This window comes from Muscardinus avellanarius (genome assembly GCF_963383645.1).
Source record: "Muscardinus avellanarius genome assembly, chromosome: 3".
Classification (NCBI taxonomy): Eukaryota; Metazoa; Chordata; class Mammalia; order Rodentia; family Gliridae; genus Muscardinus; species Muscardinus avellanarius.
This window is the reverse complement of record NC_137788.1, coordinates 21,574,779-21,645,130: the sequence shown is the minus strand read 5'-3', so window position 1 is coordinate 21,645,130 and position 70,352 is coordinate 21,574,779. Positions and strand designations below refer to the sequence as shown.

Below are 70,352 nucleotides of genomic sequence, written 5' to 3'. Positions count from 1 at the left end.
AGCGTCACAATGCAGACTAAGGGCAGAGTGTACAGAAATGCACCCGCTTGGCCAGTCGTGCGCTCAGGGGCTCGGACGCCTCCCCTCCCGTCGCAGAGGGTCAGTCCAGAGCGGGGACTTAGTCATGAATGACAGCCCCGAGCCCCGCCTGCCCTCCCCGCAGCAGAAGCGGACCTGCAGTCCCGCTCCGGAACACCTTGGCCCTGCCTCAGCTGCCACTGCTCGGCGGTGCCGTGGAGCTGGAGGCGTCTGTAGTCTGGGCAAGGTCCGGACACCGGAAACTATCTCTGAAACCCATCCGGGAGGACCGCGGCCGACCCTGGGCCTGGGTGTGACCCTGGGTGTGACTAGTGCCCCAGCCGGAGGAGGAGGCTGCTGAAGAAGCTGGAGAAGGAGGAGGCAGGGGAGAGGAGGAGGTGGAGAAGGAGGAGGAGGAGGAGGAGGAGGAGGAGGAGGAGGAGGAGGAGGAGGCCTCATCTCCTCCCCTTGTTCTCTAAGTGCTTACAGGTGCCTGCCACTGAGTGAGGGGGACTCGTGACAGCTCAGCTCAGGGAGACAGCTCAGCAGGGCCTCGGAGGGAGGGTGAGGGGATCCCAGGCCCTGGCGGAGACGTGGGAGAGGCGACTGTGAGGAACTAAGAGTGCCGGAGCAGGTGTGGCGGCTCATGCCTGGACTTCAGTACTTGGGATGCTGAGACAGGAGATCCCAGCAACAGAGCCAGACTCTAAGCAACCTAGCAAGACCCTGTGTCCCAACAAAAACAAGCGTGGGGTCGGGGCGCTTGTAATCCCAGCATTCGGGAAGCCAAGACCAGAGGATCAGGATTCTTGGACAGCCTCGGCTACTTAGCGAGGCCCTTTGCAACTCAGTGTGACCCTGTTTCAAAAAATATAAAGACTAAAGAAAAAAAAAATAGGGCTGGGGGTGTGGCTTGGAGGTAGACTGTCTCTGGGTTCAATCCTCAGTACCACAAAAAGAAAAGAAAAGAAAGAAAAGGAAAAGAAAAGAAAAAATGGAGTGGCCTAAATAGTGGAGACCGCTGCGGAGGAGGCTGAGGGGATGACTCCGCAGGGAGAGAGCTTAGTGAAGAGCCCTTGAGTGCAGGCAAGGAACCCTGCCAGGGATCTGATATTGGGTGGGCACAGAGGTACTAGAAGAGGCTCCAGATGGGGCAGCGAGAGTGAGAGGGGCCCGGTGAGCACGGGGAAGCTCAGGGGTTACTGGGTTGCCCCCAGCAAGGAGCATCTCCACAAATGGTGACATCCCTTTGGAAGGTCTCTCTGTGCCATTAGCCTTGGCTCTTTCTCAGTGCAGACCATCATGGTGGGAAGGTTGATGGAGTCCTGCCTGCTTCTGGTGGGCCACTGCTCCTACCTCGTGGGGGCTGAGTCAAGGGGCATAAAACCAGGGCTTTAAGGCCAGCCCACACACTGTCCTTCTGGGTGACCTTGGGCACTGATTTCTCTGAGTGGGAGGATATGATCAATAAATATTCATTTATTTATTTTACAGTATTGGGGATGGAACCCAGGGGCATTCTACCTCTCAGCTACACCCCCAGCCCTATTTTCTATTCTTTATTTTGAAATAGGGTCTCGCTGAGTTGCAAAGGGCCTCACTAAATATTTATATTTATGTTTGTCCATGGCTCAATAAATATTTTTACTGGCACGTAGCTCAGTTAAAATGTGCATTAGGAAGCCGGGTGTGGTGGTGCACGCTTGTAATCCTAGCATTCGGGAGGCTGAGACCGTAGGATTGTGGTTCGCAGCCAGCCTCAGCTACTTAGTGGGGCCCTTTGCAACTCAGCAAGACCCTGTTTCAAAATAAAGATTAAAAATAGGGCTGAGAGTGTAGTTCAGAGGTCAAATGCGCCTGGGTTCCATCCCCAGAATAAAAAAAAAAAAGTGTGTGTTAGGCCTCAAGCTTGATGGTGCACACCTGTAATCCTATATTTGGGAGACTGAGATGGGAGGATCACAGGTTTGAGATCAGCCTCCGCAACTTAGATTCTCAGCAACCTAGTGAGACCCTGTTTCAAAACATAAAATAAAACCGGGTATTGTGGTACACACTTGTAATCCCAGTACTTGGGAGGCTGAGACAAGAATTACAGGTTCCCCTTCAACCTCAGTGATAAGTAAAATAAAAAATTAATGCGAGTAAAATAAAAATAATGTGAGTACGGCGGAGTGTGAAAAACACGAGAGAGGTCCGGTACACATGGCATGTAAAGTTTTTTTTTTTTTTTTTTTTTTTTTTTTTTTTTTTTTTGCGGGTCTGGGGATGGAACCCAGGGGCATTTGACCTCCGAGCTGCACGTCCTGCCCTATTTTTTATTCTTTATTTTGAAACCGGGTCTCACTGAGTTGCCGAGGGCCTCACTAAGTAGCTGAGGCTGTCCGCGAACCGCGATCCTCCAGGTCTCAGCCTCCCGAATGCTGGGATTACAAGCGTGCGCCACCACGCCCGGCGCATGTAAAGTTTTAATGGCACGGCTCTCCCGGGGATCAGGGCGAGGCACCGTGGGGCCCGCGTGCCTGTCCGAAGCTAGAGGACGCGCGGGCTCTCCTTTTAAAGGCATGCATCTCTCGAGATGGGGGTTTTACTCGCGAGAATGCCCAATTCCCGTGGGGGTTTCAGCCCCTCCCTTGCCCTGCAGAGGTCATGTGACACAAAGTCACATGAGTGCAGGACCCAACTTATCATCCCGGCCTTTTGATGGTAGGAATAACGGATGATGATTGGACCCTCTAGCTTCTTCCTGCTGTCAAGGGGCATCGTCAGGGGCCCCAGGCCGGGAGGAGTCAGGAGTCCAGTCCCCCAGAAGGGGGTGCAGGTGGGTGCATAGCTGCAGTGTGAATTGGAGGTTACCCTGGACAGCTTAGTGATGTGTGCTTGAGGAGGCTTGAACAGGCAAGGGCTATTAAAGAAAAAAACAAATCGTGAGATTGAGCAGGCGACCAAAAAAGGAGACTGGTTTCCTCAGTACCTGGAGAGCTACCCTGAGCTGGCAAAGAGGATGGAGGTTGAGGGATCCAGGAGCCGTCAGTCTTCAGCCAGGCTGAGTAGGGCCAGCGGTGGGGCCTGGTCTGGAAAGGTGCTCCCCCTGTGTTGAGGCACCTGGGGCTCATCCTTTTCCAAGGGCACTGTTCCAGTGGCCCTCCTGGCCGCACACGGGGCACAGTCTGATTGGTGGGCGTGGCTTCGCCCCACTTCAAGCAGGCTCCTGGAGGTAGTCGTCGTTGCAGTCCTCCACACCTAGGTGGCGCTCCAGAGGGCTGAGCCGCCACCGCCAGCCGAAGGGCAGCTACCAGGGACCTGCTTTTTGGCAAAGTCGGAGTGTATGCTCCATCTCTGCCTGTTTCTCTCTGGAATTAAAACTTTAGATGCCATGTTAAGGTTCTGTCAGCTGCGACAGACCTACACTCACACACAAAGAGTGCGTCCCGGGGCTGGTGTCCGGCAAGAATGGCAACGCGGACTCCCCACAGGCAGACAGAGGGTGTTGCCCCAACCCTGGCCTGGCCCTGGCGTTTCCTGCAGCACCTAGGGCGTGCCCAAGCGGGCCGGAAAGGGAGCCAGAAGCCAAGCGCATTTAGGACCGTGCGGAGCGGCCGGGCAGCCGCCCAACAAAATTGCAGTCTGGTGGGGGCCAATATGGCGACTGTGATGTCACCAGGCAGCGACTGCGCGCCATCACAAAATGGCAGCTGGCGGGAAAATAAATGGCAGCTGATGGGGGAGAGCATTTGGAGGGATACCAGACTGCTTAGAAAACTTCTTAACTATTCCTGGGCCACCGCAACCCATTTCCCAACTCGTATCAAGGCAGACAGGCTCTCAGGGCATCTGCTAGTTTAAAGGTTCGACTCCCCATAATTGGTTCGCAGGCGGAAACGAATAACAGGAAATGGGCGTCCCCGATTTCCCTGCTCAATCGTTCGAAAACGGAGGTTAAGAGATAGGGAAGAACGTCTTCATTCCTTCTCCAAACCGGAGGATGACCTGGTCATCCGCAGGGTGGTCCCAGTGGACCAGGGGACAATGGGTCACCAAGTGCTTGGATTTTGGGGTCCCAGTGGACCAGAAGACCCAAGTCCAGAACCCGCTAACCAAGGGAAGGAGGCAGTTTACCGGAGTATAGCATTGTTGGCCAGCGCTGGCTGTGACAGAAGCGCTGAGAAGCCGCTGAGGGCGCGGTGGAGCCGGGGCGCACAGATGCCGGTGGCTGGTGTGGATGGCACTAGCGGCTGGCGCAGGCGGGATCAGTGGGGGTGCGCAGGCGGCATGGCTTGCTGGGTTTGCGGCGTGGAGACAGAATGGCTTCCAGGCATGCGGCAGTTGCTGAGGCTGGGCCCCAAGGAGCACCACCAGAGAGCCTGGCTTGGGCGGGCAAAACGGAGCAGCAGCAGCGAGTAGAGCTATGCCTGGCGCGGGTGACTGTGGCGGACACTGAAGCCGGCTGTGCGCCACCCAGTGAGCCTGGCTCGGGGCAGGCGGGGCAAATCGGCCAGAGGTCCCGGCGGTGACTGGAGCGCCGAGCTGGAACAGCGGTTTTTGGAGGTCCAAGCGGCAGGCAGAGGTCCTGGCCCGTGCAGGAGGTTGGCAAGCAGAGCAGGTGCCAGCATCACCCAAGGAGCCTGGCTCGGGGCGGGTGGAACTGGCAGCCTGGCGGCCGGCAGAGCCTGCACGCCCCGGCGGTGGCGGCCACGGCCGTGGTGGCAGTGGAAGATGGCCGCTGGCGCTCCGGAAGAGAGCACGTGGGCAGGAAAAGATGGCCACCGGCTCTCAGCAAAGCTCGGGGCCGGAAAGATAGCCGCAGACTCTCAGCAGAGCGCGGGATCAGAAAAATGGCCACTGGCTCTCAGCAGAGCGCGGGGCCGAAAAGATGGCCGCGAGCTCTCAGCAGAGCTCGGGGCTGGAAAGATGGCTGCAGACTCTCAGCAGAGCCCGGGGCGGGAAGAAGGCCGCCGGCTCTCCCGGAGAGCGTGGGGCTGGGGAAGAAGGCTTAAGGTCCGGGCAGGCACGAGGCGGCAGCGGCGGGAGCAACGCCTGCAAGCGGAGCGCTGGTGTGGGACCTCACAGTCGAACTGCTGGCAGGTCGGAGAGTCTGGGGCTCAAAAAGAGAGTAAAAATAAAAAGAAAAAAAAAAGAAAAAAAAGGAAAATAAAGGGGGAGGGACCCAAGAGTTCTCCTGGTTCGGCACCAAATGATAAGTAAAATAAAAAATTAATGCGAGTAAAATAAAAATAATGTGCGTACGGCGGAGTGTGAAAAACACGAGAGAGGTCCGGTACACATGGCATGTAAAGTTTTAATGGCACGGCTCTCCCGGGGATCAGGGCGAGGCACCGTGGGGCCCGCGTGCCTGTCCGAAGCTAGAGGACGCGCGGGCTCTCCTTTTAAAGGCATGCATCTCTCAAGATGGGGGTTTTACTCGCGGGAACGCCCAATTCTCGCGGGGGTTTCAGCCCCTCCCTTGCCCTGCAGAGGTCATGTGACACAAAGTCACATGAGTGCAGGACCCAACTTATCACTCAGCAACTTAATCAGGCCCTCTGCAATTTAGTGAGACCCTGCTTCAAAACAAAAGAATAAGCTAGCTAGGCATGGTGGCACATGTTTACAATTCTAGTACTTGTGAGGCTGAGACCAGAGGATCACAGGTTCCCTATCAGTCTCAGCAAGCAGTGAGACTCTCATCAACCTAGCTAGACCTTGTTTCCAAATAAGAAATAAAATTGATCTGGGGGTATAGCTCGAAGGTAGAATCCTTCTGGGTTCCATCACCAGTAACATACACAGAAGACAGCCAGGCGTGGTGGCAAACGCTTGTAATCCCAGCAATTGGGAGGCTGAGACAGGAGGATTGTGGTTTGCGGACAGCCTCAGCTACTTAGTGAGGTCCTTCTCAACTCAGTGAGACCCGGTTTCAAAAAGTGTAGACTAAAGAATAGGACCAGTTCCATCTCCAGGACTGAAAACAAACAAACAAACAAACACAGAAGAAAAAGAAGAGGAAGAGGAAAAGGGGGAGGAGGCAACAATAAAAGGACTGGTATAGGCTGGGTGTGGTGGCACACGCTTGTAATCCCCACACTTGGGAGGCGGAGATTGAGGAGGTAGAATGGAAGTAGGCAGATAGGGAAGAGGCCTTGGTAGAAAAAAACAATTTCCTGAGGGGTGAGGAATACTAATTAACTTCCAAGGCTCCTAAAAGAGATCAACTCTTCCAAGGTTCAGAGATAAGAACAACCAAAACTTCACAAAACCATCTGTTTGCCCGGCGTGGTGGCACACGCTTGTAATCCCCACGCTTGGGCGGCTGAGACAGGAGGATCGCACAGGTTCAAAGCCAGCCTCAGCTGCTTAGTGAGGCTCTCAGCAACTTAGTGAGACCCTGTTTCCAAATAAAATATAAAATAGGTCTGGGAGTATAGCCTGGAGGTAGAAAGCCTCTGGGTTCCACCCCCAGTACCGCCAAAAAAAAAAAAAAATCTGTTTACTAATCAACAAACCCAGGAGACATCACTGGAGCAAGTCTGACACTCCTACTGAAAGGAGACCCCCCAAAGAACATGCAAATACCCTATGCAAATTTTGAGAGCTGCTTCCCAAATTCCAAGCAATAGAGGACATGCAGATATATATAAACCCCTAGTGCAGTCACCAGGACGGTTAGCGCAGTCACCAGGATGGTTACCAACTCTGGGAACCCCTCCCCACTGGGGAGCTTCTCTCTCTCTTGCAGGTCGTGTTAGCTTTGAGAGAAGGTGGAATGCAATTGAAGGCACTTGGCCCGGGCTACACTCAGGTAGTGACCTGAATGCCTCTGCTGGATATCAAGGCCGACCAGGGCCCCTAGGAGTGACCTGCCCTTCTTTTCTGGCAGATCGCGTGGACTTTGGGAAAAAGCAGCTTGCAACTGAAGGCACTTGGCCCGGGATACACTTGGGTAGTGACCTGAAGGCAGCTGCTGGACTTCAGAGTTCCAACAGTCCCTTCGGGGTGTTCAGCCACTTTTCCCTATTCCCTGCTGCTTCCAATAAACCTTTTACTCCCCTTCCTGGAGTCTGCGGGTGTCATTCTTTGCTCACTGCAGACAAGAACCCGGTAAGGAAATGCCATGTTTCTTCTCAAGAAACCCCGTTTCAGTGGCACACGCTTGTAATCCCTGCACTTGGGAGGTGGAGACAGGAGGATCGCGCAGGTTCAAAGTCAGCCTCGCTGGCTTAAGAGATCCTGTTTCCAAATAAAAATAATATAAAATAGGTCTGGGAGTGTAGCCTGGAGGTAGAAGGGTTTCCAGGAACCCCAGTACCACCAAAAAAAAAAAAAAAAGGGCTGGTATAGCTTAGAGGTAGAATGCCCCTGTGCAATGCCCCTTGGGTTTGATTCTGATCACCACACAATAAATATATAAATATTTACTGAATAAACAAATGTCCTTTATCTCTCTGCATCACCCCTTAGAGAGGACAGTCAGCAGCCTTTCCTTCCTGATGAGGAACCAAAGCCCAGCCACCTCTCACCTGCGTCCCTGTTATCCCCCAACACCATCCCTGCTCCCCGCCATGTATCCAGTCTCTATTTCGCTCACTCACCAATTTGACCATTGCCGCTCTGCTGGGCTGGCTGCTGCGTGGTGCCGTCAGGTCAGAGGGGCCCTGCCTCTGTGGGTGCAGGGGCACACAGGATGGCTGATGGCGGCTGCTGAGGTTTCTACTGGGATGGGGAGGCGCAGAGGCTGTGGGAGCTCAGAGCGGCACTGAGGCCAGCTGGGCGGAAGGAGAACACAGAGGGTTCCCACAGGAAACCTGAAGGATCAGTCCAAAACAAATGATGCGGAGATGGCGGCCGAAGGAGGGAGCCTCGGGGTGGGAACACCATGTGCAGAGGACCAGAGGTGAGAGAGGTTTGACATCTGCCAGCTTCTCTGTCTTCCTTACCTGGCCTGAGCGCCGCACTCCCAGGGGAGGACACAGAAGAGGACAAGGGCCACAGCCAACCGACCTCCTGTTAGTGCACAGCCGGCCCGGCAAGCAGGACATTTAGAACGAGGGGGTGCATTGGGTTGTTTGTTTGTTTTTTGTGGTACTGGGGATGGAACCTAGGGTCATTCTACCTCCAAGCCACACCCCCAGCCCTATTTTTTATTCTTTATTTTGAAACCGGGTCTCACTGAGTTGCCAAGGGTCTCAGTAAGTAGCTGAGGCTGTCCCTGAACCGCGATCCTCCTGTCTCAGCCTCTTAAATGCTGGGATCACAAGCGTGTGGCACCACGGGGGATGCATTTTTAAACTATGATGATTTTTTTTTTTTTTGGTGGTACTGGGGGGTGGAACCGAGGAGTTTTCTACCTCTGAGCTACACCCCCAGTCCTATTTTTTTTTTTATAATTTATTTGGAAACAAGAGTCTCACTAAATTGCTGAGAACCTCACTCAGTAGCTGAGGCTCACTTCGAAACTATGAGATCCTCCTGTCTCAGCCTCCCAAGTGCTGGGATTACAAGTGTGCCACCACGCCCAGCTTTTATTCTGTTTTCCTGATCTTCACTTCTGTGTGTGTGGGTGGGAAGCACTGGGTATTGAATCCAGAGGCATTCTACCTCTGAACTACACCCCCGGCCCTATTTTTTATTCTTTATTAGGAAACAAGGCCTCAGTCCTTTCCAAACTGTGCAACCCTGAGAAAGGCACTTGTCTTCTCTAAACTTCATGGTCCTCATCTTATAAACAGAACTGCCGCCGGGCGTGGTGGCACACACTTGTAATCCCCGCACTTGGGAGGAGGATCGCACTGGTTCGAAGCCAGCCTCACTGGCTGAAGAGACTCTGTTTCCAAATAAAAAATATAAAATAGGACTGAGAGTATAGCCTGGAGGTAGAAGGGTTTCCAAGAACCCCAGTACCACCAAAAAAATAAAAATAAAAATAAAAATAAACAGAACCTAACATCTATGATATAGTCAAAGACATCGATAGATGCTAGGCTTCAGTCAGAGATCTCACAAGCTGGCCATAGCTAGCTGACTCAAAACCTGAGCCCCGAGGCCCAGAAAGAGAAGAGGCAGCCAGACCAGATTCGGGGTGCACCCAGCCCCTCCCAGGAGAGCCGCCAGCCATCAGCCCTGAGGAGGGGGCAGCAGGGAGGGCTGTGGCCCCAGCCAGATTGCCTCCATCAGCTGGGGTGGGGGGCTGAGGCATCCACCCGGATCCCCAACTAGAAGATTCCAGGCCTCCGCTAAGAGATCCAACCCCTCCCTTTCAGTATGTTCCTGGCAACCTGGCCTGGCACCCTCTAGGATGTGATCGCAGTTTAATAATTTAGCAGATGCAGACAAAGATAGCATCTCTGGAAATATCCCAGCCAGGCCCAGCCTCCATCTCCCTCCCCCTGCGGACACTCCTGCCCTCCCCCGAGCCCTCTGGTGCTCTGCACACGGGTCAGCACCGCTACCTGCCAGTGGACACCTAATCTGATACCTCCTCATCCTCTTTTTTTTTTCTTTCTTTGTGGTACTGAAGGTTGAACCCAGGGGCATTCTACCTCTGAGCTACACTCCCAGTCCATTTATTTATTTATTTATTTATTTATTTTGCTGGTCTGGGGATGAAACCCAGGGGCATTTGACCTCCGAGCTACACCCCCTGCCCTATTTTTTCTTCTTTATTTTGAAACAGGCTCTTACTAAGTTGCAGAGGGCCTCACTAAGTAGCTGAGGCTGTCCGCAAACCGCGATCCTCCGGTCTCAGCCTCCCGAATGCTGAGATTACAACTGTGCACCACTATGCCTGGCTTATTTTATTTTGAAACAGTCTCATTAGGTTGATGAGTCTCACTACTTGCTGAGGCTGTCCTCAAACCTGCGATCCTCCTATCTCACCCTCCCAAGTAAGCGTGTGCCACCACCCCTGTCCTCATTGTCTTTTTGTCCTTCTCCTCCTCCCTCCCTCTTTCCTTTCATCCTCTGATTAAGAGCTTTTGAATCGATTAAGGCTTAGAGGAGTCGTTTCCTAGAAGTCAGTGGACTTGGGCTCGGTTCACTCTGTGGACCTGAGCAAATCCTCTCTTCTCTTGCCTGCATTTGTCACATGAGGCCTCTGGATTCTGGACCTAATCTGGGTTGGGGGGAGACTGGACGTCCCCCCCAGGAGGGCAGTGTCGATGCCATCTCAGCCGGCGGCAAGAGAGCTCCGATTTATTTGCTTTTAATCTCTCCTGTGACGAAATTTTTGCCCTAGCGATTATTCCCGGAATAGAAAGCGACACGTTTCCACAGTAGAGGGAGCAGGTGCCATGTGCTTGAGATGCCTCCCCTCGCTTCAGACAAATAGAAATTGTGCTCTTTTCCCGTGAAGCCTGCTCATGGAGCCCCACCTTTCGGCCCCGGGCTTCTCTATTGTGATGATGTTTCTGTGGTGCTGGCTGGAGCCCAGCCAGGGCATGCTCTCCCCACGAGCTCCACCCCAGCCAGGGTCTCAGGTTCCGGATCTCTGAAATAGCCAGGTGTTGAAGGGCAAGTAGGACACAGGGCTGAGATTGTGTCTGTTTTCATGCATCTGTTCACTAACCCAGTGAAGCGCCTGCTATACAGCAGCCATTCTGCAAGACGCGAGGGCAGAGCAATAAACAAGAGAGGCATGCCGGGCATGGGGTGCGCACCTGCAATCCCAGGACCTAGGAGGCTGAGACAGGAGGAGAGCAGATCTGGGGCCAATCTCAGCAATTTAGTGACATTCTCAGCACCTTAGTGAGACCCTGTTTCAAAATTAAAAGGGCCGGGGGTATGGCTTGGAGATAGAACACCCCTGGGGTCAATCACCAGTACCAAAGAGAAGGCACAATCCCTGTCTCTCTCTTTTTTTTTTTTTTACTTATTTATTTTTTAAATTTTTTGTGGCGCTGCGGATGGAACCCAGGGGCATTCTACCTTCAAGCTACACCCTCAGTCCTATTTTTTATTCTTTATTTTGAAACAGGATTTCACTGAGTTGCAAAAGGGCCTCACTAAGTAGCTGAGGCTGTCTGCGAACCACAATCCTCCTGTCTCACCCTCCCGAATGCTGGGATCACAAACGTGCACCACCAAACCCACTCACAATCCCTGTTTCTACAAAGCTTACATCTCAGAACTCAAAATAACTAAATCCCAAGAGGTGTCATGAAAGAATAATCAAGTATCTGGTGCTATCTGCTTAGTGCTTGCTGTGAACCAGCTACCAAGCCGATGAAGTACCTGCATCATACACCTTATTTTACAGAAGAGGACCTGCGGTCAGAGTGGTGAGTGGTCAAGGTCGCCTGGTCAGGAAGTGGTGGAACTATGCCCAGGATCCAACAGCCAGGCAACCCACCACTCCAATGCCTGCTTCCCTGGAAACCACCAACAAGGAGCAAACTGTTGATAAGATAGAAAAGAGGGCAGGGAGGGCTTCTCCTTAGAAGGTGCTGTTTAACTGAGGCCTGAAAGATGAGCAGGAGTCAGACATGCAGAATGGAGGAGAGAGGTTTCCCAGCAGAAAAGATGTCAGTGCAGCCGGGCATGGTGGTGCACACTGGTAATCCCAGGACTTGGAAGGCTGAGACAGGAGGATGGCAGGCTTGTGGCCAGCCTCAGCAACTGAGGCCCTCAGCACCTTAGTGACACCCTGTTTTCTTTTGGTGGTACTGGGAGTGGAACCTAGAAGCTTTCTACCTCCGGCCTATACTCCCAGACCTATTTTATATTTTCTTTGGAAACAGGGTCTCACTAAGTTGCTGAGAGCCTCACTAAGTAGCTGAGGCTGGCTTCGAACCTGCGCGATCCTCCTGTCTCAGCCTCCCAAGTGCGGGGATTACAAGCGTGCGTCACCACGCCCGGCAAGAGACCCTGTTTTCAAATAAAAAATAAAATAGGGCTGAGAAGTAGCTCAGAGGTAGATCATCACTGGGATCAATACCCAGTAACATCACACACACACACACACACACACACACACACACACACACACGTGCAAAGGCCCTGAGACAGAGAGACCCCTGTGTCCAGGGCCTGGAGAGCTTGAGGGGAAAACAGGGAGAGCTAAGCTCATAGACACAGCAGGGCCTGAAGGCCAGGGGGAGGAGTTCAGATAATAGTCTCTGCGCAGGGGGAGCCTTTGAAAGGTTTAAGTTGGGGATCAACATGATCTGATTTGTTTCTAAAAGACACGGTGCTGCTGTGTGCTGCGTATGGAATGGCGTGACTGGGGTGAACAGGAGCCAGAAGGGAATGAGGGAGACGCAGCTATAACGGAAGGGCGGAGCGCGGGGACCAAGCTCTGCCTGGATGGGTTAGCGGCCTGAGGGATGCCCTCTGGATTTTGGGATGAACAGCAGGATGGATTATGGAGGCCTTGATGAATTAGATGGGGGAGTTCCATAGTACCACATACACACAAAAATATGCTGTCTTTTCTTTACTTTCTTTTTCTTTTCTTTTCTTTTTCTTTCTTTCTTTTTTCTTTTTTTTTCCCCGCAGCAATAGGGATGGAACCCAGAGGCATTCTACCCCCGAGCTATACCCCCAGCCTGAACTTTGGCTCTGTACAGAACAGTCAGATTCCAAAGACAAGAGGCTTTTGTTATGAGCGCATCCAAAGCCTCCTCTCCCTCTTCTCCACCGCCTTCACATGTGTGAGGTCAGAACACAGCAGCCGCCCTCACCCGCGCAGAAGGCTGAGGGGAGGAACCGCAGGCTCAGGCTGGGCCGGGATGTGGGCTGCCCGTCCTTCCGCAGGAGGCCAGAGCACTGCTGAGCTCCTGTGCTGGCGGCTGTACTTGGCAGAGCTCAGTGACCCTTGGGACCAGCCTAGCAGAGTAGGGCAAGCTCAAGGTTATTCAGACAGAGGCTGAGCGAGCAGGACTGGGCTCTAAGCTCTCGGCTTCCCTCGATTCTGCTACCTGACCCCTGTGGCTCAGTCTGGTAACTAGCGCCCTTCCCGTTTGGAGGGGGCCCTTGCCCAGAGATGCTCCATGTTCTCCCTGGCCCTGTCCTGTGACCTCTGACCTCCACACGCTCTCTTCTCTGTATGATTTGGACAGTGTCCCCAAAGGCCCATGTGTTGGAGGCTATGTCCCCAGTTGAGCACTATTAGGAGGTGGTGGAAGCTGCGAGAGGAGGACGGTGGGAGCCTTCAGGTCGTCGAGGTGTGCCTTTAAAGAGGAGAACAGCAGCCCAGTCCCTCCCAGCACTCTTTTGCTTCCTGGCTCTGAGTAGGTAGGTCATGCACTCCCATCATGATTTGCTGCCACAGGCTCAGTGCTCAGGGACTCAAACCTCTAAAACTGTGAGCCAGAAAAGCCTTTCTAATTCATCATCACAGGCATTTGTTATGGTGATGGAAAGCTGACTAACGCAACCCCATCCTTCATCCCTCTAGAAGAGAATTCCCTAGGATCAGACCTGTGCCCCACCATCCAAACATGGGTACCACTGAGGGATGGCTGCCCCAGGAGGGAGGCCTGAGTGCAAAGCTGGGGGTCCATCCTCAGACTGGGGGCACCTGCAGCAAGCCTGGGTTCCCTTCTGCCCACAGCCAGGGCTCCCTTAGGGGAGGTGGCACCAGTGGACAGCCGACGACGGGGCACCTGGCTGCCCCTCCCACTCCCACCCCGGGGAGGCTGCCCTCCTCCCCCCTGCCTTCTCCATGATATGGCAAGAGTCCCAGAGGGTGGAAGGAAGCTCAGGAGGTAGGGAGTCGGAGCTGGTCACAGTTGCTTCTTCTCTCAGAGCCTGTTTGCTCTTCCATGGAATGAGAAGAACACACTGGGTGTGGTGGTACACCCCTGTAGTAATCCCAGTGCTTGGGAGGCTGAGACAGAAGGGTTGCAGGTTCCAAGACAGCCTCATGAACTTAGCGAGGCCCTGTTTCAAAAGGGTTTGGGTATTGCTCAGAGGACAATCACCCTGGGTTCAAGCCCCAGAACCACAATAAGCAAACAAACAAACAGAATATACTGTGGGTATGGCCACTTCCCAGAATGCCCATTGCCTCTGGCCTGGATGTCTGAACAATCCTTACAGAACTCCCTCCCTCCCGTCCTCACCCCTGCAGTCACTGCACGGTGCCCAGAGTGCACCCTGTGAGGTCCTGGTCAGATTAAGCCACTGCCCTGCTCAGGCCTGTCACTAAGTTTCTTTATACTTAGATTATAAGACAAACTCCAGGGGCCTCCAGAGCCCGTGGGACACTAGCAGCCCGTCTCTCCATCTCTATCCCTGTCTCCATCCCCAGCAGCCCTGGCTCCCTTCCTGCCTCCTAAACAAGCCAAGTCCCTCCACACCTCAGGGCCTTTGCACCAGCTGTTCACTCTGCCCAGAAGCCTCTCCCTCTTGGGTTTTCCATTTGAGTCTTTCCGCTCTCAGCTTAGATGCCCTCTCCTCGGGAAGGCTATTTACAGAAGAGAAAACTGAGGTTTGGAGAAGTGCAGTTATTTCCCAGGCTCATACAGTTAGGAAGAAGCTAGACTGGGATTCCCTCCTAGGTCTCTGCGGCCCCCTCTCCAGGGCTCTTGGCCACATAGTGGCTTGGGAGGTGGAGGTGGACGTGGACGTCATGGGCCCTGACAGAGGAAGGGCTTCCTTCTTCCACTCTTTCTAAACACTCCCAGGGTTCTGGGGTCTCAGGGATGGGTCAGACCAGTCCATCCAGAGACAGAAAGCAGCCTCAGAGGAGGTCAAGGCCACCTGGGGCTCAGACAGGCCTCTGAGTTAGCTTGAGGAAACAATCTTCAAGCTGGAGCTCCTGGGAAGGCCTTAGAGAAGGTGTGGAATTGGCCGGGCTGCACAGAAGAGGCAGGAGGTGTTCGGTGGACACAGCTTTCTCTCATTCCCTGTAAGGGACCAGGACACGCAGGAGGGATGGGGGTGCGGCTTGGTGGGGGAGCACAGCTTACAAGTGCACGCATATACACACACACACATACACACACACAGGACTCAGCATCAGCCACGTGTGTCCATGCTGCATGTGTGTGTGTGTGTGTGTGTGTGTGTGTGAGAGAGAGAGAGAGAGAGAGAGAGAGAGAGAGAGAGAGAGAGAGCACAGTGTGTTGGGGGAAGGGGCCATAAGCAGGGAAGGGCTAGATTAAGGATTTTACTGACGTAGACACTAAAGCCAAAAGCCTGGCATGGTGACGCACACCTGTGCCGCAGACTGCTCAGTCGAAATGGGCGTGAACCCACTCGGGATCAAATAATCTCAGAAAAAGATGGGCGAGGATACGGGTGCTGTTCTGCAGCCACTTATCTGCAGTGATTCTTTCCCTTCTAGGAAATAAATTTCTTTAAGTTCCTATTTACGGCGCTTCTGGAAAGAATCTGACATGGACAAGAGCTTCTTGAGCTAATGACACTTTATTACAAGAACCCAGAAAAATTTATACCCTTCACCAGTGGGGTTAATAGTAAAAAAAAAAAAAAAAAGAAAGAAAGGAGTGTAATCACCATAAATCAATAATCAAGGTAAAAAAACAAGTTAATCCGGCATTCAAGAGATTAGCTCAGAATCTTCTCCGGATCCCGCAGCAGATCCAGCTGTCCTTGCGAAGGGCAAATTCCAGAAGAAATGGCATGCCCAGGGCTTGGAGGCCTCTCATGGAATCTTCTTTAACTTTTTTGGAACTTTCCATCTTTAGGGCTTAGTCCATATGGCAGGCATGGGGGGATGTGGCGATCCAGGTGGATGTGATGGAGTTCTCCCAGGTGTGTCCGCCTTGCCTTCTAAATTCTGAAAGCTTAAGCAAACTCACAACACAGTTTGGCAGATAAACACCAAAATATACCATGAAGTTTTTAGATTTAGTTGTCAGATGTATTTCCTTAGCTGCTGAATGCTTTTCCTCAAACAATAGGCTTATTAGAAGCCTATTCCTCTTTTAAATAATCCATTTCCACATCACAATCCTTCTGCAACCTGCTTTTAATCTTTCTAATTCCTTTCTTTCCCATTTGGGACAATCTTATGATAAGCTCTTCTTCATACAAGAATCCTTTCTTATTCTCACCACACCTGTTATCCCAGTACTCAGGAGGCTGAGACGGGAGGATCTCAGGTTACAGGACAGCCCCCACAACTTAGCAAGATCCTGCCCCAAAACAAATAAAGGGCTGGGAGTGTATCTTAAAACATAATATAAAAAGGCTGGGGGTGTAGCACAACCTGGGGTCCAGAGGCTCCTCCAGCCGACTCTTCAGGACTCCAGGGCTCTAGCTGCACCTCCGGCCACAGCATTCACTCAGCCCGGAAACCAGCTCACTCCCCCCGCCCCAGGGGAGCTCTCAGACTCTCCTGGCCCTCTGTTTTGATACTTGGGATTGAACCCAGGGTCATTCTGCCTCCTAGATACCCCACCAACACTTTTTAATTTTGTATTTCGAAACAGGTTATCACCAAGTTGCTAAGGGTCTCACTAAGTTAATGAGCCTGGCCTCAAACCTGTTATTCTCCTGTCTTAGCCTCCCAAGCACTATTATTACAGGTGTGGGCCGCTGTACCCGGCACTCCTGGTCCTCTCCAGCCTTCAGAATACATCACCCTCTGACCCAGCAAAGGAAAAGAGAAAGGCATCACTGCATGGCCACTGGCGCTTGCTTGCTTGCTTGCTTCCTTTCCTTCCTTCTTTCTTTCCTTCTTTCTTCCTTCCTTTCTTCCTTCCTCTTCCTCCATATCTTTCTTTTTCTTTTTCTTTTTCTTTTTGTACTGGGGGTTGAACCCAGAGTCATAGTAATTCTCCGCTATACTTCCAGCCCTTTTACTTACTTTTTTTTTTTTTTTTGAGGTACTGGGGTTGGAACCCAGGGGCATTCTACCTGCAAGCTATACCTCCAGCCCTATTTTATTCTTTTATTCTTTATTTATTTATTTGGTACTTTATTTATTTATTTATTTATTTATTTATTTATTATTTGGTACCAGGGGCTTTCTACCTCCCGGGCTGTACTCCCATGTATAATGTAATATTATACATTATTTGGAAACAGGGTCTCACTAAGTTGCTGAGAGCCTCACTAAGTAGCTGAGGCTGGCTTTGAACCTGTGCGATCCTCCTGTCTCAGCCTCCCAAGTACTGGGATTTATAAGTGTACACCATCACGCCCGGCTTATTCTTTTTATTTTTGAAACAGGGTCACACTGAGTTGCAGAGGGCCTCACTAAGTAGCTGAGGCTGTCTGTGAACCCGGATCCTCCTGTCTCAGCCTCCCAAATACTGAGATTATAAGCATGCACCACCATGCCTGGCTTATTCTTTATTTTAAAACAGGGTCTCAGTCGGGTGTGGTGGCGTACGCTTGTAATCCCAGAATTCGGGAGGCTGAGACTGCAGGATCGTGGTTTGAGGGCAGCCTCAACTACTTAGTGAGGCTCTCTGCAACTCAGTGAGACCCGGTTTCAAAATAAAGAATAAAAAATAGGGCAGGGGGTGTAGCTCGGAGGTCGAATGCCTCTGGGTTCCATCCCCAGACCCACTAAATAAATAAATAAACAAACAGGGTCTCATTAAGTTGCAGATGGCCTCACTAAATTGCTGAGACTGGCCATGAACCTGCCTCAGCCTCCTCCTGTCTCAGCCGCTCAAGTATTGGGATTACAAGCACACATGGCTGACTCCAGCCTTTTTTTTTTTTTTTTTTTTTTTTTTTTTTTTTTTTTCAGTACTGGGGATGGAATTCAGCTACACCCCCAGCCCTATTTTTTATTGTTTATTTTGAAACAGGATCTCACTGAGTTGCAAAGAGCCTCACTAAGTAGCTGAGGCTGTCCGTGAACCATGATCCTCCTGTCTCAGTTTCCCGAATGCTGGGATTACAAGTGTGTGCCACCACGCCTGGCTGCCCCAGCCCTTTTAAGAAAAAAACACTTTTTTTTTCTTTAAACAGGGTCTCCCTAAGTTGCTGAAAGTCTTGCTGAGTTACTGAGGTGGGCTGCGAACCTATGATCCTCCAGTCTCAGCCTCCCAAGTCCTGGGATTACAAGCGTGCGCAGGCTCCACGGCTATTGTCTGACAGGTGGTGATGAGCCAGGCGAGGCGGGGAATGCCTGGATTCCTCAGTGCCGGTTCTGGCTCATCCCACACCACCCTGCTGCGTCCCATCCCTCTGGGCTCCCTTTCACTTGGTTCCCTTCCATTTATTCCATTCAGAATTCCAGGAAAATCTATCTGGGGAAAGAAAGGAGGGACAGACAAAATTGGAATTGATTGTAGAAGGGAAATCTTGAGGGAGAAACTTTCATTCTTCTAGAGCCTGGGACAACTCCCCAGGGCAAGTACTCGGGGCACCCAGAGGAACTGCGGCAGAGCCCAGGCTCTGAGCCAAAATGGAGTTGGGCTCAGCTCTGGGCTCTGTGACTTATTAGCTGTGTGACTTTGCCAAGTGGCGTAGACCTCTGAGCCTCTGCTTCCTTAGGCACATTGGATGTTTGGGGTTGATTTGTTCAATTACAGTAAGGATTAAGTAGAATAAGGCTCATAATATATGTCCCGTCCACAGCCAGTTGTGCCAGGGCAGTGGGGTGAGTCGCAGTCAAGCCAAAGAAAGTGTCTAAAGGAAGCCACGTATGGTGGCACACACTTCTAACCCCAGCATTCGGGAGGCTGAGACAGGGGGATCTCAGTTCACAGCCAGCCTCAGCTACTTAGTGAGGCCCTTTGCTACTCAGTGAGACCCTGTTTCAAAATAAAGAATAAAAAGTAGGGCAGGGAGTGTAGCTTGGAAGTCAAATGCCCCTGGATTCTATCCCCCAGACCCACCAAAAAAATAAAAAATTAAAAAAATTAAAAAATAGGGGTGGAAGCCAGGCGTGGTGGCACATGCTTGTAATCCCCACACTTGGGAGGCTGAGATAGGAGGATTGCGCAGGTTTGAAGCCAGCCTCTGCTGGCTTAAGAGACCCTGTTTTAAAATAAAAATATAAAATAGGTCTGGGAATGCCGGGCGTGGTGGCGCACGCTTGTAATCCCCGTGCTTGGGAGGCTGAGACAGGAGGATCACGCAGGTTTGAAGCCAGCCTCAGCTACTTAGTGAGGCTCTCAGCAACTTAAGTGAGACCCTGTGTCCAAATAAAATATAAAATGGGTCTGGGAGTATAGCCCGGAGGTAGAAAGCCTCTGGGTTGCACCTCCAGTACCACCAAAAAAAAAAAAAAAAAAAGGTCTGGGAGAGTAGCCCGAAAGTAGAAAGCCCCTTGGGTTCCATCCTCAGTACCACAAAAAGAAGAAGAAAAAGAAGAAGAAGAAGGAGGAGGAGGAGGAGGAGGAGGAGGAGGAAAGAAGAAGACGAGAAGACGAAGACAAAGACGAAGACGAAGGAAGACGAAGACGAAGGAAGACGAAGACGAAGACGAAGACGAAGACGAAGACGAAGAAGAAGAAGAAGAAGAAGAAGAAGAAGAAGAAGAAGAAGAAGAAGAAGAAGAAGGAAAAGAAGAAGAAAAAGAAAAAAAATAGGGGGGGTAGCTCGAAGGTAGACTGCCCTTGGGTTCCATCCTCAGTACGCAAAAAAAAAAAAAGTGTCTAAAGGCGGCATGCAAGATGCAAGACACACGATGTACTGGACAAAGCCCACAGCAGGAAAGTGACTACACCAGGAGAGGTCAGTGGTGGCAGCAGCAGACAGTGCCCGCCCTCATGGGGCATGTCCAGCGGCAGCTGGCTGTGGTGTGACACGTGTTCTTTGCACGGTGCCCTCAGGACCCTGCTAGTCCACACGAAGAGAAGGGCTGTGGGCTGCAGAAGCAGGGACGTGGCCAGCATCGTCCGCCTGCTTACTTTGCTCCTGTGACCAGCAAGGAGCGCTGCCCTGGTGTGTGCAGAAAGGGACTCTGCACAGAGAACACTAGCACCTGGGTTCCCTGTGTGCACAGGAGAAAGCCAGAGACCCTCCAGACCTGAATATTGGGGTACCCCAGCCCAGGCTTGCTCTCGTCGTTCCCTAACGTGGCTAGGTTTGGGGGAACAGAAAAGGTACGTCCAGCCGGGTGTGGTGGCGCACGCTTGTAATCCCAGCATTCAGAGACCGAAGGATCACGGTTTGAAGGCAGCCTCAGCTACTTAGGCCCTCTGCAACTCAGTGAGACCCTGTTTCAAAATAAAGAATAAAAATATAGGGCTGGGGGTGTAGCTCAGAGGTAGAATGCCCCTGGGTTCCCAGTATCAAAAGAAAAAAGAAAAAAAGAAAAGGTACTCTGAGACAGGGTGTTTTACTGCCCTTTTCTCTTTAAGGAAGATACAGTATCCCTAGTACATAGAGCCAGTGATGGTCAGTGGCATTAACTTGTACTCTTGCTCTTTCTTTTTTCTTTTTTGAGTGTGTATGTGTGTGTGAGTGTGTGTGTGTGAGTGTGTGTGTGTGAGTGTGTGTGTATGTGTGTTACTGGGGATGGAACCCATGCCCGGCTTCCCCTTCTCACTCTATGGTTTCTCTGTGGCATCCTAATCTCTGTGGCATCACTGCCCTTGCCCCGTGGGGCTGTTATTAAGTAAAATAAGGGTTACCTGAACACAGCATTATAATCCTGCAACAATTGATCTGATACTTGAGATGGTGACCAAGTGATGAATGGACAGGTAGTGTACACGGCTGAACCAAAGGACAGTTTATATCCGGCCCAGGACAGGGCAGAACAGCATGAAACTTCATCTTGTTGATCACAACAACACCCAGTTTGTTTGCTTTTTGATGGCACTGGGGATGGAACCCAGGGCCTTCTACCTCCAAGCTACACCCCCAGACTTACTTTAATAATTTGGAAACAGCCTCAGCTACTTAGTGAGGCCCTCCACAACTCAGTGAGACCCTGTTTCAAAATAAAGAATAAAAAATTGGGCAGGGTGTATAACTTGGGCCCGCAAAAATAAATAAATTAATTAATTAATTAAATTTATGAAATGTTTACTTCTGAAATTTTTTCTCTTCTTTTCCCCTCTAGTGGGGATTTACCTCAGTGGCACTCTACCACTAAACTATATCCTTAACTCTTTTTACTTTCTATTTGAGACAGGATCTTGTGAAGTTGCCCAGGCTGGCCTTGAACTCAAGATCCTCCTCTGTCAATCTCCCAAGTAGCTTGGATTACAGGTATTTACCACTGCACCCAGCTGTTTCTGGAATTTTCTTTTCTTTTTTATGTTTCTTTTCTTTTCTTTTTTCCTTTTTTTGCAGTACTGGGGATGGACATTCTACCTCTGAGCTACGCCCCCGGCTCTATTTTTTTTATTATTATTTTTTGGGGGGCGGATCTGGGGATGGAACCCAGGGGCATTCGACCTCCAAGCTACAGGCCCTGCCCATTTTTTTATTCTTTGTTTTGAAACCGGGTCTCACTGAGTTGCAGAGGGCCTCGCTAAGTGGCTGAGGCTGTCCGTGAACCGCGATCCTCAGGTCTCAGCCTCCCGAATGCTGGGATTACAAGCGTGCGCCACCACGCCCGGCTTTTGTTTCTGTAATTTTCTATGTATTATTCTTAGAGTGAGATCGACCACACGCAACCGAAGCTGTGGAAAGCGAGACTGTGTACAAGGGAAGGCTAGTGTGCTGCCTCCACTCTACAGCTGTCTGAGGCACAGCAACGTTCAACAGCTTGGCCGAAGTCACACAGCCAGTAAGTGGTGGAGCTGGGGCACAGTGTCCAGCCCTGTGGCTTCGAGAAAGCTGCAAGCTGCTGTTCTTGTTACACCCACCTTGGATGAGAAATGCTGGGGTTCAAGTTATGTTCAAATCAGCACGATGGTCCCCACCTATAATCCCAGCTACTGGGGAGGCTGAGGCCGGAGGATCCCAGAGGTCAGCCTGGGCAACTTAGTTAGAGTTTTCAAAGGGCTGAGGCTCAGTGGTAGAGTGCTTGCCTAGCACGAGCAAGGTCCTGGGTTCAGGCCCCAGGTGATCTTCACGCTGCAGCTGGACAGGGGCCCATCTAGGATTCCAAGCCAGATGCTGTGGCTAAAGTTCTGGCCATTTCCGCTGCTGTGTGCTGCCCCCTCGTGGCTCACGGGAGACACGCACCCGAGGCACGCGCTGGCTGCTGGAGGCTGGGAGGCTAGCCAAGTCTGAAGCTCTCAGGCACCACCACCCACGTCCCCCTGACCCACTGCTCCTCCCCAGCCCGCAAGCTGTGGGTGTCGCAGCTTCTAAGTAACACTCTGAATGTCACCCATATGTCAATCGTGGTGTGCCCAGCTCTCAAATTCTACATATCTAAGGCTAAGTTTGCAGCCTTACACCCCAAACTCGTCCTCCCAGGTATCTCCCCTCATCAGTAACACAAGCCAGAAAGCCAGCATCATTCTGGACACCCCTCACGTCCCCTCAGTCAGGTGGTGGCTGAGGAAGGTGACCAGAAAAGCAAAAATCAAACAGAGTGGGGGGGGGGGGGTGTAGGGCCAGGACAACCGCCCAGGTCAGGGCTGACTGAGCTCCAGGCTTAGGGCTGGGGTGGAGCTCCGCCTGCAGTTCGGCTCCCACTTGCAAAAAAGTGCAAGGCTCTACTCAGTGAGGAAGGGGCCCACAACCCGATGGAAGGGCTTGGAGTGGGAGGCAGCCTAGGGCTGGGTTCCCACCCAGCTCCATTACCCAGTCATAGCATGGGCTTGAGCAAAGGACCCAAGTTGGAGGGCCTCAGTTTCCCCATCTGTAAAAAGAACGTGACAAGGCCTTCCCCTTAGGGCTGTTGTAAGAATCAAATAAAAATGTTTTTGTTTTGTAAACTGAAGCACTCACACTCAGGAGAAGTTGGTTGTTAATCTAGAAAATTCATCCCTGTTTTGTTTTCAAAGTCTCCCCCCTGACTATCTGTCTGTCTGTCTTGCTCTCTCTCTTGCTTTAGTTTTAATTGATAAGTGAAAATTGTATATATGGTTTTGGGTTTTGTTTGTTTACATGCTGGGGATCAACCCCAGAGCCTCCTGCAGGTTAGAATTAAAAAAAAAAAAATAGCGCACGCTTGTAATCCCAGGACTTGGGAGGCTGAGACTGGAGGATCAGCCTCAGCTACTTAGTGAGGCCCTCTGCAACTCAGTGAGACTCTGTTTTAAAATAAAGAATAAAAAATAGGGCAGGGGGTGTAGCTCGGAGGTCGAATGCCCCTGGGTTCCGTCCTCAGACCCGCAAAAAAAAAAAATAAATAAAAATTTTAAAAAAATAGGGCAGGAGGTGTAGCTCGGAGGTCAAATGCCCCTGGGTTCTATCCCCAGTACCTCCCCACAAGCACACATGCCCTCTCTCTTCTCTTCTCTTCTCTTCTCTTCTCTTCTCTTCTCTTCTCTCTCTCTCTCTGTCTCTCTGTCTCTCTCTCTGTCTCTCTCTCTCTCTCTCTCTCTCTCTCTCTCTCTCTCTCTCTCTTCCTCTCTCTCTCTCTCTTGTTTCTATATAACAAAAAAAGGTTATATATTACCTTTTTTTGTGAGTGTGTGTGGCACTGAGTATTGAACCCAGAGGCATTCTACCTCCCAACTACATCCCCAAACCCATTTTATTTCTTATTTGGAAACAGGGTCTCACCAGGTTTCTGAAAGCCTCACTAAATTGCTGAGTCTGGCTTCAAACCTGTGATCCTCCTGTCTCAGCCTCTCAAGTACTGGGATGACAGGCATGAGCCACCATGCCCGGCTTGAACCACTTTTAAGTATAAATTCAGTGACATTAATTACATTCACAATGTTGTGCAACCATCGCCTCTATTTCAAAAACGTTTTTATCACCCCAAACAGAAACTCTGTACCCATTAAGCAATAACTTCCCATTCCTGCCTCCCTCCGGTCTCTGACAATCTCTACTCTTTCTGTCTCTGTGCATTTGGCCAGTCTCAGTTATTTCATGTAAGTGGAATCATACAGTATTTCTCTTTTTTATCTCTGCTTACTTCACTTAGCATAATCTCTTCAAGGGTCATCTATAGTATAGCACGTGTCAGAACTGCATTTATTTATTTATTTATTTAGTGGTACCAGGGATGGTCCCAGGGGCATTCTAACTCTACCTCTGAGCTACACCCCCAGCCCCATTTTTTTTTTTAATTCTTTATTTTGAAACAGGGTCTCACTGAGTTGCAAAGGGCCTCACTAAGTATCTGAGGCTGGCCTCGAACTGCGATTCTCCTGTCTCAGACTCCCAAATGCTGGGATTACAAGCGTGCGCCACCACGCCCGGTTTATAACTGCATTTCTTTCTTTTTTATTCTTTTCTCCCCCCCCCCCTTTTTTGCAGTACTGGGGATGTAACCTAGAGGTATTCTTTTTTTTTTTTTTTTTTTTTTTTTTGGTGGTACTGGGGTTCCTGGAAGCCCTTCTACCTCCGGGCTACACTCCCAGACCTATTTTTTACATTTTTATTTGGAAACAGGGTCTCCTAAGCCAGCCCACGCGGCTGGCTTCGAACCTGCGCGATCCTCCTGTCTCTGCCTCCCAAGCGCAGGGATTACAAGCGTGCGCCACCACGCCCGGCGAACCTAGAGGTATTCTACCTCTGAGCTACACTCCTAGCCCTATTTTTTATTCTTTTATGTTTGAAACCGGGTCTCGCTGAGTTGCAAAGGGCCTCACTAAGTAGCTGAGGCTGTCTGCGAACCGCGATCCTCCTGTCTCAGCCTCCCAAATGCTGGGATTATAAGTGTGTGCCACCACGCCCCTGGTTCCAGTCCCTGGCTTGCATTTCTTTTTATAGCTAAATAACATTCCATTGTATGTATAGACTGCTGCACCACTGACCATCAGCATATAAACATCATGTGGGTCCCTGCTTTCAGTTGTTTTGGGTAAGTGCCCAAAACGCCCCTGGGTTTGGCCATTCTGGAATATGCACTTGACAGGGAAAGTCTTTGCCTGTGGAAAGTTCCAGTGTGAACGTGATTAGAATAATAATAACCACCTCCTGCCTATGCAAAACATTCCACAAAACACTTTATGGGGAAGTATTATCATCCCATTCTTTTGAGGAAAATGGAAAGGCTTCTCCAAGGCCGCATAACTGATAGAAGGGCTTGCCCAGATCCCAGCCCTATTTTTATTCTTTATTTTGAAACAGGGTCTCGCTAAGTTGTGGAGGATCTCACTAAGTAGTTGAGGCTGGCCATGAACCTGTGATCCTCCCATCTCAGCCTCCCAAGTACTGGCGTGTACCATCACACGCCTGGCTTTTTTTTTTTTTAAACTGGGAGTCGAATCCAGGGGCACTTTACCACTAAACTATAGCCCTAGACCTTTGCATCTTTTAAATTTGAGACAGCATCTTACTAAATTCCCCAGGCTGACCTGGAATTTGTGTTCCTCCTGCTTCAGCCTCCTTGAGTAGCTGGGATTACTACAGGTAATGGCCCCATCCTGCCTAGCTCCTCTTACTTTTTCATTTTGGTACTGGAGATTGAACCGAGGGGCATTCTATATCTACACACCCAACCCTTTTGATTTTTTTGGAAACAGGGTCTCTCTAGGTTGCTAAGATTTTGGATAAATTGCTGAGGCTGTTCTTAAAGGTGTGATCATCCTGTCTCAATCTCCCAAGTACTTGGATTACAGATGTGTGCCACCAACTAGCACAACTCCCTCTTCCTAAACTTCTGTCTCCCCATCAATAAAGAGGGAACAGCCGGGTGTGGTGGCCCACGCTTGTAATCACAGCATTCAGGAGGCCGAGACAGTAGGATTGCTGTTTGCAGCCAGTTTCAGCTACTTAGGCCCTTTGCAACTCAGTGAGACCCTGTTTCAAAATAAAAGAATAAAAAATAGGGCTGAGGGTGTAGCTTGGAGGCAGAATGCCCCTGGGTTCTATCCCCAGTACCACAAATAAGTAAATAAATAAAAAAGGAACAGTAATACCTGACTCACCCCACGGATTAGTGGAAGGATTTAATAATGAATACTATATAAGCAAGGGGCTTAGGATGGTTCCTGGAGATGCACCTAAATTACTCAGGGTTTTTTGTTGTTGTGGCTTTTTTTTTTTTTTTTCCCTGCACTGGGGATGGAACCCAGGGGCGTTTGACTTCCAAGTTACATCCCCTGCCCTATTTTTTTATTCTTTATTTTGAAACAGGGTCTCACTAAATTGCGGAGGGCCTCACTTAGTAGCTGAGGCTGTCCGTGAACCGCGATCCTCTGGTCTCAGCCTCCCAAATGCTGGGATTACAAGTGTGCGCCACCACACCCGGCTTTCCCAGTCCCATTTTTGTTTTTATTTTGTAGCTGGTGATGAACCTGTGATCCTACGGTTTCAGCCTCCCAAATGCTGGGATTATAAGTGTTTGTCACCATGCCCGGCTTAGGTCACCCGTTTACTGTCACAATTGTCAAGGTATTAAGTTGTTATTAAGGGGAGCAGGAACCCAGGGTGGTCTGAGCTCTGACTTCTCACTACCCAGAGGTGTCACCTCTTGCAGTGATGCGGCCTGTTTGGGCCACTTCTGCTGATCCAGGATGAGTCTTTCTAAGCTGCACAGCCTGGCTGTCTTCTGCACCTGCTAGGAGCCCCAGAGCTGAGGTTCCTGACTCTACCTGTAGGTTTCCCTGCACATATAAGAAGGTGAACTGACTAGTAGGCAGAGAACCGGTTTCCTACTTCTGCCTCACAGCAAAGGAAGAAATCTGAGCCCAGCCATTCCTTCAGGAGAGAGTATTCGCTGAACATCCACTATGTGGCAGGTCCTACCCGGGGCACCAGGAACCTAGGGGAGCAAGACTGTCCTTAAAGTCTGCGGCTAAGAAGAGCAGCCGAGCCTGGTGGAGCACGCCTATAGTCCTAGTGTTTGGGAGCCTGAGACAGGAGAATTGCAGGTTCAAGGACAGATTCAACAAATGGTGAGACTCTTAGCAACCTAGCGAGACCCTGTTTCAAAATAAAAAGTAAAACCGGGCTGGGGGTGTAGCTCGGAGGTAGAATTCCCCTGGGTTCCATCCCCAGCCCACAAAAGAAAGAAAAGAAGAGGAGACGGGCAACCAGAAAACAGCAGCCCTCTGAGTACTGTGATCAAGGAAGTACAGGGAATTGTTTCCTAGAACAGAAAGCCAGGCAGATTCAGGGGTCGGGAAGGCTTCCCGGGACATGCCCTCTGAGCTGGAGCTTTGGGGCCTGGCAGGCGCACCGCAGGCGCCAGGACTCCAGCCCACCGATCAGGAGGAGAGATCGCGCCAGGCGTCTGGGGGTCCTCGGGCAGGTCTTGGTGGCCCGCTGGAGTCCTGCAGGTGCCGCCCAGAGCCCGGGGCGTGGCCTCATTCCGGGGGCGGGCCCTGGGGGCGGAGCCTGAGCCCAGGTGCGCGGCGGCGGCGCTTCGCGGACGCAGGAAGTGTGTCCCCAGCGGCGGCCCGTGCCGCGCTCCCGCGAGACGCTCACCTGGGGCGCAGGTGAGTGCTGAGGGGGGCGGGGAAGCGCCGAGCCGGAGGCGGCTCACCTGGCGGGACAGGTAAGCCCCGCGCGGGCCCGAGGGGGCGCGAAGCCGGGCGGCGCCGGGGTGGGGGGCCCCTCGAGGCAGGCCTGGACGGGGAGGTCCCGAGCCCGGCTCCTGGGGCGACCCACCCACTTCCGGGGTGCGCGGGCCGGGCCGGGTCGGGGAGCGGCCTGAGCGGGCGCCGGCGCCGGCGGGCAGCGCGGGGCGAGGGCCGGGGCCGGGCGGGGGCCGCGCTGGCCCCGAGGGCGCTGTCACCCCCGGCCCCGGACCGCCCGCGGCCCGTGCAGCTGCAGAGGGTGGCGCCCGCCCGCGGCCGTGCGGGTGGAGGCTGCGCCAGCCCGGGCAGCCCGGGGCCGGTCTCCTCGCGCCCCGGACTACGTGCCCCGACGGGGAGCCCAGGCTGCGCCTCCGGGGCCGGAGGCCGAGCGTGCACGGAGCCCGCGCCGAGCCCACCGCTGCGCAGCTGGGCTGCTCGTCCGCGCCGCGCGAGGCTCCGCGGGGCACCGGGGCGGGACGAGGCTGGAGCGGTCGGCTGGCCTGGGACCCTGGCAGGAGGGGAGTGTGCAGAGACACCCCCGAGTGTGCGTGTGTTCGCGGAGACTATTGCGGGAAGGCGAGGAAGCACCCCTGAGAAGTCGGAGAAGCACCCCTGAGAAGTCTGGGGTGGGACCGCCAGACTCCGGGGACATCCCTGTACTGCCTTCGAGTGCCCGCGCGCCTCCCCGATGCCAGGACTCTGCTAAACTCCCCACCCTGTGCACAGTATTTCACTGAAAGTTTACAGGAGGACCAGAGGATGCGGGTACACACACACACACACACACACACACACACACACACACACACACACACTGGGGATTGCACCCAGGGGTGTTCTACCTCCACTCTACACGTAGCCCATTTTATTTTTTATTTTGAAATAGGATCTTGTTGGGCTGCTAAAAGTCTTGCCGAGTTGCTGAGAATGCCCTCGAACCATCCTCCTGTCTCAGCCTCCCGAGTCCTGGGATTACAGGTGTGCACCACCACACCCGCTAACTTTCCCCCGCACCCTCACCCTTTTTTGTGTGTGGGGAAGTACTGAGGATTGAACCCAGAGGCACTCTACCTCCAAGTTAAACCCCCAGCCCTGTTTTACTTTTATTTTGAAACAGGGTCTTGCTAGGTTGATGAGAGTCCCACTACTTGCTGTGTCTGTCCTCAATATGATCCTCCTGTCCCAGCCTCCCAAGTACTGGGATATAAGCACCACCATGCGGGTTTTAAAAATGAGGAAACAGGTCAAGAGTCCCCAGGCCACAAGAGAGGTCGGGATCCTACCCTTAGCAAAGCAAGTGACCTGGGTTCCTAGGACTAGGAACTCAGAAGCAGCAAGGAGGTGATGTGGCCTGGAATAAATGGGCTGTTGGGCTTTAGGAAAGGGAAACTGAGGCCAGGCACCATCCTGATCCCAGGTACTGCTCCCTTCTCTCTGCAGAGCCTGGCAGAACGCAGCACAAAGCCCACTCCATCTGCAGTGTGTTGTCTGTGGCGAGCCATGTACCTCTGGGGGCTTCAGGTTCCTGATCTGTATAAAGGGGTTATTAATACAGGGCAATCCTGAGGGTTAGATAAAGGTGAAAGCCCTTTTGGGCTGCAGGCTGTTTCTGGCCCATTGATTGCTGCTTCCTCAGCACTTAGTACAGTGCTGGGCTCAACCATAAATATGTTGGATGGGTTTAATCAACAGTAGTATGTCCTACAGCTGTGGAGATGGGAAAAGAGACAGTGACCCAGCCCATTAGCATTAATGGGCTCCTCCAAGCTCAGTGTGGCTAAACAGCGTAGCCGTCCCAAACCCGAGCCTGGGAGACTTAGGGCTCCCAACGCGGGCCCTCCTTGGCACAGGCTTGTCCATGCAGCTGGCAGAGAGTCTAGGGCCAGGCCAATTGAGTCAAATAGGACAACTTACTGAACCTCTCTGTGTTTCGGTATAGGGACAATAATACTACAAAAGAGGGTGGTGAGAATTAATTGGTTTGTTACAGACAAAGCACTTAGATCAAGGTAAGCCATTAATAATCACTTTCTCCAGAGTGCAAACTCCTGACTTAGGGAGTTTTGTCTGTTTTACAAATGTAGCCACAGAATTTACAACAGTATCCAGCGCAGAGTAGATATTTGTTAGTGAATGAGTGGATCCGTGCCCATTACCACCTTCAAATCAAAGTGTTCCCCCTCCCCCACCCTGGTACTGGGATTGGAACCCAGGGGCATTCTACCTTCAAGCTACACCCCCAGCCCAATTTTATTTTATCTTATTTATATATTTATTTATTTTGTGAGTCTGGGGATGGAACCCAGGGGTATTCGGCCTCCAAGCCACAACCCCTGCCCTATTTTTTATTCTTTATTTTGAAAAAGGGTCTCACTGAGTTGTGGAGGGCCTCAATAAGTAGCTGAGGCTGTTCGTGAACCATGATCCTCTGGTCTCAGCCTCCCGAATGCTGGGATTACAAGCATGTGCCACCACGCCCAGCCCTTTTTTTTTTTTTTTTTTTTTTTTTTGTGGTACTGGGGTTCCTGGAAGCCCTTCTACCTCCAGGCTACACTCCCAGACCTATTTTATATTTTTATTTGGAAACAGGGTCTCTTAAGCCAGCGCGCTCACTGGCTTCGAACCTGTGTGATCCTCCTGTCTCCACCTCCCAAACACGGGGATTATAAGCGTGTGCCACCACGCCCGGCTTATTTTTTATTTTGAAACAGGGTCTTATTAAGTCACTAGTGCTGGCTGTGAACTTGGGATCCTCCTATCTCAGCTCCCAGGTACTGGGATTACAGGTGTGGGCCACACCTGGCTTAGTTTGCATGCCCTTGGAAATAAGATTTCACATACTCCCTCCTCCAAGACTGTTGCTGCCCACTCTGGTCAGCCTAGGGCTAAGTCCTTTTTCTTCCTACCCAGTGGCCCTGGTTCCACCCTGAGGTCAGACAGAATGTGACAGAATGTGTTCATCAACTGGAACACCTTCTGAACCCAACTCTCTTTCAGACCCTGAAGCAGAAAGGAAGCAGACACTGTCCCTGCACCTTAGGGTCCCAGTCCTTGGAGAGATAGAATTATCCTAAACAAGCTGGGTGTGGTGGCGCACGCTTGTAATCCCAGCATTCAGGAGGCTGAGACAGGAGGATCGCGGTTCACGGACAGCCTCAGCTACTTAGTGAGGCCCTCTGCAACTCAGTGAGACCCGGTTTCAAAATCAAGAATAAAAAATAGGGCAGGGGGTGTAGCTCGGAGGTTGAATGCCCCTGGGTTCCATCTCCAGACCCGCAAAATAAAATATATATATATATATATTAGGTCTGGGAGTATAGCCTGGAGGAAGAAAGCCCCTGGGTTCCACCCCTAGTACCGCACACACACAAAAAAAGAATTATCCTAAACAATAAGTACAGGGCTGATGCAGCTGGGGAGTGCAGTGGAAGGCGGTGGGGAGAGGGGCTCCCAGCTGCCTCGAGGGGCTCCAGGTCCTTGGGGAAGTGCTGAGGAGCCTTGTAGTAGGTTGAAGAGGTAAGGAATTCCTGTATCCACCACCCACTGGTATCCAGTACTCCTTCCCTCCTCCTCTTTCTCTGCCTCCTAGTATTTGTTGACTGGGTTAAATCATTGGTTGCAGGCATAATGCCCATTCGCCCCTAAGTGCCTTAATGTATTTTTCCTAGGAAGAAGAACATTACATTTGTTTTCTTGCTTGCTTTTTGTGGCACACTGGGGATTGAGCCCAGAAGTATTGTACTTCTAAGCTACACCCCCAGCCTGATTTATTTCTTATTTGGAAACAAGGTCTCACTAGATTGCCGAGAATTTCACTAAATTGCAAGGCTGGCTTCAAATCTGTTATCATCCGGTTTCAGCCTCCCAGGTACTGGGATTTTAGGCATCCACCACCACACCCACCGAACATTATCTTAAATAATTATAACAATCAAATTCAGGAAACTTACTGTGGAATACTGTGCGGTCTGTTTTCTAATTTCATCAGTTATCCACATTATCTGGTTTTCCAGTGTTTCCTCCTGATCCCCAATCCTATCCCAGGATCATGTTGCATTATTTGTCATATGTCCAGACTGCTTGTCTCCTGTGCCCTCATGATTGGTTCTGGCTGTGTGTTTTGGGCAGAGGTTCCTTTTTTTTTTTTTTTTTTTTTTTTGCGGGTCTGGGGATGGAACCCAGAGGCATTTGACCACCGAGCTACACCTCCTGCCCTATTTTTTATTCTTTCTTTATTTTTGCAGGTCTGGGGATGGAACCCAGGGGCATTCGACCACCGAGCTACACCTCCTGCCCTATTTTTTATTCTTTATTTTGAAACCGGGTCTCACTGAGTTGCAAAGGACCTCACTAAGTAGCTGAGGCTGTCTGCAAACCGCAATCCTCCTGTCTCAGCCTCCCAAATGCTGGGATTACAAGCGTGCACCACCACGCCCAGCTTACCTTTTTTATTTTTTATTTTTTTGTACTGGGGATTGATTGAACCCAGTGGGATTCTATCTCCAAGCTACACCCTCAGATTTATTTACTTATTTACTTGGTGTATCACTACGTTGCTAAGGCATGATGTCCCCTCTGAGTGCATAGATCAGAGGCACTTGATATCATTTCATCTCTATCAGTTATAGGAACGTCCATCACTTGATGAAGGGAGTTTCTGCTAGACTCTCCAGATCTGTTGTTTTTAGAGTGTTTTAACTGGCCGCTCTAAGTAGAAGGGAATGGCGGTAGCCAGCTGGTGGTGCTGGGTGAGAGAAGATGGTGGCCCTGTTTAGGGAGGTCGCATTGTTTTGCTCGCAGCACGTTTTGTAAGGGCCAGAACTGGAGCTAGAACACTGGAATCTTGGTGCCCAGTCTATGCTTCCTCATATATCACCGAATACTACAGTAATCCATATAATAATTCCATAATACAATATTCCAATAATATAAGACTTGTGAGGATGTCCAAGCACATCATCCAATTAGCCTTTATCCAGTCCCCATCCCACTCCCTCACCTTTCCTCAATCCCGTGCTTTAGTGATTAACTTTGATATATTTGTTTACGCACATCATGTGTTTTAAAGAGATTCCATCTTCCCTCATCCCATTCCTTCTGATTGGTCACCTTAATTGCTCCTCCATAGGGCCCTTTCTTCAACTAGATTTCTTCCTATTACCCATTTCTTCCTAGTTTTTGCATATTAGGGAAAGCATCTGATTTTTTATTTTCTGTGATATTTGTCTGTGTATGCTGCATTGCAAGTTCAGATCCTACTCTTGAAGGCCCCGGCACTGGCCTTCACCCGGCAGACTCTGATCCCGGCCTCGCTGGCTCCAGCACCAGCCTTGCTTCACAGCAGGCTCTGATCCAGGCCTTGTTGGCCCCGGCACCAGCCTCACTCTCTCGGTAGGCTCCAATCCCGGCCTCCGAGGCCCTAGTACCGGCCTTGCCTCATGGCAGGCCCCAGTCCCAGCCTCACTGGGCCCAGCACTGGCCTCACCCCTTGGCAGGCTCCGATCTCATAATAAATTTTTATTGGTGCATTATAGTCATACATCTCAATGGGAAAAAGACTGTGGAGATAAACATGCATACATGACCCAGTCAGCCCCTACCAATCTCTAACCCCTTCCCTCCCCCTCCCTCCTACCCATGCTTGGCTTCCTGATTGACTTTGATATGTTTACGTACATCATGTGCTTTAAAGAGCTTCCCTTATCCTCCCTCTTATCCCCTCAGACATCACCTTAATTGCTCCTCTACAGGGTCCCTTCTTCATCTAGAGTTTCTCCTATTACCCATTTCTCCCTAATATTTTGCACATTAAGAAAAGCATCTGATTTCTTATTTTGTGTGTGTGACATTTCACTGTAAATGCCATAATTTTGATCTCCCTTATGGCTGGGCAAAATTCCACTGTGTACACATCCCATAGTTTTGAAATCCACTCATTTGTTGAAGGACATCTTGGCTGGTTCCACAGTTTGGCAATGGTGAACTGTGCAGCTATGAACACGGTTGTTCATGCATTACTTTGGTACTTTGGTTTTCATTCTTTTTGGTAGATACCCAGAGGTGGTATTGCTGGATCCTATGGTAAGCTCATTTTCCTTCTTCTGAGGATCTTCTATACTGTTCTCCAAAGTGGTTGCACCAACTTGCAATCCCAACAATGTATTAGAGCTTCTATTTCTCCACACTTATTCCCACTTACTGAAAACCTGAAAGCCAGAAGGTAAGTAACTTTGACAGGATGATCCACTCACAACCAATTTTTTAAAAAATAGAGGTCACTTGGGTCTGGAAAACTGCTGAGAGATTAGGTGAGGCAGCAGCAGCTTCTATTGCTTCCTGGTCACACAGTTGAGAAACCTGCTGGCCCTTTGCTGTGAAGCAGGCCCGCCCCAGTTCCAGGCCTGCCACACAACAGGCTCCGGGCCCAGCCTCGGTGGTTCTAGACCCGGCCTTGCCGCGCAGCAGGCTCTGGGCCCGGCCCCTCAGTGAGTTCTTATAATCAAGGACCCTCCCAATTTTCTCTGGCTCCTTTGGGAGGCTCTTATAATGCCCTATATATCCAAATGTTCCATCTTATGAAATGTAAAGAGTCTTTTTCCTACAAAGCCATGTGTGAATCATCAAGTACAGGATCTGTAGCTCACTTGTCTTTAGTTCTACAGTACCTGACACAGGTCCAGGCTCCATGTTTATGAGTGAATAGTCTTACCCTAAACTTCCAAGCAACCAAGTAAAACATGGAATGAAGATGTATTTTGTGGCTGTTTTCTTATCTAATCAAAGAAAGCAAAACTGCATGGAGTTAAGTGTTGCTAAGAGGAAAAATCTGAGTCACACTGAAATCTTGACAGGGGACCTGTTACATTCCCATGACTGATTTCAAAGACAAGAGGAAGGAAAGTGGTAATGATCAAGTTTGTAGCAAGTCAGCTAGAAAGGCATTTGGTGAGCACCGTCAGGGCTCTGCACTGGGCTTACCAAGAGCAGGAAGAATCCAGGGAAACCATTTCTCAGAAAGTGAGATCTGAGTCAGGTGCGGTGGTACGCGCTTATAATCCCAGCATTTGGGAGGCTGAGATAGGAGAATCGCTGTTCACAGACAGCCTCAGCTACTTAGTGAGGCCCTTTGCAACTCAGGGAGACCCTGTTTCGAGATAAAGAATAAAAAATAGGGCTGGGGGTATTATGGCTCAAAGGTAGAATGCCCCTGAGTTCCATCCCCAGTACTGCAAAAAAAAAAAAAAAAGAGAGAGAGAGAGAGAGAGAGAGAAAGAGGAAGGAAGGAAGGGGAAAAAGAAAGTGAGATCCTATTGTAATCCCAGGACTTGGGAGGCTGAGACAGAAGGATTACAGGTTTGCAGCCAGCCTCAGCTACTTAGTGAGACCCTCCACAACTTAGTGAGACCCTGCTTTAAAATAAGGAATGAGCCAGGCGTGGGGGTGCATGCTTGTAATCCCCGTGATTGGGAGGCAGAGACAGGACTGCACAGGTTTGAAGCCAGCCTTGCTGGTTTAAGAGACCCTGTTTCCAAATAAAAATATAAAAATAGGTCTGGAAGTGTAGCCCAGAGGTAGAAGGGTTTCCAGGAACCCCAGTACCACCCAAAAAAAAAAAAAAAAAAAAAAAAAGGAATGAAAACTAGGGCTGGGGGTAAAGCTCAGAGGTAGAAAGCACCTGGGTTCAATCCCAGAACTGCAAAATAAAAATAAAAAAAAAAAGAGAGACAGAGAAAGATTTTAGGAGATCTTTCTATTTTGGGAGCAAAATTACCTTTTTTTTCCTTTTTGGCTGGTGTGGGGATGGAACCCAGGGGCATTCGACCGCTGAGCTACAATTTTGCCCTATTTTTTGTTCTTTATTTTGAAACAGGGTCTCACTGAGTTGCGGAGGGCCTCACTAAGTAGCTGAGACTGTCCCGAACCGCTGTCCTCCAGTCTCAGCCTCCCAAATGCTGGGATTACAAGTGTGTACCACCACGTCCAGTGTACCTTTTTTTTTTTTTTTTTTTTTTTTTTTTTTTTTGTACTGGGAATTGAACCCAGAGTCATTTTACCTCCAAATTTTACCCCCAAATCCCTGCTCTTAATTCTTATTTTGAAACAGGATCTAAATTGTAAAGAGTCTCACTAAATTGACAGTGCTGGCTTTGAACCTGCAATCCTCCTGTCTCAGACTACCAAGGACTAGGATTATAAGCATGTGCCACCACACCTGGCTGTTTTGTTTTGTTTTGTTTTTGTGGTACTGGGGATTGAATGCAGGAGCGTTCTACCTCCAAGCTATACTCCCAGCCCAGTTTTTTATTCTTTACTTTGAAACAGGGTCTCACTAAGTTTTGGAGGGCCTCACTAAGAATTAGCTGAGGCTGGCCGTGAACTGTGACCCTCCTGTCTCAGTCTCCCAAGTACTGGGATTACAAGCCTGTGCCACCACGCCCGGCTTTAAAACTGTTTCTAAAGTTACAGTCCTGCGGCATTAAACGCATCTTCATTATTATACAACAATTACCACCATCCATCTCTAGTACTTTTTCATCTTCCACAGATAAAATTATATAGCTAATTATATAGCTATAAAGTATTAACTCTCCATTTTCCTCAGCCTCCAGTTCCTGATAATCACCATTTCACTTGCTCTTTTTTTTTAATTTTATTTATTTATTTATTTATTTATTTATTTATTTATTTATTTTGTGTGGTACTGTGGATGGAACTCAGGGCATTCTACCTCTGAGCTACACCTTAGTCTTATTTTTCAGTCTTTTTTTTTTTTTTTTCGGTACTGGGGATGGAACCCAGGGGCATTTGACCTCCGAGCTACACCCCCTGCCCAATTTTTTATTCTCTATTTTTTTTTTTTTTTTTTTTGGTTTTTTGGGTTTTTTTGTGTGTGGTACTGGGGGTGGAACCCAGAGGCTTTCTACCTCCGGGCTATACTCCCAGACCCAATTTTTATATTTTATTTGGAAACAGGGTCTCACTAAGTAGCTGAGAGCCTCACTAAGTAGCCGAGGCTGGCTTCGAACCTGTGCGATCCTCCTGTCTCAGCCTCCCAAGCACGGGGATTACAAGCGTGCGCCACCACGCCCGGCCTTTTATTCTCTATTTTGAAACAGGGTCTCACCGAGTTGCGGAGGGCCTCACTAAGTAGCTGAGGCTGTCCGTGAACCGCGATCCTCCAGTCTCAGTCTCCCAAATGCTGGGATTACAAGCGTGCACCACCATACCTGGCTTGGTTGTTTTTTGTCTTTTTTTTTTTTTTTTTTTTTGGTGGTACTGGGGTTCCTGGAAACGCTTCTACTTCCGGGCTACACTCCCAGACACCTATTTTTTATATTTTTATTTGGAAACAGGGTCTCTTATGCCAGCAAGGCTGGCTTCAAAGTTGCGCGATTCTCCTGTCTCCACCTCCCAAACACGGAGATTACAAGCCTGCACCGCCATGCCCGGCTTCTTTTTATTTTTGAAACAGGATCTCACTGAGTTGTGAAGGGGCTCACTAAATAGCTGAGGCTGTCTGCTAACCATGATCCTCTGGTCTCTTGTCTCCTGAGTGGTGGGATTACAAGCATATGCCACCACGCCTGGCCAGCCCAGCTCTATTTATTTATTTATTTATTTATTTATTTATTTATTTATTTATTTATTTATTTTGTTGTGGTACTGGGAATGGAACCCAGAGGATATTCTGCCTCCAAGCTATACCCTCAGTCCTTTTTTTTTTTTCTTGTGGGTCTGGGGATGGAACCCAGGGGCATTTGACCTCCGAGCTACACCCCCTGCCCTATTTTTTATTTTTTATTTTTGAAACCGGGTCTCACTGAGTTGCAGAGGGCCTCACTAAGTAGCTGAGGCTGTCCGCGAACCGTGATCCTCCAGGTCTCAGCCTCCTGACTGCTGGGATTACAAGCATGCGCCACCACGCCCAGCTCCCAGTCCTATTTTTTATTCTTTATTTTGAAACAGGGTCTCACTGAGTTGCAAAGGACCTCACTAAGTAGCTGAGACTGGCCATGAACCATGATCCTCCTGTCTCAGCCTCCCAAATGCTAGAATTACAAGCTTGCACCAATCTCTTTTTATTTTTATTTTCAAACAGGGCCTCAGTAATTTGCCCAGGCAGACCTCAAATGTGCTCTGTGCTCCTCCTGCTTCAGCCTCCCAAGTAGCTGTGATTACAGGCAGGCTTCACTTGGCTCAGCCTTCTAGACATTTCAGAGAAGTGGAACAATAGTGTTGTTTACTGTCTGGCTTATTTCACTTATCATAGTCTCTTTAAGGGTCACCCATGCCAGAGTATTATCAGAATTTCATTATTTTTAAGGCTGAATAATATTCCATTGCATGGCTGTACCACATTTTGTGTAGCCAGTAACCTATTATAGACTTTTTTTTTTTGGTACTGAGGATTGAACCCAGGGACATTCTATCTCTGAGCTTTACCCCAAGCCTTATTTTATTATTTCTTTAGAAACAGGGTCTTGCTAAATTTCTGAAAGCCTTGTTAAATTGCTGAGGCTGGTTGCGAACCTGAGATCCTTTGTTTCAGCCTCCCAAGTACTGGGATTACAGGCGTGCACCACCATACCCAGCTTGTTATAGACATTTGAATGGTTCTCACCTAGAAGCTATCTGTAAATAATACTGCTAAGAACGATGATGTACAATTAATCTGTTGAAGTCCCAGTTTTCGATTCTTTTGTGTATATATCTAAATGGAATTGCTAGCTTATATGGTAATTGTGTTTAATTAATTCTTTTTGCAGTGCTGGGGATCAAATTAAGGGCATCATGAATATAATAGGCAAGTCCTCTCCACTGAGCTACATTCCCCGCCCTTATGTTGAGAGTGTGTGTGCGCACGCGTGTGTATGCATGCATGTGTATGTGCGCGCGCGTGTGTGTGTGTTACTGGGATGAAACCCAGGGGCATTCTACCTTTGAACTCCACCCCCAGCCCTATTTTTTTATTCTTTATTTTGAAACAGGGTTTCACTAAGTTGTGGAGGGCCTCACCAAGTAGCTGAGGCTGGCCATGAGCCATAATCTTCCTCTCAGCCTCCCAAGTCCTGGGACTACAAGCTGTGCCACAATACCTGGCCCTAATTTTTCTTCTTTATTTTGAAACAGGGTCTCACTAGTTGCTGATGAGAGTCTCACTACTTGCTGAGGCTGTCCTCAAACCTGCAATCCTCCTGTTTTAGGCTCCCAAGTCCTGGGATTACAGGTGTGTGCCACCACACTGGACTATGTTTAAATTTTTGAGGAACTGCAATATTATCTTCCCCAGTTGCTGTACCATCTTACATTCCCACTGGCAATGTACAAGTTTTCCAATTTCTTTACATTCTACATCTTTAACAACGCTTGTTTTTCCTTGTTTTTTTCTTTCTTTCTTCTGGTACTGGGGATGGAACCCAGGGGCATTCTATCTACACCTCAGCCCTATATTTTATTTTTTGTTTTGAAGCAGGATCTCAGTGTGTTGCAAAGGGCCTCACTAAGTAGCTGAGGCTGGACACGAACCGCGATCCTCCTGTCTCAGCCTCCGAATGCTGGGATTACAAGTGTGCACCACCACGCAGGCTAACAATTGTTACTTTCTTGGTTTTGTTGTTTGTTTGTTTAACCAATCTTCAGGTGTAAAGTCCCAGGAGTTTTTTGTTTTGTTTTGTTTCTTGGTCATGCTGAGGATTGAACCCAGAAGCATTCTACCTCCAAGCTACACCCCAGCCCTTTTGTTTGTTTTGCTTTGAAACAGGGTATTACTAAATTGCTGAGGGCCTAGCTAAACTGCTGAAGCTAGCTTCAATCCTGCCATCCTCCTGTTTTACCTTCCCAAGTACTGGTATTACAGGTGTGCATCACCATGCCCAGCTTGTGGGAGATTTTGAAACCTGAGTTAGACCACAAGGAGACTTTGGGGGAGACGCACACAGCAGACCCTGCCAGTCCACATCAGGGCCTGTGGGAAGCCAGCAACTCTGCAGGCCTGCGGGGAGCCGGACCATCACCTCTGGGCCTGACTTCTACCTGGCTTTAACCCCTGCAGGTGCCTGGCTGCAGGAAACCATGCAGTGACCATGCCCCGGCCCGGACAGCCTCGCCCATCATCTGGGCCACCACGCTTGGGACCCTGGGAGCAGCCAACAGAGCTATGCCTGGAGACCTATGACGAGCCGCCCAAGCCCCCTGCGGGTCACCGCACCCGCAGGGCAGACCCCAAGGACCCTGGCCACCACGGCCCCGAGAGCATCACCTTCATCTCTGGCTCCGCGGAGCCGGCCGCCGAGCCCCCCGCCTGCTGCCTGCTCTGGAGGCCCTGGGGCTGGGACTGGTGCCGCGCCGCCTTCTGCTTCCGGCGCTGCCGGGACTGCCTGCAGCGCTGCGGGGCCTGCGTGCGGGGCTGCAGCCCCTGCCTGTCGGCCGGCGGCTCTGCAGATGAGGCCACCGAGGCCGGCTGGGCCAAGGAGCGCAACGGAGTGCCGCCCAGCCCCGACCGCGCGCCCCCCGGCCGCCGCGACGGCCAGCGGCTCAAGTCGCCCATGGGCAGCAGCTTCAGCTACCCCGACGTCAAGCTCAAGGGCATCCCCGTGTACCCCTACCGCGGCGCCGCCTCCCCGGGCCCCGACGCCGACTCCTGCTGCAAGGAGCCGCTGGCCGCGCCCCCCACCCTGCGGCACAGCCTGCCCAGCACGCTGGCCAGCAGCCCCCGCGGCTCGGAGGAGTACTACTCCTTCCACGAGTCGGACCTGGACCTGCCCGAGATGGGCAGCGGCTCCATGTCGAGCCGGGAGATCGACGTGCTCATCTTCAAGAAGCTGACCGAGCTGTTCAGCGTCCATCAGATCGACGAGCTGGCCAAGTGCACGTCGGACACCGTGTTCCTGGAGAAGACCAGCAAGATCTCCGACCTGATCAGCAGCATCACGCAGGACTACCACCTGGACGAGCAGGACGCCGAGGGCCGCCTGGTGCGCGGCATCATCCGCATCAGCACCCGCAAGAGCCGCGCGCGCCCGCAGGCCTCGGAGGGGCGCCCGGCCCGCGCGGCCAACCCGGCCGCCACTGCCCCCGACAGTGGCCACGAGACTATGGTGGGCTCGGGGCTCAGCCAGGATGGTAGGTGGGCCCGGGCCGAGGGGGGCGGGCCGGGGCCTTGGCCAGCGGGAGAGCTCCCACCACCCCTCCTCGGCCGCCTGGCCCTGCCCGTGAGGCTGGGGAAGGCTGGGAGAAGCCAGGCCCTGGGAGTCTGGCCACCATGCCCCCTGCGGAAGCCTACCCGCCGCCCAGCTCCCACCTGTCGGAGCAGCTGCAGGCCTACCCTGGGTAGCAGGACTGTGGGGCCTGATTTGGACCTGGCCTGGCCTAACCTAGTGCACGCCCTTCCATACCACGCCTGAACACACACAGACACAGTTTATCCCTGTTCATGGCTTTATTTTTTCCCCTGGTGGTACCCTTGGGTTCAATCCCCATTCCTTTGAGCTATACCCCCAACCTTATTTTATGTTTTATTTTTGTTTTTTATTTTTTGTGATACTAGTGATACTAGGTATGGAACCCTGGGACATTCTACCTCTGAGCTAAACCCCCAGCTCTGTTTTTTATTCTTTATTTTGAAATAAGGTCTCACTGAGTGTCTAAGGGCCTCAGTAAGTAGTAGCTGAGGCTGTCCGCAAACCACAGTCCTGTCTGAGCCTCCCAGTTGCTGGGATTACAAGTGCGCACCACCACGCCCAGCTCACGTTTTTTTTGTTGTTGTTGTTTGTTTTGTTTTGTTTTGGTGGTACTGGGGTTCCTGGAAGCCCTTCTATCTCCGGGCTACACTCCCAGACCTATTTTTATATTTTCATTTTGGAAACAGGGTCTCCTAAGCCAGCGCGCGCGGCTGGCTTCGAACCTGCGCGATCCTCCTGTCTCTGCCTCCCAAGCGCGGGGATTACAAACGTGCGCCACCACGCCCGGCTCACGTTTTATTTTTAAACAGGGCCTCAATAAGTAGCTGAGGCTACCCTCAAACCTGTGATCCAAGTACTGGAATTACAAGCATGTGCCACCAGGCCCAGCTAATAAGACCCTGTCATTCATTTATTTATCTATTTATTTATTTGCTTATTTATTTTTACAGTACTGGTATAGAACCAGGGGCATTCTACCTCCGAGCTACACCCCCAGCCCTATTTTTTTATTATTTTATTTTGAAACAAGGTCTCACTGAGTTGCAAGGGGCCTCACTAAGTAATAGCTGAGACTGGCTGTGAACCATAATCCTCCTTAGCTTCCCAAATGCTGGGATTACAAGCATGTACCACCATGCCCGGGGAGACCCTGTTTTTTTTTTTTTTTTTTTTTTGGTGTGTGTGTGTGTGTGTGTGTGTGTGTGTGTGTGTGTGTGTGGTACTGGGGGTGGAACCCAGGACTTTCTACCTCCAGGCTATATTCCCAGACCTATTTTATACTTTATTTGGAAAAAGGGTCTCACTAAGTTATTTAGAGCCTCACTAAGTAGCCAAGGCTGGCTTCGAACCTGTGTGATCCTCCTGTCTCAGCCTCCCAAGTGCGGGGATTACAAGCGTGCGCTACCACATCCAAGAAGACCCTGTTTTAAAATAGAAAATAGAGCCGGGTGTGGTGGCGCATGCTTGTAATCCCAGTACTTGGGAGCTGAGACAGAAGGATCACATGATGGTGTAGGCCTGTAATCCCACTATTGGGAGGCTGAGACAGTATGATCACAGGTTCGATGACAACCTCAGCAAGTAGTGAAACATCAACCTAGCAAGATCATGTTTCAAAATAAAAATAAAATCAGATTAGGGGATATAGCTCAAAGGTAGAATGCCTCTGTGTTCAGTCCCCTGTACTACACAAATACACACACAAACACACATACAAAGGGTGTGAGGTGTAGCTCGGGGGTGGAATGCCTCTGCTTTTTATCTCCAGTACTATAAAAAAAACTATATATTTTATATTATGTTATATTATTATAAATAAATAATAAAACAGGGTTTCAGTAAATTACTGAACACCTAACTAAATTGCTGAAGCTGGCCTTAAACTTATAGTTCCTGTTTCAGCCTCTCAAGTACTGGGACCACAGGTATGTGCTACTATGTTTGACCTTATTATTTATTTTATTTTATTTATTTATTTATTTATTTTATTTTATTTTATTTTTTTGGTGGTACTGGGGTTCCTGGAAGCCCTTCTACCTCCAGGCTACACTCCCACACCTATTTTTACATTTTTATTTGGAAACAGGGTCTCCTAAGCCAGCGCGCACGGCTGGCTTCAAACCTGCGCAATCCTCCTGTCTCTGCCTCCCAAGCGCGGGGATTACAAGCGTGCGCCACCACGCCCAGCTATTTTATTTATTGTGGTACTAAAGAATGAGCCCAGGAGCATCCTACATCTGACCTATACCCTCTAGCCTTTTTTTTTTTTTTTGGTGGTACCCAGAGGCTTTCTACCTCCGGGCTGTACTCCCAGACCCATTTTATATTTTATTTGGAAACAGGGTCTCACTAAGTTGCTGAGAGCCTCACTAAATAGCTGAGGCTGGCTTCGAACCTGCGCCATTCTCCTGTCTCAGCCTACCAAGCACGGGGATTACAAGCGGGTGAGCGTATGCCACCTCGCCCGGCTCACCCTCTAGCCATTTTGAAACACTATCTTGCTAGGTTGCTGAAAGTCTAACTACACTGGCGATGCTGTCCTCAAACCTGTGATCTTCCTGTTTCAGCCTCCCAAGCATGTGTTTCAGCCTCCCAAGCATGTGTGCTTGTGGGGGGGGGGGACAGGGGATAGAACCCAGGGGCATTTGACCTCCGAGCTCCACCTCTTGACCTATTTTTTTTTTTTTTTTACTCTTTATTTTGAAACTAGGTCTCACTGAGTTGTGGCGGGCCTCACTCAGTACCTGAGGCTGTCCCCGAACTGTGATCCTTAGGTTTCAGCCTCCTGAATGCTGGGATTACAAGCGTTCACCACCATGACTGCCTCCTAGCTATGTTTTTTTTTTTTTTTTTTTTTTTTAACAGGTCTAGGGATGGGACCCAGGGGCATTCAATCTCCAAGCTACATCTCCTGCCCTATTTTTTATTCTTTATTTTGAAACAGGATCTCACTATATTGCAGAGGGCCTAAGTAGCTAAGGTTGTCCACAAACTGCGATCCTCTGGTCTCAGCCTCCTGAATGCTGGGATTACAAGTGTGCACGACCACACCTAGTTCTGGCTATGTTTTTGTTTTATTATTTTGCAGTATTGAGGATGAAACTCATGGGTTTTTTTGGTTGTTTTTTTTTTTTTTTTTTTGCGGTACTAGGGATTGAACCCAGAGGCCTTCTACCTCTCAGTGAGCCCTATTTTATTCCTTATTTTGAAACAGGGTCTCACTGAGTTGCAGAGGGCCTAAGTAGCTGAGGCTGTCCTCGAAACTCAGCCCTCCAGTCTCAGCCTCCCAAATGCTGAGATTATAAATGTGTGCCGCCAACGCCCGGCGAGCCTTGGACATTCTACCTCTGACCCCTATTTCTTATCCTTTATTTTGAAGTTGGTCTAAGTTATAGAGGGCCTAAGTACCTGAGGCTATCCTGTTTCAGCCTCCCTCCCAAGTACTGGGATTACAAACCCAGCTTATTTTTTTTGTTGTTTTTTGGAACCCAGGAGCATTTTGAGTTACACCCCCAGCCCTATTTTTTATTCTTTATTTTGAAATGGTCTCAGAGTTGCAAAGGGCCTCACTTAAGTAGCTGAGGCTGTCCTTGAACCTCCAAGTGATCTTCCTGTCTCAGCCTCCTGAATGCTGGGATTGCAAGGGTGTACCACCACGCCCAGCTCCCAGCCCTATTTGTTATTTTACTTTATTTTTTGTCATACTGAGGATGGAACCCAGGGGCATTCTACCTCCAAGTGACATGACCAACCCTATTTTTTATTCTTTATTTTAAAACAGGATCTCATTGAATTGCAAAGGGCATAAGTAGCCGAGGCCGTCTTTGAACCTCCAAGGGACCCTCCTGTCTGTCTCATGGGTCTGGGGATGGAACTCAGGAGCATTCGACCTCCGAGCTACACCCCCTGCCCTATTTTTTATTCTTTATTTTGAAACGGGTCTCACAGAGTTACAGAGGGCCTAAGTACCTGAGGCTGTCCACGAACCACGATCCTCCAGTCTTAGCCTCCCAAATGTTGGGATTACAAGAGTGCGCCACCACGCCTGGCTTTATGTTTTATTTATTTATTTATTTATTTATTTGTTTATTTTTGGTGGTACTGCAGGTGGAACCCAGGGGCTTTCTATCTCCAGGCTACAGACCTATTTTATACTTTATCCTAGACCTATTTTATACTTTATTTGGAAACAGGGTCTCACTCCATTGGTGAGAGCCTCAGTAGCTGAGGCTGGCTTCGAACCTATGTGATCCTTGTCTCTGCCTCCCAAGTGCGGGGATTACAAGCGTCCGCCACCACACCCCGCTCTGGCTTTATTTATTTTTTTGGTGGTACTGGGGTTCCTGAAACCCTTCTACCTCCAGGCTACACTCCCACACCTATTTTTACATTTTTTTTTGGAAACAGGGTCTCCTAAGCCAGCGCGCACGGCTGGCTTCGAACCTGCGCGATCCTCCTGTCTCTGCCTCCCAAGCGTGGGGATGCGGCTTTATGTTTTAAAACAAGGTTTAACTAAGTTGCTGAGGCTGGCCTCAAACCTGGATCCTCCCATCTCAGCCTCCCAAGTAGAGATTACAGTTGTACACCACCACACTTGGCTGACTGGTCACTTTATTAGGCTGAGCAGAAATAGGGGATGAAGTTTCAAAAGGATGTGATAATGACCTCTGTCCCCTCATGTTCCCTCCCTAGAACTGACAGTGCAGATCTCCCAGGAGACCACAGCCGATGCCATCGCCCGCAAGCTGAGGCCCTATGGAGCCCCAGGTGTGGCCCTGACCTGGCGGGAGCACAGAGGGTGGTGGATCCTTGAGGGCCCCTGGCATGCCCCCCTCCCAGCTCCCTTTTGGGTGGGTGAGGATGAGATCAGGATGGGATCAGGGACCTGAGCATACATCCTATTTCTATAGGCTGCCTTGAAACAAGGGCGGGTGCCCAGAACCCATGAACCAGAAATGACCCAACCCAACCTCTGAGCCCGAGTCACTGCAGACGACTGCAAGGGCAGGCCGTTCACCCTGCCACTACAGAGGCACCCCACACGGCCCCCACTGCAGTCTTCTGGGCCTTCCACAACAGTCCCCTGGGAGCAGGGTCATTACCCTTTGAGAGAGAGGGAGGCTGGGGTTCAGAGGTCAAAAACCTGAATGGGTCAGCCCAAAAACCTGAATGGGTCAGCCCGGCAGGATGACTGGGCAGGCTGTGGCCTTGCTCTGCTGCTTCTCAACAGGCTCCCCACCCCCACCCCCCGGCAGTGGGCCCTGGGTGACACCTGCCCTCCTCTGAGCCTCTGCTTCCTTCTCCACCAGGGTACCCAGGCAGCCACGACTCAGCCTTCCAGGGCACAGATACGGACTCTTCAGGGGCACCCCTGCTCCAGGTGTACTGTTAACCCACCGGGCCCAGCAGGCACCACCCTCCTGGGGCAGCTTAGCTGCAGAATAGAGGCGACAAGACCCTCTTTGGGGAGGCTGGACCGAGAGCCCAGAAGCAGTGCCTTCTCCGGCTGCTCCTGCCCTGGCTGACTGGCCCCCGGACCACGTGCATTTCACAGGGCCGCACTGCCCGCATCCCATGTCCCCAGCTGGCCTGGCCCTGGACCTTCCTGCATCCTGATCATGGAAAGCAGACTTGGGAGTTACCTTCTGGGACTGAACCCCAGCTCTGCTCCCATAACATGTCAGTCTAAACAATCATGCAAACCATAAGAGCTTGAATGGGCTGGGGCTGGCAGGGCCCCCTCCCACTGTTTGGGAGCAGTTTGTTCCAGTTCTTGGTGATGCTGTGCATGTTACCACCACCACAGTTGCAAGTACAAAGGTCCTGCCTATTCTACCTAGCCTGCAACATGGTCCTGCCCATCTTTTCTGCCTTGCCTGGCCACTGCCCAGACCTGGAGACAGGCTGCAGGGCTGGAGCTGAAGGTGCAGGATCAGTGTCCAGAGCTCAGGAGGTGGCTGCTCCCCCCATACCTGTTGCGCACAGGCTGGCCTGCTTTTGGCCACCCTATGTTCTCCCCAAATCCTTGAGGTTTCTGCCCTCCCCCAACCCGGGCCCTGCTGCTTCCCTGCCCCTGCCCCAACAGCACTGGCCTTTCCGGCTGCCTTCCAGCTGGGGCTGAGAAAACAAGGATTAGCAGGTCAGGTAGCCAGCAACTGGCTCTGGACTTGGAAGCTGACCTTGGGGCAGAGGCAGGTTCTCCTTGTTTGGGTATCAGGACCCAATGAGGTTTCAGGACCCTTATTCACTGCTCCTCATACAAGCTAATCTGACTCAAGCAAAGGCCAGGCAGGTCCACCAAGCCCATCCTCACCTGACAGGCCGTAGTGAAACCCTATCCCCTGCCACAACCATGGCCACTTTTTTGAAAGTGACAACTAAACAAACTACTTGTTTAGTTCCCAGTTAGATACACAGGATGGTCCCCAGGGATGCTGGGCCCCCTTCCTCAGGCTCTGCTCTGCCCTGCCGTCCTGGGCAAGACCCAGCTAGGAATGCAGCTCAGCAGTAGCACTCGTCCAGCACGCGGAGGCCTGCATCTGACCCCCAGCAGAGCAAAAAGAATAGAAAGCCTACAGGGACTGCTCTAGCTCAGCCCCAGCGATCCACCCTCCAAGCAGACTTGTGAACAGACCTGTGTTCCTAGAACGAAGACAAGGCCAGGTGTGCTGTAAGCTCTGTGGCCCCTGCGCTGAATGGAGAGAGGGGATGATCCCAGGGGCTGCCTCTGAGGACACCTAAAATCTGCAGAGATCCAGGACCAGGTCAGTTAAGACCCACTTCTGTTCTCCTGGCCAGGTCCGCATACCACTCACAGCAGGTCAGGGCCTGGGTGGCCCCATCTCCCTCCCCTGAGGACTGTCACCAGGCTGATATAGTTTGAAAAACAATTGATTCAAGAGCTGTGGGAGAGGGGTTGTCTTAGAGATGAAAATAAAATCAATTAAGTCCAGCTGGTCTTTGAGCTTTACTGGATCATGGGCCCCTTTGAGAGTATGGCATAGGTTCTGGTCTCTAGCCAAAAAATCTCACCTTTGCTTAGAACTATACATGCTAAAAGGCTTGTCTTAATCCTTCCTGTAAATAGCAAGGAGAAAGAGACCCAGAGAGGGGCAGTCTTGCCTTACATGGCAGAATCTGGGTGGGAAGCCAACCCAAGCTCCCAGCAGAAGCCAGAAGAGTCCTGTCTGAGGGAAAGACCAAAGGAGGACACAGGAAGAGCTGGGGAAGAGCTTTAATGTGTAACAGGCCACTGGGGAGGCCAAGACCCCCAGGCCCCGCCCTTCTCCCGTGATGCCTTGGGGCCGCGTGCCTGGGCCAGTCCTGTGCCTGCCCCAGCCCTGAGACTCCCTAGTCCCAGGGAAAGGTGGGAAAGGAACTAGGGTGGCTGGGGGCTCAGCCCTGAGAGTTCAAGGAGAAAAACAGCACTAGTTGAATTTGGCTTTGGAGAAGTCCATCTCTGGATGCTGATCCATGAACCTGGGGAAGCAAAAGGAAAAGGTAAAAGAGGCGTGCCTTCTTCTCAGCTATTCTCCCAGGATGGGTATCCGATGATAACAGCTGACCTCTTCAAAACCCTAAGAAGCCAGAGGCCGGGCTGGGCAGGGCAGGGCAGGGCCCAGGTGTCCCTGGGGCTGGAAACAGGTGCCAACACCGGTAGTTTTCCTCTAGGTGGCAACCACCTATTACCTTTACTTCCTGCCCTGAGCAGCCCTGACCACAAGTAAACTCAGCAAGTGATCAGGGCAAGGCCAGGCCATGGAGTCCTGAACCTGGCTGGCTTATGCCAGAGGAGGCAGGGAGCTCAGAGTCCTGCAGGCGCCCACCCTCCGCACACCCGTATCCCCGAGTTGCTCACTTCTTTAGAATCTCCTGTTTCTTCTGTTCATCCGAGGTGGGTAGCCCCATGGACTTCTGTCTCTGGTCGTACATCATCTTTTCCACCATGCTGCGGGTCTCACTGTCGAGGTCTGACAACTAGGGCCAGGCAGACAGGACGGGTCAATTTCTGGGACCACACAGGGCCTGCCCTCCCTGCCGAGATGCTCCCCAACCAGCCAGGGCTCACCTTGGAGTTCTCAGGGTTGATCTTCTTGGTGTTGATCTCGGGGTCAGTGGACACCAGGCGGCTCCACCACTCCATTTTATTGATCTGTGAAGGGGAAGAAGTTACCCAGGGTGTGGAAGGGGCTCACACTGTGCTCCAGGAATCACCCCATGACCTTCCAGAACCAATTCTCTCCTCCCACCCGCATCCTACACCTGAGACCCACACAGACCAGGGGCACAGAGGAGCCAGAGCGCTGCCCTCCCAGCAGCTGGGAGAGACAGGGAGGCCAAGAGTAGTAACTCAGCCTGATAAGGGAAAGAAAAAAGTAGAGGGTTATGTGGGGTGGAAGGTAGGAAGCGTGAATAGAGCTGGGCACAGTGGTGCAGGCTTGGATTGCAAGTTTGAGGACAGCCTGGGCAACTTAGCAAGACCTCTCAAAAAGTGTTGGGGCCAGGCGTGATGGCACACACTTGTAATCCCAGCATTTGTGAGGCTCTTGACAACTCAGTGAGACCGTTTCAAAATAAATAATATAAAATAGGGCTGGGGACATCGGAGGTAGAATGCCCATGGGTTCTATCCCTAGTACCACAAAAAGAAGAGTGTTGGGGATATAGGTCAGGGATACAGCACTTGGCTGGCAAGCAAGTATGAGGCCCCTGGTCCAACCCCCAATAACTGTGTGTGTGTGTGTGTGTGTGTGTGTGTGTGTGTGTTTGTTATGTGTGTGTGTGTAGTACTAGGGATGGAACTCAGGGGCTTTCTACCTCTGGGCTACACCCAAGACCTATTTTATATTTTATTTGGAAACAGGGGCTAAGTGGCTGAAAACCTCACTAAGTGGCTGAGGCTGGCTTCAAGCCTGCGTGATCCTCCTGTCTCACCCTTCCAAGTACTGGAATTACAAGCGTGTACCACCACGCCTGGCTAGAGTGCCCCCAGTAACTTTAAAAAACAACACCCCAGCAAGTGGGAAGGCTCAGGGGGCGGCAGCCAGGTGGGCCAGGGCAGGCCCACGTGGACAGCTGTCCTTGAGGCTTGGCGCTTTGTTTATGGGGTCCCACCTCTCTGGGAAGGTGGTAGGGAAGGGAGGGCACAGACTTCTGCCTTTTGCTCACTTTTCTCTCCAGCCCCTACAACAGCATGGGGCGTGTGGCCTCAACATACGCAAATTTGATGGAAAGCACCTGAGCACCAAGGGCTGTGTGACACTGCCCACCGCGCCCCCTCCTGGCGCGGAGCCCTAGCTCTTCCTCTGCCCTCCTAGTGAGTCAGCTGCTCCTTCCTCCGCTGGCAGCCAGGCCAGAGGCCAGCTTGCGTACCTTCTCCAGATGCACCGTCACCACCTTGCCATCCTCAACAAGCCACGAGCTCTCCTCCACCTTCACCTCGTTGTAGAGCTCCCCGTCAACAATGGCCGGCTGCCCCTTGAGCCCCACCCGGAGGTGCCGCCGCTGGATGTCCACCACCACGTCCTTCCCCTTCAGCCGGAAGTTGACACGGAAGGGCACTGCCAGCTGCATGGGGCACAGGCTGTCAGGAAGGGTGGCCCCCTGGGGCTGCGGAGACGCTAGGCAGGCTCCCTGAAATCCGCCCCGGCCCTGGCCCTGGCCCCAGCCACTCACATCCAGCTCCGACAGCGTCTGGGTCCAGCGATAGTTGGGCAGGTCAGCCCCATTGCCCAGGTTGGGCTTCAGTTTCCCTTTGTCCTTCTCGTCCTCCTCCTCGTCCTCCTCGTCCTCCTGCTCAGTCAGGGATGCTCGGCTACTTACTTAACACAGACTGAGCCCCACACCTGGCCCCTGGCAACTCCACACACGGCAGACCCCCACGCCCCTGGAACCGGCTGAGAAAACCTCAGAGCATTACACCATGAGACAAAGGAAATGGTCACGGCACAGTCCTCAGCCCACCCTGGATGGTGCTGCCACCTCAGGCTCTTGAGCTTTCCTGTCTAAGGAAACAGGCTAGTAGAGATCCCTCCCCTTAACCCAAATCCATTCTCCCATGTCTCTAAATGGGATCCTGAAGTATGGGGAGAATCTCCCTCTCCAAGGCTGGGGCAAGGGGAGAGCAACAAAGGGCGTTCCAAAGCGAGGCAGGCCAGTTCCCAGCCCCTGGTGAGTCCCCAGGCTCCAATCCATCTCACCTGCTTCTCTGGCGAGCCGAGGCTGCCGTTCTTGAGCTGCGCCTCATGACTCTCCGCATCCTTTTTCTGTGGTAGAGGGCAGAGCAGTTGGTAACAGAGCCCCTCTTCCAGGCTAATGGGAACTAGGTGTGGGGAGCCCGCCCTCACCTGGTCCAGCTCCAGCTGTAGCCTCTCAGCCTCCTCCTCAGTCAGCTCCTTGATCTGCGGCCCAGACGCCTCGGCCTTGGCTTCTTTGGCCAGCCTAGCTGCCCGCTCCGCCTTCTCCCGCCGCTCAGCCTCCTGCCGCACTCGCTTCTCCCGCCGGGCTTTCTGGGCCAGCTGGTTGTGGTGGTTAAAGGTCTGTGTGATGAGCTGGGGAGGACAGGGAGGAAGATGAAGCGCAAGAGTAGGGGACAGGGCCACCTGCGGGCGCTGGAGAAGCACTGTGTTCAGAGCTGAGTCTATCTGCAAATGGGGCAATGCACTGATCTCAAGGAGTCCTTTTTGTGTTTGTGTGTGGTACTGGGGGTGGAACCCAGGGGCTTTCTACATCTGGGCTATACTCCCAGACCTTTTTTTTATAATTTGGAAACAGGGTCTCACTAAGTTGCTGAATGCCTCACTAAGTAGCCAAGGCTGGCTTCGAACCTATGTAATCCTCCTGTCTCAGCCTCCCAAGTGCTGGGATTACAAGTGTGCGCCACCAAGTCTGGCAAGGAGTCTTTATTTACTTATTTAGTTTGCAGTACTGGGGATGGAACCCAGGGGCATTCTACCTCTGAGCTACACCCCCAGCCATATTTTCGCCTTTTTAGTTTTTGAAACAGGGTCTCACTGAGTTGTGAAGGACCTAAGTAGCTGAGGCTGTCCACGAACTGCAATCATCCGATCTCAGCATCCTGAATGCTGTGATTACAAGCATGCACCACTACACCCGGCTTATTATTTTATTTTTGCGGGTCTGGAGATGGGACCCAGGGGCATTTGACCTCCAAGCTACAACCCTGCCTTATTTTTTATTCTTTATTTTGAAAACAGGTCTCACTGAGTTGCAGAGGGCCTCACTAAGTAGCTGAGGCTGTCTGCGAAACCGCGATCTTCTGGTCTCAGCCTCCCGAATGCTGAGATTACAAGCCTGCGCCACCATGAAGCTTCCAGCTTATTTTTTGTTGCAAAATTGTTTCACGTTGCTGATAGTCTTGCTAAATTTATGAGGCTGGTCTTGAACTTGCAATCCTATCTCAGCCTCCCAAGTACTAACATTACATGCCCAGCTAATTGTGGCTACTTTAAAAAATGAAGTTGTAAACCAGGCGCTCTTGTAATCCAGTAAATGGGAGGCTGAGACAGGAGGATTGTAAATTCTAGAACAGTCTCAGCAAGTAGCGAGATTCTCATCAACCTAGTGAGATTATGTTTCAAATTTAAAATAAAATAGGGCTGGAGGGCATGTGTGGCTTGGAGGTAGAATGCCCCTGGGTTCAATCTCCAGTATGACACACACACACAAAAAGTTGTAACCTAAGTATGATGGCACATGCATATAATACCAGTACTTGGAAGCTGAGACAGGAGGATCACAACCTCAACAGCTTAGCAAGACCTTGTTTAGAGAGGAAAAAAAAAAGCCAGGTGTGATGGCACACACTTGTAAGCTCAGTACTTGGGAAGCAAGACAGGAGGGATCACAGGTTCACAGCCAGCTTCAGCAACTTAGTAAGACCTTGTTTCAAAAATTAAAAAAAAAAGCCGGGCGTGGTGGCGCACACTTGTAATCCCTGCGCTTGGGAGGCAGAGACAGGAGGATCGCGCAGGTTTGAAGCCAGCCACGCGCGTTGGCTTAGGAGACCCTGTTTCCAAATAAAAATGTAAAAATAGGTCTGGGAGTGTAACCCGGAGGTAGAAGGGCTTCCAGGAACCCCAGTAACCAAAAAAAAATTAAAAATAAAAAATTAAAATTAAAAAAAAAAAAAGCTGGGTTTGGTGGCACACACTTGTAATCTCAGCATTCAAGAGGCAGAGAACGGAGGATCGCGGTTCTTGGACAGCATCAGCTACTTAGCGAGGACCTTTGCGACTCAGTGAGAACCTGTTTCAAAAAATAAAAAGACTAAGGCCGGGCGTGGTGGCGCACGCTTGTAATCCCCGCACTTGGGTGGCAGAGACAGGAAGGAGGATCGCGCAGGTTCGAAGCCAGCTGCGTGCACTGTCTTAGGAGACCCTGTTTCCAAATAAAAATGTAAAAATAGGTCTGGGAGTGTAGCCTGGAGATAGAAGGGCTTCCAGGAACCCCAGTACCACAAAAAATAATAATAAATAAATAAATAGACTAAAAAATAGGGCTGGGGTGTAGCTCAGAGGTACAATGCCCCTGGGTTCCAACTGCAGTACCGCCAAACAAACAAAAAAGAACAAACGAACAAAAAAAGAAAGAAAGAAAGAAAGAAAGAAAGAAAGAAAGAAAGAAAAGCAAAGCAAAGCAAAGCAAAGCAAAGCTTGAATGTGGTGGTGCACACTTGTAATCTTGGCATTTGGGAGTCTAAGACAGGAGGATACGGGTTTGCGGACGGCCTCAGCTACTTAATGAAGTCCTTTGCAACTCAGTGAGACCTGTTTCAAAATAAGAATAAAAGATAGGGCTGGAGGTATAGATCGGAGATAGAATGCCCCTGAGTTCCATTCTCAATGCCACAAAATACAGCCGGGCGTGGTGGCACACGCTTTTAATTCCAGAATTTGGGAGGCTGAGACTGGAGGATCACGGTTCGTGGACAGCCTCAGCTACTTAATGAGGCCCTCTGCAACTTAGTGAGACCCTGTTTCAAAATAAAGAATAAAAAATAGAGCAGGGGGTGTGGCTCGGAGGTAGAATGCCCCTGGGTTCCATCCCCAGACCCGAAAAAAAAAATTAAAAAAAAAAAAAAAGGTCTGGAACCTATATACATACATACACACATATATATAAGGGGGGGGGGGCTTGGAGGTAGAATGCCTGTGGATTTAACCCACAGTATCAAGAAGAAAAAAGTAAAGTTCAGCCCCTTTAAGAAGCCTTTCCTAGCCAGACATGGTGGCGCATGCTTGTAACCCCAGCATTCAGGAAGCTGAGACAGAGGATTGCAGTTCAAGGACAGCTTCAGCTACTTAGTGAAGCACTTTGTAACTTACTGAGACCCTGTTTCAAAATAAAGAATAAAGCCGGGCATGTTGGCGCAGCTTGTAATCCCCACACTTGGGAGGCGGAGACAGGAGGATCGCGCAGGTTCGAAGCCAGCCGCGCTGGCTTAAGAGACCCTGTTTCCAAATAAAAATATAAAAAATGAGTGTCTGGGAGTGTAGCCCCGAGGTAGAAGGGTTTCCAGGAACCCCAGTACCACAAAAAAATAAAATAAAAAACAGGGCAGGGGGTGTAGGTCAGAAGTCGAATGCCCCTGGGTTTCATCCCCAGACCCCACAAAAAAAAAAAAGAAATCTTTCCTGAGCTGTTAGCCCAAACCTGCCTGCTCCTCTACCTCTTACCCCTGCGAGTCCTTCCTCCAGAAGCACAGCCCCGCTGGATGGCAGTCATGCCACACCCAGGATGGCCGCAAAGCAAACTAAGAGGCCACTTCCTCTTCCAATCCCTTTTCCCCAGCCTTCCCAGGACGTCCCACCCCACGACCTGCTACCTGGCCTCTCTGCCACCCAAGGGCACCGCCACCTGTCACGAATAGGTGTGATGTCTGAGACAACCGAGCAATTGTGGTCCAACAGCCTTTGTAAGAGCCCGGGACAGCCCTTGCCACACCAGCGGGGCTCCCCAGCGCCGCTGGCCAGCTGGGGCTGTGCGTATCAGCTGGCAGGGGAAGGCAGCACCCCCGAGTGGGGTTCCCCCCCCCCGCAGCGTCGGCATCACCTGCAACCTGGTAGAAATGCTCCATCTCAGACCCCACTCCAGACCCACTGAATCAAAATGGAGTGTGACCCTCACGTCATCCCTCTGACTCTCTAAAAGCTGACTACTCTCTACTTTCAGGCCACCTGGAAAGCACCCTCCACCCTCCAGGACCAGCTGGGCTTTGCTCTGTCCTTTAGCAGGCCCCACCTCCCTTAGGAAACCCAACTGCGCAGCCACCAACACACAGCACACACTACAGCACATGTATCTGGAGGCTGCACGGGCCACCATGGGATCAGCGGTCAAAAAACCATCTAAGCCGGGTGTGGTGGTGCACACCTGTAATCCCAGTATTTGAGAGGCTGAGACAGGAGGATGGTGGTTCAAGGACAGCCTCAGCTACATAGTAAGGCCCTTTGCAACTCAGTGAGATCCTGTTTCAAAATAAAGGGCTGGGGTATAGCATGGAGGTAGAATGCCCCTGGGTTCCATCCTCAGTATCGGGAAAAAAAAATATATATATTCCAGGAACCTCTGTACCACAGCTGGACAGAAGAGGGGTCTACAAAGGCTCAGGGTCACAGAAGTCACCCACCCATGGGTTCCCAGATCTAGGGTTCTGCCAAATGCCCATGGATCCTCAGAGAGAGACAGAGACAGAGACAGAGACACTGTGTGTGTGTGTGTGTGTGTGTGTGTGTGTGTGTGTGTGTGTGTGTGTGTCTCACTAGGTTGCTGAGAGTCTTGCTATGTTGCTGAGGATGTCTTTGAACCTGTGAGCCTCCTGTCTCGGCATCCCACATGCTGGGATTACAGGCGAGCCCCACCACATCGGGCTCTGGGTTCTCATTATCTGTGCCCACTCTGGTTACTTCCCCAGCCCCATGCCACACTGTAGGAGTATCACTCCTCGAGGGTAAAGGACACCATGAGTCCTCAACCCCAGCTCATGAGTTAACTAAACAGGGGTGGGGAGTGCAAGAAATGAGCCATCTGAAGGCCATTCTGCTGTCAAAAGAAACAACAGGTCATGAGACAATTACGCAGTAGAGGCTGTTCAACCAAAGGCCTTGTCCCAAGTCCCTAATCAGGAGACCTTGAACTCAAGCCATTTGCCAACCAGTGGCCAAAGGAGGTGGGAACAGGGCCCTCCCCCTCCCAGCCCCAGTGAATCATGTCACATCTCATTTGACCTACACCTCCCTGGCTCCTGGAGGTTACCTGAGAGCAGAGCTGAACCACCAGGCAGTCAAGGCCAATCACAGTGGCCTCCGACTTCCCTCCCAGTCTCCACCCACCCGAAGAACCCCTTGGAGGTGTGGCAGCCTCCCCAGAGGTGTCAACCAGAGGCTGTCCTGAAGTCACTGGCTTCAGTCACTAGACACACTTTTAGGAACCAGAGCCCAGCAAGGTGGCGCAGAGTGAGGCAGGCTGGGCCTGCTGAGTGGGCACACAGCGGTCCCCACCAGGCTGGATGACAGGGAGCAGACTGGTTCCCACCAGTTGGCAGGCCCCCCCAAAACTGTCTAAACTGAACCCAGCCTGATTCACCTGTAACCACTGAACCTAGCACACCTGTAATCCCACTACCTGGGAGGCCGAGAAAAGAGGATGACAGGCTTAAGCCCAGCCTCAGCAACTTGGCAAAACCCCGTTTCAAAATAAAAAATAACATAGGATTAGGGGTATAATTCAGAAGTAGAATGCAACTTTGTGAAGCCTTGTTTCAAATTTTAAAAAATAGGGCTTTTGGGCATAGCTCAGCAATGGTATGCCTCTGGATTCAATCCCCTGTAACACACACACACACACACACACACACACACACACACACACACAAAAATAACCTTTTTAAAATGAATATATAAGTATATAAACTGTGGCCTGGGGCCGTGGCTCAGTGGTACAGCATTTGCCTAATGTATAAGGTCCTGGCTTCAATCCCCAGTACTGTACGTAATAACGGTAATAGTAGTAATAAGTAGACTAAACCCAACAGCATGAGGTCCTGAACCTGACCACCCTGGGGGCAGGGCACCCCAATACACCCAAGGGAGATGACACAATCAAACAGACATGGCTGACTTTGATGGAGGATCCCCACAGCAGTCCAGCCCCGACAGGGCCCGGCGGGGGAGATCCCGGGAATGGCAATGAGAGGCAGGCAGTGCTAACCTACGACACGAGCTCAGAGTTCCCAATGCCACAACTACCACAACACGCTGAGGGCACTGCTGTGATCCAGGGCCGTAAGCCAGCACCCTCACCACCGCCCTCTGTGCCCAAGGACAGAGCCGTCATCTGCGAGCATCCAGCTGTACAATCTTTTTTTTTTTTGGTACTAGGAATTGAATCCAGAGGTATTTTACCTCTGAGCTATACCCCCAGACCAATTTTATTTATTTGGAAACAGTCTAAAGTTGCTGAGAGCCTCACTAATTTCTGAGGCTGTCCTCAAACCTGTGATCCTCCTGTCTGAGCCTCCCAAGTACTAGGATTACAAGTGAGCACCACCACACCCTGCTTGATACCAATGTTAGGAGATGTAACACCATACCATCCTGGCTCAGCCCTGTTGCTCCCCTCACGCAGACCTCCAGCAAAACCTGAAACAGCCCATGCGGAACAGCCAGAGCTCCCATGGCCCAGCCCCTGCCTGGCCTGCTCCTTCCTGACCGAGGCTCCTGGAGTTCCTCCTCTGCAGACCTGGCACAGGTTTTTTTTTTGGCGGTACTGGGGATGAAACCCAGGGGCCTTCTACGTCCGGGCTACACTCCCAGACCTATTTTTATATTTTATTTAGAAACAGGGTCTCTTAAGCCAGCTAAGACTGGCTTCAAACCTGTGCGATCCTCCTGTCTCAGCCTCCCAAGCGCAGGGATTACAAGTGTGCGCCGACCTGGCGCAGCTTGTGTGGGCCATGGCCATGCCTCTCCTCTCATGGCATTCACTCTCCCTCGGGAACTCTTCCTGCCGCGCCTGCCCTGCGTCTTTGTTCACATCGCCTCCCAATCTACTTCCAAGCCACTCAGGTGTCATACCCTTTCCCACACTTTTCCTGATTCTCACCAAGTGCCCTTTCTCCTTCCAGAGGACCCTGCTGACGCCGCCTTCCTCCTGGAGTCCAGCTGTCTGGGGCTGTGTCATATGGCCCCTGGAGGCAGGATCTGTGCCTAATTAATCTTTGGGTGTGTATACTGGAGATAGAGCCCAAGAGCATTCTATCTCTGAGCTACACCTCCAGGCTATTTTATTATTTTATTTTGAAATAAGGTCTCTAGCTGGGCGTGGTGGTGCACACTTGTAATCCCAGCATTCAACCAGAGAATCGCAGTTCAAGGACAGCCTCAGCTACTTGGTGAGGCCCTCGGCAACTTAGTGAGACCCTGTTTCAAAATAAAGAATAAAAAATAGCCGGGCGTGGTGGCGCACGCTTGTAATCCCCGCGCTTGGGAGGCGGAGACAGGAGGATCGCGCAGGTTCGAAGCCAGCCGCGCGCGCTGGCTTAGGAGACCCTGTTTCCAAAAATGAAAATGTAAAAATAGGTCTGGGAGTGTAGCCCGGAGGTAGAAGGGCTTCCAGGAACCCCAGTACCACCAAAAAAAAAAAAAAAAAAATAGGGCAGGGGGTGTAGCTCGGAGGTCAAATGCCCCTGTATTCTATCTCCAGACCCACAAAAAAAAGGATAAAAAAACAGGGCTGGGAGTGTAGCTCAGAGGTAGAATGCCACTGGGTTCCACCCCTAGTATAAAAAAAAAAAAAATGTAGAGAGGGAGCTGGGTGTGGCGGTGCACACCTATAATCCTAGTTCCAGAGGATCACAGTTTTGAAGCCAGCCCCAGCAACTTAGCAAGACCCTGTTTCCAAATAAATAAAATCCGGGCATGGCAGCGCACACTCGTAATCCCTGCACTTGGGAAGTGGAGACAGGAAGATCCAGGGCAGCCTCAGCTACTTAATGAGGCTCTTTGCAACTCAGTGAAACCCTGTTTCAAAATAAATAGGGCTGGGCCAGGCGTGATGGCGCACACTTGTAATACCCACGCTTGGGAGGCTGAGACAGGAGGATCGCACAGGTTTGAAGCCAGCCTCAGCTTAGTGAGGCTCTCAGCAACTTAGTGAGACCCTGTTTCCAAATAAAATATAAAATGGGTCTGGGAGTATAGCTCGGATGTAGAAAGCCTCTGGGTTCCACCCCCAGTACCACCAAAAAACAAAAACAAATAAATAAATAAATAAATAAATAAATAGGGCTGGGGGTATAGATCGGAGATAGAATGACCCTGGGTTCTATCCCTAATGCTGCAAAATAAAATAAAATAAATAAATAGGGCTGGAAATTCCTGAGGTAGAATGCTCCTGGGTTTAATCCCCAGGACCAAAATTTAAAATAAAGTAGAAAAGGAATTCGGGAAGTGCGGTATGGCCTAACAAGGAAACCTCTGGAAGCAGGCTGACAGTACTTTGGAGAGCAAGCACAAGGGTCAGCACGGTGATGTGGTCTCATTATCAGGAGCCGAACTGATCTGTGCCCCTCAACATAATTTCCCTCCTGAGTGACTCAATCAAAACAACTGCAAGGGCCAGAAACACAGTTTACTCAAGTCCACGAGTTTATAACAATGGGGGAAAAATCCACCTCAGCAGCTACCTTTTGACCTCAGTAAGAATTCAAGTGATTATTCTGGAAGCTGTGAGTGAAGGAATCTCGGGGTAACCAAGTGGTTCCTGAAGGGCTTTAGATAACAAAGTAAGAGGATTTTGCAATCCTCTAGGAATGAAATAATAAATTCAGGTACACATGATCTGTGACTATTAACATCACAAAAAGACAAACAATCAAGCAGGCTAGGGCTCAATGGGAGAGTGCCTGCATAGATGTGCAAGGTCCTAGGTTCAATCTCCAGCACCACAAAGAGAGAAGAAAAAAGAAAAAACAATTGAACATTGAGTGCTTCCGGATGGAGAATATAGTCCATCAACAAACTGCTTCTGGGAAGCTGGGAGTGGTGGTACACTCCTACAATTCCAGTACATCAGAGGCTCAGACTGGAGGATTGCAGGGTCAAGGTCAGCACAGTAACTTATCAGGATCCTATTTCAAAAATAGTAAATAAAAATTAAAATATAAGCTAGCTTTTGGAAATAACAAAAACCAACTTAAACAAATCAAGCCTCCAGAACCTAATTACCAATGTTGTATTGGCAATATATGTATTATCAAACTTTATTTATTTATTTATTTATTGGCAGTTCTGGAGATTGAACTCAGGGACATTTTACCTCCAAGCTATACTCCAAGCCTATTTTTTAATTCTTTATTTTGAAACAGGGTCTCACCAAGTAGCTGAGGGGCCGCAAACCTGTGCTCCTCCTGTCTCAGCCTCCCAAGTACTGGGATTACAAGTGTGCGCCACCAAGCCTAGGTACAGGAAACATTAACCTCCACCATGAAGATGAGGGATATGATACAGAGCTCCTCAATCCTCTGGACAGAAGTGACAGAAGCACCTTTGGCTCCAATGAGGCTCCTCCTTAGGACCCTACATGGAGAACTTCAGGATGGAGACCCGTTGCCAGAAAGACCAAAGAGCATCACAGAGTTGGGTCTTGCAGACGACCAACCCACCCACACCCAGCAGACAGGTCCTAGAGACCGAGCTAACCACCAACAGACACTGGTTTAACCAGCCATGCCTAATGAAGCCTCCATAAAACAGCTAAATGATGGGGTTTGGAGAATGTCTGGGATGTGAACACTTTAAGATACTGGAAGGGAGGCAGGCGTGGTGGCACACACTTGTAATCCCAGTACTTGGGGGGCTGAGACAGGAAAATCACAGGTTCTCAGACAGCCTCAGCTACTTAGTGAGGCCCTCTGCAACTTAGTGAGACCCTGTTTCCAATAAAAAATAAAAACTATGGCTGGGGATGTATCTCAGAGGCAGAATTTCTCTGAATTCAATCCCCAGTTCTACCAATAATAATAATAATAATAATAATAATAATAATAATAATAATAATAATAAAATACTAAGAGGGAGGTCATCCTGGAGAGAACAGAGGCTCCACACCCTATACTCTGCAACATTTGTTTAGTTATTCCTAAATTGTGTCTTTTTATTTTTTTATTTTAAAAAATTTTTTTGTGCTACCAGGGATGAAACCCAGGGGCATTCTACCTCCTAGCTACATCCCCAGCCCTAATTTTTATTCCTTATTTTTTTGAAACAGGGTCTTACTGTTGTCTTTTTATTTTTATTTTGCGATACTGGGGACGGAACCTAAGGACATTCTACCTCTGAATTATACTTGTAATCCCAATACTTGAGACAGGAGGACTGCAGGTTCAAGGACAGCCTCAGCTAGTGACACTCTAATCAACCTAGTGAGAACCTGTTTCAAAACAATAAAATAACCAGGCGTGGTGGCACAGGCTTGTAATCCCAGCATTTGGGAGGCTGAGACTGGGAGGATCGCGGTTCGCGGACAGCCTCAGCTACTTAGTGAGGCCCTCTGCAACTCAGTGAGACCCGGTTTCAAAATAAAGAATAAAAAATAGGGCAGGAGGTGTAGCTCGGAGGTCGAATCCCCTTGAGTTCCATCCCCAGACCCCCCCCCAAAAAAAAACACAATAAAATAGGGCTGGGGTGTAACTCAGAGCTAGTCTGCCTCTGGGTTCAATCCCAGTACAAACAAAACAAAAGAAAACCATAGTCAAAAGCTGGAGGCAGAGCCAAGCCAAGCGTGGTGGCGCACGCCCATAATCCCAGTACTTGGGAGGATCACAGTACTGAGACAGGAGGATCACAGGCTTGAGGACAGCATCACCAAGTAGTGAGACATATCAATCTACCGAGAACCTGTTTCCAAATAAGAAATAAAATCAAGTTTAAGGTGTGGCTCAAAGCTAGAATGCCTCTGGGTTCAATCCCCAGAACCAAAAAAAAAAAAAACTGGGGGGCAGCAGCACATGCCTTTAATATTCTTGGAAGGCTGGCAGGAGGATTGCAAGTTCAAGGCCAGCTTCAGCAACTTAGTGAGACCCTGTTTCCAAATAAAAAATAAGTCAGGCGTGGTGAGCACCCTGTTTCCAAATAAAAAATAAGTCAGGCGTGGTGAGCACACTTATAATCCCAGCATTTGGGAGGCTGAGACAGGAAGATCATGGCTCAAGGAAAACCTCAGCTACTTAGGCCCTTTGCAACTCAGCGAGACCCTGCTTCAAAATAAAGAATAAAAAATAAGGCTGGGATGTAGCTTGGAAGTAGAATGCTCCTGGGTTCCATCCCCAGTACTGCCCCTCCCCCCAAAAAAATATAGGGCTGGGGGTATAGCCCAGAGGTAGAATGCCCTGGGATCCATCCCCAGTACCACAAAAATAAATAAATAAGTTAACTAATAATTAAAAAATAAAAGGTCTGACAGTGTACGTTGGTGGGTTCAATTTCCAGTATCCTCCCATGCACACACAAAATAGTTAAATTCCATTCATTATTTACCAATCTTCAAAAATATAATTATATCTATAATTACATAATTATATCTAGGCAATCCCAGTCTTAGGAAGCTGAGAGAGGAAAATCATGGGTTTGAGGCCAGCCTTAGCAAGTAAGTGGACTCTCAAAAACCTAGTAAGATGTTCAAAATAAAAATAAAATAGGAGCCAGGTGTGGTGGTGCACACTTGTAATCCCAGCATTCGGGAGGCTGAGACCAGAGGATCACGGTTCACAGACAACCTCAGCTACTTAGTGAGGTCCTCTGCAATTCAGTGAGACCCGGTTTCAAAATAAAGAATAACAAACAGGGCAGGGGGTGTAGCTTGAAGGTCGAATGCCCCTGGGTTTCATCCCCAGACCCACAAAAAAATAATTAATAAAGCCGGGCGTGGTGGCGCACGCTTGTAATCCCCGCACTTGGGAGGCAGAGACAGGAGGATCGCGCAGGTTCGAAGCCAGCCGCACGCTGGCTTAGGAGACCCTGTTTCCAAATAAAAATGTAAAAATAGGTGTGGGAGTGTAGCCCGGAGATAGAAGGGCTTCCAGGAACCCCAGCACCACAAAAAAAATAAATAAATAATAAATAATAATAATAATAATAATAATAATAATAAATAAAGAATAAAAAACAGGGCTGGGGGTATAGCTCCAAGGCACAATGCCCCTGGGTTCCATTCCAAGTACCAGAAAATAAATAGTAAATAAAGTAAAATAGGACTAGGGGTTTAGCTTGGAGGTAGAATGCCCCTGGGTTCTATCCCCAATGCCACAACAAAAAAACAAAGAAAAAAGAGTTGGGTTTATAGCTCAGTGGTACACTTCTCCTGAGTTTGACCCCAAGTAGCAAAATATAAAACTTTGCTGTCATGGGCAGAAGGCAAGTTTACGGCTGGGTGTGGTCACACACACCTGTAACATCCCCATATTTGAGGCAGAGACAGGATCATCAGTTCAAGGCCAGCATCAGCAACCTAGCCAGGACTCTCCTTAATGAGATATTGTTTCAAAATAAGAAATAAAAGTCAGGCATGGTGGCACATGCTTGTAATCCCAGCATTTGGGAGGCTGAGACAGGAGGATTGCACTTCAGGGACAGCCCAGTTTTGAGTACTTAGTGAGGCCCTTTGCAACTCAGTGAGAATCTCTTTCAAAATAAAGAATAAAAAATAGGGCTGGGGATATTATAGCTCAAAGGTAGAATGCCCTGAGTTCCATCCCCAGTACCGCAATAAATAAATAAATAAATAAATAAATAAATAAATAAATAAAAGAAGGAAGGAAGGAAGGAAGAAAGAAAAGGAAGAAAGAAGGAGAAATAAAGAAAACAGAGCTGGGGGCATAGCTCAGAGGTAAAATACCCCTGGTTCAATCCACAGTATCACAAAAATAAATAGGGCTAGGGGTATAGCTTGGAGTTGAAATGTCTCTGGGGTCAACCTTTAGTACATAAAATAATAAATAACAATAAATAAAAAGGGCTGGGCGTATAGCTCACATGTGGAATGCCTCTGGGCTCAGACCCCAGCACGCCCCTACCCAAAAAAAAGGGTCAGGCTTACAACAGTCAGGTTTCAACCCTAGTTCTCCTATAGCTAGACTCGAGATTACACAAGTACAAAACATCCCTGAGCCCACGTAAAATGGGATGGCTAATACGTGCCCTCTCCCTGCACTGCTAAGGAACCGGGGGTCGGTGCATCCAAGCCAGCAAGGAGGGGCCTCCAGGGCAGCCTGCTTTCCCTGCGCTGGGCTCGCCCCTTGCCACCCCGCCTCTGCGTAAGGTTCCCACTGTGCCAAAGGAAGGCCACGTGGACAGAGACCCCCCGACACTCACCTTTTCTGCCATCCCTTCTTCTCCTCCAACGAAAAAGTCTGTTTTGCGTCGAAGGAAGCTGAAGAAAGTATTCACGAGCTGAAAGACAGAAAAGACTGAATCTAGGAGGGTGCCATGCTGGGAGCCCTCAACTCCACTCAAGCCAACTTCTTTGGTGGAGGAGGGAACTTGGGATTTGAACTTTTCACCTCTGAAACCCCAAACTGAGGAGATATCCTCCCCCCTAAGCCATCTTTCCACCAGGAAGCCTACCCTAAACTTATCCAGATCACCTGGAAGATACTTTCCACTTCTTCTATCTCCTAAGTACTGGGATTTTTGCATGCCCCACCATGCCCACCTTAAGCAGTATGATTTCAAAAGAAACTGACTTTTCTCTTGGTGGTAGTGGGGAGTTAACCTAGGGGCATTCTATCCAAGCTGCACCCCCAGCCCTATTTTATTTATTTATTTTTTGAAACAAGATCTAAATTGCTGAGGCTGGCTGCAAGCCTGCAATCCTTTGATCTCAGCCTCCCAATTACTGGGGTTACAAGTATGTGCCACCACACCCAGCTTGAAATTGAATTTTTTTTTTTTTTTTTTTTGCAGTACTGGGAATGGAACCCAGGGGCATCCTACCTCTGAGCAACACCCCCAGCCCTATTTTATTTTATTTTATTTTATTTTTAGTGGTACTGGGGTTCCTGGAAGCCCTTCTACCTCCGGGCTACACTCCCAGACCTATTTTATATTTTTGAAACAGGGTCTCTTATGCCAGCGCGGCTGGCTTCGAACCTGCGCGATCCTTCTGTCTCCGCCTCCCAGGCGCAGGGATTACAAGCATGCACCACCATGCCCGGCATCCCAGCCCTATTTTTTATTCTTTATTTTGAAACAGGGTATCACTGATTTGCAAAGGGCCTCACTAAGTAGCTAAGGCTGGCTGCCAACCATGATCCTTCTGTCTCAGCCTCCCAAATGCTGCAATTACAAGGATGCGCCACCATGCCTGGCCTGAAATTGAATTCTGATCATTTCCTGGGCTAACAATATATGATATGGTCTCTGTGAAGTCTCAGTTTCCAAGTCCTCTATCATAAGGGTAAACAACCGATAATCTACAATGCCCTGTGCTGCTAAGCTTTGACATTCAATAGGTAAGGAGTATTAACACATCTTCCACTTAGGATAGTTCCAACTTACAATGGGTTTACTGAGACACAACCCAGTAAGCCAAAGAGCATCTGTATAGGCTCAGTACATGCTAAAGCCAGGCACGGTGGTACAGGCCTGTAATCTCAGTGTTGGAAGGCTGAGATTCACAAGTTCAAGGATAGCCTCAGCAAGTAGTGAGACTCTCATCAGCTTAACAAGACTGTTTCAAAATCAAATTAAAAATAGGGCTGTGGGTAGAGCTCAGAGATAGAATGCCCTGTGTTCAATTCTTAGTACCACCAAAATAAAATAAAATAATAAAATAAAATAGTTGGACATGCAATTCAGTGGTAAAGCACCTGCCTAGCAAACCTGAGGTCCTGAGTTATATTCCCAGCATCACAAAAACAAGCAAACAAAAAACGACCTTCAAAGTGTTTTATTTATCAGTAGTACTTGGGATTGAACCCAGGGATGCTCTATCACTTAGCTACATTCCCCAGCCCCTCCCCCACTTTGAGTACTGAGGATTGAACCCAGGGTTATTCTACCTCTGAACTACATCTCCAGTCCTTTTTATTTTTTATTATGAAACAGGGTCTTGAGTTGCTAAATGTCTCAGTAAGTTGCTACGGCTGGCCTCAAACTTGTGACCTTCCAGTTGCAAACTCCCCAGCAGCTGAGATGACAGACAGGCTTGTGTCACCATGCCCAACTCTTCCTCAAAAGGATAAGAAATCCTTGTTCACCACGAGCACCTTGGGGTAAAGAACAGGAATGGAAAGCTCAATGGAAACTGGTCTCCAGTGACTGGATCAGCGACGGCTGGGAAAGTAGACTGGCCTAAGGAGCCTGGTCCTAAGTCAGGAGACTGTCAGATGAGCTCAGGCAAATCCCTTTCATTCTCTGGTCCTTGGCTGTTTTATAGGAGTTTTGGCCTGATCTTGACAAATTGTTCTACTTCTGTTTCTGTCCCAAAACACCAAGCACAAAATTCAATGCTATAGGATTCTTATTATTCATACACAAATGTTATTAGGTCTGGCCACTCAGCATGAATTAAGTCTTTTTTGTTTGTTTGGGTACTGGGGGATTGAACCCAGGGACATTCTACCTCTGAGCTACACACACTTTTTTTTTTTTTTTTTTTTTTTGGTGGTACTGGGGTTCCTGGAAGCCCTTCTATTTATGGGCTACACTCCCAGACCTATTTTTTATACTTTTTTATTTGGAAACAGGGTCTCTTAAGCCAGCGTGGCTGGCTTCTAACCTGCGCTATCCTGTCTCTGCCTCCCCTGGCGAGCTACACACACTTCTAAAGTGTATCTATTTATCACTACTGGGAATTGAACTCAGGGGCATTCTATCTCCAAGCTACACCCCCAGTCCTGTTTTTTATTCTTTATTTTGAAACAGGGTCTCACTAAGTTAGAGGGGCCTCACTATGTAGCTGAGGCTTCGATCCTCCTGTCTCAGCCTCCCCCAAACTGGGATCACAAGTGTATGCCACCACCTGGCTAGCTATTTATTTTTTCTTAATTGGTGTGTGTGTGTGTAGGGTTTGTGTGGTGCTAGGGATTGAACCCAGAAGCATTCTGCCTCCAAGCTACACCCCCAACCCTATTTCATTTCTTATTTGGTAACAGGGTCTCACTAAGTTGATGTGAGCTTCAGAGTTGCTGAGGCTGGCCCTGATTTCTGCAATCATCCTCTCAGTCTCCCAAGTATCGGGATTACAGGCATGTGCCATTATATCCAGCTAAGAATTAAACTTTTGAAAGCACAACTTGGTAAGTAAGCTCCATTAGGGAAAGAAAAGGTTTCTCTTCTTGACAAATACTTGTTGAATGAACCAGTCTCATTAAGAACTCGCTTCAGCAGGGCCGTGGTGGCGCATGTTTGTAATCCTAGCACTTGGGAGGCTGAGACAGGAGGATCTTGCAGTTTCGAAGCCAGCCTCAGCTACTTAGTGAGGCTCTCTGCAACTTAGTGAGACCCTGTTTCCAAATAAAGTATAAAGTAGGTCTGGGAGTATAGCCCAAAGGTAGAAAATCCCCTGGGTTTTACCCCCAGTACCACCAAAAAAAAAAAAAAAAAAAAAAAAAAAAAAAAAACTCGCTTCACTTCAAGATACTGCTCTCCTCCAATACAAGAAAAAGGAAACAGGGGCTCGTAGTTCCATCTCACAGATAGGTAAACTAAGCCTTGAGAGGTGGAAACGTCCCCAAATTGGCAGATGGTGAAAAACAACTATGAATACAGGTTTCCCATTCCCCCATTCAAGGACTAAACAGACCACGTGCTAATCTCTCCCTTCTTCCGCCCCTACTCCCTACCCATGCCTGGGGAGATCGGCTGCGCGTCAGAGGAGAAGCAAATTACAGTGTCCGGGGGTGGTTCACCAAGGGATGCTCTGCGGGAGTCATCAAAGGATGACTGAGGCGTGTGTGGTACCACAGGGGGCACCCTAAAGCTCCGGGGGAGTACGGGAGGCGGGATTCGGAGACGCGGGAATTGCTAAGATGGGAACTACTGAGAGGGTGGACCGGAAGCCGGGGCGCGGCGAGAATGTGGGGGGCTCCGGCGCGCCCGCGGGGCCCGGGAGTAGAGCGGGGCTCTTAAAGGCAGAGAAGGCGGGGTGAGCGTGGCGAGGGCCGCGGACGCGGCGGGCCGGGCCGCGCGGGCCCTTACCTCCTGCACGCCGCCCTCGTGCTGCTGCGCCATGGCCAGCAACATGCCGTCGAACCGCTCCTCCTCTTGCTCCCCGCCCATTGCGCCGGCCCGATCGTCGCTCCGACTGCACTCGCTTCCCGCGCTCTCCCGGCTCCTTCGGGATGCCTCCGGGCCAACGGATCTGTCGTCCCCCTTCCGCAGCGGAGCCGGAAACACGCACGTGCCCGGCCCGTCCAGGCCCCGTTCGTCCCGCCTCCCTCCCGGCCCGCAGCCAGTCACCGCGCGGCTGAGAGCCCGCTGGATCGACTATTGGTCCAATTGGAGATCCAATCAACAAGCGCGTCGGTGTAGTGGAGGGCGGAACCTAGGACCAGGGAGTTTGGTTTGTGTTGCTATGGTCACCAGATGCTTTAGAGCCTTCCAGAAAGCTCTGAGCTCAAATATGGTAGGATTCTGAGTTAAAAAGGGACAAGCTTTGCTAGTGACCTTGCAGCTTGTAGAATAGTGGAACTGAAAGTGTCTTTACTCAGCTCTTGAAGTCCTACATGAGGTAGGTAGTTGAGACCCAGAAAAAAGACTTTTGCCCAAAGGACAGCCTACCTCCTTCATCATTATCATCACATACTGGACCAAGGTCACCTTCATAGTCATAAAAACTGCAGTTGCACAGGGTCCCAGGCTCTACACTTTAATGATCTTCAGGTGAAACACTGAAATTCTGGGGATTGAACCTAGGGACTTTCTACCTCTAAGCTACACCCCAGCTCTATTTTTTTTTTTTTTTTTTTGATCTGGGGATGGAACCCGGGGGCATTTGACCTCCGAGCTACACCCCCTGCCCTAGTTTTTTTATTCTTTAATTTGAAACTGGGTCTCACTAAGTTGCAGAGGGCCTCACTAAGTAGCTGAGGCTGTCAGTGAACCGCGATCCTCAGGTCTCAGCCTTCCAAATGCTGGGATTACAAGCATGCACCACCACACTCGGCTCTCTATTTTTTAATTTTTATTTTGAAACAGGGTCTCAATATATTGCTGAGACTCTCACTACTTGCTGAGGCTGTTCTCAAACGTGTGATCCTCCTGAATCAGCCTCCCAATTCCTGAGATTAAAGGCGTGTCCCACCAGGCCAAGCAGGTGCTGTTATTGACCTTAACTCCCAATAATATGGGGCCACAGGCCCAGCCACCTAGGCCAATCTCTCAACTTATGCAATGAATCTCATCATCTAAACTGGAGGTGTAGTTTAGAGGTAGACTGCCCCTAGAATCAATCCCCAATACCACAAAAAGTAAATAAATTTAAAAAAAAATTTTTTTGTGGTACTAGTGGTGGAACTCAGGGACTTTTCTATCTCCGGGCTATACTCCCAGACCTACTTTATGTTTAATTTAGAAACAGGGTCTAATTAAGTTGCTGAGAGCCTCACTAAGTAGCCAAGGCTGGCTTCAAACCTATGTGATCCTCCTGTCTAAGCCTCCCAAATGCCGGGATTACAAGTATGCGCAACCACACCTAGCAAAAAAAAAAAAAAAAATTTTAAATGGGGGCTGTGGTATAGAACACAGGTACAATGAACCTAGGTTCAATTCCTAATACCTCAAAAACAAAAACAAAGAAAAGCTGGGCATGGTAGTGCACCCAGTGTGTAATCCTAGTACTGGAGAATCTGAGACAGGAGGATTACAGGTATCCAGCCAGCCTCAGCAATTTACTGAGACACTGTTTCAAATTAAATAGAAGACAGGCATGGTGGTACATACTTGTATCCTAGTACTTGGAAGGCCGAGACAGGAGGATCACAGCAATATGTGAGGCCCTCCAAAATTTAGTAAGACCCTATTTCAAAATAAAGAATAAGAAGCCAGGCGTGGTGGCACATGCTTGTAATCCCAGCATTTGGGAGGCCGAGACAGGAGGATCACAGTTCGTGGACAGCCTCAGCTGCTTAGTGATACCCTTTGCAACTCAGTAAGACCCTGTTTCAAAGTAAAGAATAAAACAATAGGGCTGGAGGTGTAGCGCAAAGGCAGAATGCCCCTGGGCTCCATCCCCAGTATCACAAAAGAGAAAGAAAGAAAGAAAGAAAGAAAGAAAGAAAGAAAGAAAGAAAGAAAGAAAGAAAGAAAGAAAGAGAGAAAGAAAGAAAGAAGAAGTCGGGCATGGTGGCACACATTTGTAATCCCAGCATTTGGGAGGCTGAGACAGGAGCATTATGGTTTGCAATGAGCCTCAGCTACATAGTGAGGCCCTTTGCAACTCAGTGAGACCCTGTTTCAAAATAAAGAATATAAAATAGGGCTGGGAGCCAGATGTGGTGGCGCATGCTTGTAATCCTAGCATTCAGGAGGCTGAGACCGGAGGATCACGGTTTGCGGACAGCCTCAGCTACTTAGTGAGGCCCTCTGCAACTCAGTGGGACCCAGTTTCAAAATAAAGAATAAAAAACAATAGGGCAGGGGGTGTAGCTTGGAGGTCAAAGACCTCTGGGTTCTATCCCCAGACCCGCAAAAATAAATAAATAAATAAATAAATA

The 70,352-nt window shown here is 50.0% G+C and overlaps 2 protein-coding genes across 3 annotated transcripts; one reads left to right on the top strand and one right to left on the bottom strand.

The window, feature by feature from the left end:
* Positions 1–39,520: 39,520 nt before the first annotated feature.
* KDF1 (keratinocyte differentiation factor 1) lies at positions 39,521–46,010 on the top strand (the record flags this gene model as incomplete). The annotated part of the gene is made up of 3 exons (XM_080692675.1): positions 39,521–40,559; positions 45,311–45,385; positions 45,928–46,010. The coding sequence occupies 3 exons, from the start codon at positions 39,521–39,523 to the stop codon at positions 46,008–46,010; spliced, it is 1,197 nt and encodes a 398-aa protein (XP_080548801.1).
* Positions 46,011–48,045: 2,035 nt separating this feature from the next.
* NUDC (nuclear distribution C, dynein complex regulator) lies at positions 48,046–67,923 on the bottom strand (the record flags this gene model as incomplete). Of its 2 annotated transcripts, none has more annotated exons than XM_080692349.1 (9): positions 67,837–67,923; positions 64,009–64,086; positions 50,965–51,168; positions 50,818–50,883; positions 50,294–50,413; positions 49,991–50,185; positions 48,687–48,770; positions 48,477–48,595; positions 48,046–48,097 (listed from the first exon to the last, which is right to left on the bottom strand). In XM_080692349.1, exons 1-9 carry the CDS (start codon positions 67,915–67,917, stop codon positions 48,046–48,048), a joined length of 999 nt encoding a protein of 332 aa, XP_080548475.1. In that variant the 5' UTR covers positions 67,918–67,923. The 2 variants fall into 2 exon arrangements, with proteins under 2 accessions (XP_080548475.1, XP_080548476.1); XM_080692350.1 differs by having other exon boundaries at positions 50,294–50,410.
* Positions 67,924–70,352: the final 2,429 nt, after the last annotated feature.